Source organism: Pinus tabuliformis, chromosome 8, assembly GCF_031772625.1.
Source record: "Pinus tabuliformis cultivar Carrire ecotype Pingquan chromosome 8, CPIR1, whole genome shotgun sequence".
Taxonomy (NCBI): Eukaryota; Viridiplantae; Streptophyta; class Pinopsida; order Pinales; family Pinaceae; genus Pinus; species Pinus tabuliformis.
The window spans coordinates 27353889-27425977 of NC_142294.1; positions in this window are offsets into that span (position 1 = coordinate 27353889).

Genomic DNA, 72089 nt, shown 5'->3' on the forward strand with positions numbered 1-72089 from the left:
TATACACATGATGGAAGTCTGCCTTGAACTTCGCAAAGCTCTGCAGACTGTTATAGATAGTGGGCGATAACCGTGGCTTACGGTTAATCCCCATTCTGATGTTCATCTCCATGAACACCCAGAATATCTTATTGTCTCTAATCCTCTGCACGTCTTTAGTTTCCCACAGCGAAGCATACTTTGCTGCCTCTAGAAGATCCTTCACAATCGTGGGGAACTGGCTGTCCTCAGGAAATTCCCAAGCCACCAGCACTATGGATAGCAGAAGCCATGCATAGTGGAAAGTCTTCCCCTACTCCTGTGCCTCACGGCAGTTTTCTAGGAACTCCCTGCACAAGTAATCCGCCCAGTTAAACTAGACCCCCTCTACGCACTGCGCGGCAAGTGCAACCTCCTACGCGGGCACCTCATCTACATGGCACTTCCACATAACTTTCCCGGCTAATATCTGTGTCGCAACTCTGACCGCAGTCTTATTGATACTGGAGATCACGTACCCTCTCTTTTTCTTCTCCAGATTGAACTTCTTCATGGCCTCTATGATGGCCAAATCATCACTTTTACCCTCAGATATGTTCGCTGGATCCTCCCCTTTGCAAGGGAGCCGAGTAATTCTGTGAATTAGGTGGTCCATGATGGGGATGGGCTCCTCTAGCCACAAACACCCTTCATGCACTAAGCAGAGTAGCTGCTTGATGACAAATATAGTCACTGGAGCGCGATGGTAATGCGGCACCCAGAGCAGGTTTAACAACCCTACTTTCTCTACTCCTCGCAACCACTTGTGCGGCTCCAACTCTATAACTATTGGACACCTAATCCTCAATGGGTTAGTGTGGAAGCCGAATAGACAAAAGGAAGTCCAAGAGACCTTGGGATGTGAAACCCAACAGTCAAACCATGTACTATAAATGTATATGATTTGTTAATAAAATTATACTCTCATGTTTTATCTTTCATATTCCTTTGCTGCCCATGTGTGTTTAACATGGTATCAGAGCAGGCGTATTCCTGCCCTGCATAATTACTTTGAGCCATTTGTTTTATGGTCATTATGTGCAGGTCATTTCTACCATCACTTATGAATATTTTCTCAGCTAAATTCTAGCTGCAACCTTTGTCATTTCTCCAGCCCTATTTTTAGCATTCCTGTCTTGTAACTCCCTTCTGCCAATTTCTTGTAGTCTATCCACTGCCCCTGTGGAGTCTGTCTACTGCCCTCTCCACAGTCGCTGCTGCAAATCTCTGACATTATCTGTGCCCTCTGCGCTCCTTTCTGCGCTCTCTAGGCTCTCTGCCATCATCATTGGAAGGATTGCTCCAATGTGAGACCGGCGACTGATCTCTCGGCTATTCATTTTCGCTGAGCAATGGAGGGAGGATGGCAGCTTATGCGGGAGCGTTTTTGAATCCTTATGTGCCTGTTTCAAAGATTTCTCTTCTTTGGCTTTCAATTCGAACCTGTCTTTGAAGCGATCCGAGAAAGGCTTAGTGATATGCTGGAATATCGTGGTGTTATGTGCATGGAGCGTTGTTGCATTGAAACGATATTATATGCTGTGTTGTCTGAGAAACAATCCATTGATACACACTAAGCATGCGAGTTTGAATAGTATTCTGACTGTGAGGTTGGTGTGGTGCGTTCAAGACCGTTGCAACAATTCGATTGGTGATAACATATGGTGCGTATTGTTGTGAGCAGTCTATGGTGTGTTGGGTTGATATATTGACTGCGTGTGAATTGAACGTTGTGTTGTTCATTCCTGATATGTGCATTGTTCATATATGGTTGTTTACGCTGCCCCATTCATATATATTTCTTAAACGCTAGTTCCATTGAACACTGGTACCATACGCTGCCCCATCCATATATATTTCTTGAATGCTGGTACCATACGCTGCCCCATCCATATATATTTCTTGAACGCTAGTTCCATTGAACCTTGGTTCCATTGAAGTTTGAATAGTTTCTTGAACGGTGATAGTTTCTTGAACGTTTGTTACATTGAATGCTGTGTATTAATTTGTATTTACACTCACCATACGCTACCCCACTCGTGTTGGTCGCTCTTAAAACTGCGTTGAACGCTGACTACATTAAATTGAACACCGGACAAAGATGGTATGTTTTAAAATTTGTTGAAGTTTGCAATGTGCTAGTTGTTTTGTTTCAATGACTGAGTTCAAGCCTGAGCATTACACCACATTACGGTGAAGCCGATAGATTGACTTGAATGCTAGGTTCCTACATTAGTTGAAGGGAAAACAATTGTCATTGGATTGAACTCATTGGAGCGATTAATTCCATGGGCATTGAGTTTTGAATGATGCATGTCGTTGGTTATGAACCTAGAAGCTTTGAAACAATAGCTTACGATGTTGAATCTATGTTGGAGTTCGTGTGTTGTTTATGAAGAATCATAGTAATTATGTATAGGTTATGACAACCGACTATGTATGATCTAGAACTCTATTATTTATTCTCTGCACGCGTTGGCTTATACCGTGATTGATTTGCATTGAGTACTAAATAAAAGAGACATTATAATGAATGTTGGAACGTGATGAATATTTAGCTCTGTGATTGAATACTGGAGCGTAATTTGTGTTTCTGCGTTGAAGAATCTCCAACATCATTGTGCATGCCAAGCACTTCTGTACATTTTGAAGGCAGGGTGTTGGAATGGAGCCAAGTCCATGCATAACTCCTAGTATGTTGCGTTGAAATTTTTGAAGGGCTATATTTGGTATTTGTATTTTGAAGACCAAGTATCATATGATGCATGAATTAACTACTGGGCATATGCGTGTGTCCGAATAGTTCTAGAAGACCATCTTTGGCACACCACATCAAGCAATTTGCAGTTTATGAGATTATGTACAGCTCTTTCTCTGGCGATCTGTAATCCCACAATTTTAGCTGTCCCACATGCTATCATCAATGGTTACAAGAATGTATTAGCAGTCACTATTGAACTTCACTATTCTTTTCCACTGGCCGAGAAAGTGAAGGAGTATTTGAAGGATCCAAGCAAGTTTGCAGTTGTTGTTTCCCCAGTGTGGCATTGTATTTAAAACTCATTATAGTTTTTGTCTACATATATATGCATTGATTCCTTGTTACTTTGACTGTTGCATAAGAGTTTGGTGCGTTTTATAAAGGCAATGATTGTTTTGACAAATAAAAGTAATCTTTTGTGGAGAAAAGTTTAGTCAGTTATATTGTCAAAACATAGTGTTGGTCATGAGTAAACTCTTATTTTTATATGGATTGTAATTGGTGCTTACTGGTTGCACACTGATCATTTGCTGCACATTTATAAAGGATATTGCTAGTGGGTATTACTCTTCTGCATTGAGTAGTAGTTGTGATCAGTTTTTAAGGTGTAATTCTAACATTAAAGAAAAAATGGCCAGAATCAATGAAGTATTAGAGTTCCTCAAAACTCTGATATTGTCTACTACTCATGATACATTAAAAGTCAGCAAAGTTTCTCTCACAGACATTCAGGTCTGTCTACAAAATGCACAAGAGAAAATTGATTTTTTTGCAGCTCGAATCTCAGCTACAGCAAGAAGAATTAAAACAGAGGAGTCATTCTAAACCTGTTTTTGTTCAGAAGATTGAAACAAACTCCCATAAAGCATCAAGGCTACATGCAGATGCAGAAGTTCAGCTTGCACTTCCCAAGCCCATCATCAGACCTTGGGAAGAGCTTGTCCACAACAAGCACAGGACTGGTCTTGGATATGACAAGGACGTGTCCTTTCATATTCCAGACTACTCCAAGCCCATTCAGTTCCAGAGTGCTAGATTCATTCATGACAGTTCACCTCCAGCTGTTCCAGATTCTGCCCCTCTTCCATAGCAGCCACAAAAGATTGTGAAATGCCAACATTGTGACGGAGTTGGCCATTTGAAAGATCATTGTTTTGATTTTCATCCATGTAAGCACTGTCATAAAACCACCCATTCTTCACATAGATGCTTTAGAAACAAACGTCCTGCAAGAACAAAGATTCATCTTGGATGGATCGCTTCTTAGCAATGGGCATCAACAGCCAAGAAGATATTTCAATCACATGTCAGAACTTGTTCCAGAGTATTGAACAGTCTTGCAGTTGAGTTTTCTCCATCATCTCACCTTGTATCTGACAGGGGGGAAATGATGGTCATCTACAAGCTTCAAAGCCACATCAAGCGAGCCTGAGCCACAACCTGCCACACCAGTTTCAGAGTTGTAGTCAGAAACAAAGATGCCCCTGAACATGCCTTCAGGTGGTAATCTCGTACACTTCCTTTAGCAAAATACTTCAGCTTCTTGGCAGTTTCAAAAGAATTCCACGAACAAAATTGAGAACACTTCCTCTAATAGAAGACTTCATCTTCTCGCCAGTATTGGAAGAGTTCCAGGAATTGCATTAAGCATTCTAGAGTTCGTGGTAATCCTTAAACCATCACAGGTTGAAACTTCCCTTTTCAGGTTGAAGTTATCCCTTTTATGCGGGGTGAGACCTCCATTTCATGGTTGAAGGTTTCCCTCTTCAAAAAAATAGGAGCACTTCCTCTAGTAGAAGGCTTCAGCTTCTTGCCAGTTTTGGAAGAGTTCCGGGAACTGCACTAAGCATTCAAGTGTTGGTGGTCATCATTAAACCACCACCCTTTATACCAACATTTCAGAGAGCACATTCAGCCTAGTTCTACCATGCATTTTTGCACATTTTGTATTACAGCTCTCTTCTTGCACTCATACATAACCCTTCAAATTAAGGGGGGGAATGTTGGACACCTAATCCTCAATGGATTAGTGTGGAAGCCAAATAGACAAAAGGAAGTCCAACAGACCTTGGGATGTGAAACCCAACGGTCAAACCATGTACTATAAATGTATATGATTTGTTAATAAAATTGTACTCTCATGTTTTATCTTTCAATTCCTTTAATGCCCATGTTTGTTTAACAATAACTCTAACCGCTGTATTTTTCTTCGGCCGCATTAGATTCGCAGTTGCCAAATGTGGGAATTTCTCATGGTCCGCGAGATCCCAGTCTTCAAATTTTAGAACTGGCACCCGTCCCAAGTGCAATCCATCAAAAATGATATCATCGGGTAGCAGCGGAGTCTACAGAGAGCTCTTGCTCTCATCTAGGATCTTGGGCACCTAAATTTCCCCTTCCGCAGAGGAACATACGCGGGAAACCTAGTTAGAGGGTCCGCACCTTGGGTTTCTTCCTCCATTTCTTCGTCCTCCTCCTCTTCCACCAGGATTTCCTCAAGGTCTTCCTCCTCCTCATCGACTTCCAAATTGATCTCCTTCCCCTTTTCTTCCATGTTAAGATTAGTTCTCAGCGAGTTTCTATGGGACACATGCACCAGTACCAGAGGTTGCTTATCTTTCTTGGATCTCGGTGTGCGTGATGACTTAGGGATTTCTACGACTATCTCGGTGCTTTCTAGGGCATATCCTATCATCATGGCCTACGCGGCCTCTTCAGCGGTCATCTCTCTGATATCCATGGCTTCTTCAGACGCTACTATATTGTTGTTCCACAAATCTTTCAACGGCTCAAGAAAGTGCTTAAACAATGCCTTCAACTTCAAAATATTAAACAAATCAGGGTTCATGAATCTCTGGGCGTGCAATAGCTCAATTCTCAAATGGCTAAGTGTTGTTTGTTGGACAGCCCTTTGCAATTTATAGCGCCTGTTGAATTCGAATTTGATTGTTTACCCCCAAATCCGGTCCATTAATGCTCCCTTGGCGGCAGATTTTCCCAAATCTAGCCCATAAAGTTTGCCTTAAATTCCTATCACCCACCCCATTTGGTCTCAAACCAAGCATCACATCATGAATAGTGACTATAACGATCACTTTCCTACCAACTTGCGCAGCAACGCAGCTACCCTTGTGCTGTCACAGACCCTGTGACACCTTGCTACTACGCATATTCCTAACATCGAACAACTCTCAGGAAGAGTAGTTTATAGTCCTGCACCTCCTTTCAGCTACCTGGAGCACTAAGACTATCCTTCCTGCAGCTAGTCAACTAGCCAGGCCACTTGTGTATAGCTTCAACCGACTTCCATTGACTTTTCCTGGGAAGAGTTCTCCATTTAACTTCACCAACTGCACCATGCCACCATCTGTGATTTCCTTAATAACATACGGTCCCATCCCATGCAGCAAACTAAGAAACTCTCGGTGGTGGTCCCCAAGTCTGTCAATGTAATCGAGCTCATCCTGCTCTATTACTATGGTCTTTCTATCAAGAAAGTCCTTCTTTATTCCTTCCTCAAGCTTCTTGACTTCCGCTTCTATCATGGAGCTTTCTCCCTCAACTAAACTCTTTGATTCATGAGTTCTTGGAGCCTAATATCACCATGTTGGATCTCTTCATCAAGTCCCAACCGTTCGTCTTCGAGTTCTTCCAACGGCGCGAGCCTTTCTTCCAGGGCTCCACGGTCTGTTACCCTTCGAGCGTCACTATGTGCAGACTAGACATGATAGAATCCATAGGTATTACAGCTTCTACTCCATTGATCAGCTGGAAAGGAGTCTATCCGGGTACGCGTAGGTCCCGATCACTTCGTTGTGCATTGCGTACCTTGATCAGCGTGTTGCACACCTTATCAAATGGTTCCACGTGGATAGCCTTCAGTGCGATTGTTCTTTCCACATACTGTTTGTCCAACCTTAAGATCCAACTGCACATTTACCCCCCCAACACACGCTTATTGACCATACCTCTCAGCGCGGGGTTCATGCGCATCCGCGTAGGTTGTTTTCCACATGTCGGCATCCACCTGGCTAGATGTGCGCGTGGATTATCCTGCCCATTGTATTTATCTGTCAATCGCACTCTAGGCTTCCCAAACCATGTGCGCATCATCCTTCTACATTCGCGCCAGTTGAGAAAGCTCCCTTTGTACGTACCCCACCATCTCGCGGGCGTAGCGTGCAGTACCCAATTCAAAGCCTGGAATCATTTCTTTTCTAGCACCTCCCTTTGAAATTTGTCCAAGAAGGAATCTACCTCACTTAACCCATCATATGTAGGCAGGTCTCTTACTTCTGTCGATACGCAGCGTAGTGGCCTTGTCATCATAGTACAATTTAGTGTAGTCACGTCATGTAACCGGTTCTGCCATTGCTCTGTCTCCTCATCTGAATCCGAAGTACAAGAGCGCTCGCACTCCCATGCAAAAAATCCATCCGCAGTGGGATTCACCCAATCCTAGTTTCGCACTGTTATCTTATAGATGCAGTCCAAATCATCATCGCTTTCATAGTTGTGCACCAGCTCTATATAGTGTGATCCTTCAGCAGGGTCCAAAGGTATAACTACACGTAGTGACTTCTTTTCAAAAATCATCTTGTGCTTCTTCATATTAATCACCCTGTTCATGTCAGTGGCCCAATCAATTCCTAAGAGCGCAGGGTAGGGATTGTTGTCATCAACAATCTCTATCACTTCAAAGTCTGCTAGCGTGCTCACTCCCTCAATATCCACAATGAGTCCCTACAATCGCCCCATGGGTATTATCTTCTGCTGGTTCGCCATTCGCAACTGAATAGGAGACCATTGTAGCGTAGGTCTCCCCATTCACTCCCATGTCTGCTTCGGCAGAACATTCGCATCCGACCCTAAATCCAGTATTACTTGGTCCATTTCATATTCTCCAATCTGCGCGGTTAACCTCATTTCTCTTCCCGTCCTTGTCTTATGCTTTCCAATCTTTCGGACTACATGTGGTTCTCCTAGCATGGTCCCAGCACATCTGTTAATGAGTTCTTGTAATCATTTTACAGCTTTACTCTTGCGCAGTAACTTCATGCATGTTTCCATAAACGTCGTGATCACAAATGGGTCCATCTCCAGCTCTGGTTTATCCTTGCTTCCTAAAGTGGAGGCATCAGCGAAGCTCTTCTTAGCTTCCATGAAGGTTTCCCAAGTGCACTCCAAATCAAACTCTGCTTCTTTCATTAGAGCTTTGCGAACCCAAGTACTATCTTCTAGTTGTTTGTCTTTCTCATCTCCCATCGTAATTCCACTTCAGAGCATAATGTTCACATTTGGATCTTCCTCACACAGCTCAGACCTCATCATCTACAGGTTCTGAGTCGGGCGAGGTGGTAGCGCTCCCTTGTCGCGTATCCTAGCTATCAGCGTAGGACAATCTTCCGTCTCATGATCAAACAAGGTGCAATATAAACATGACGGTCGCATCAAATTCGTACAATCACGGGCATAATGTCCTGGCCCTCTGCAATTGTAGAATATCAGTTGTTCGCGACCTCTTCCAGGTCCTCCTCCACCTCGGCCTCGTTCGCACCCCTGAAATCATGTCCGGGCCACTCCTGCATTTTGATCTAGGGGCCATGATTCAGCCTGAACTCTGTAGGTCGGAGTTCTATCCATCATCAACTCATAGCTCCTACAAGTGTGTTCATCGTGTCCCACCAACATACAAAAGTTACAGAACAATTGCTGTGAATTTTGTGTATACTTTTGTAACAAATGACAATTGTCTATATCATGTTTTCCACCTATTTGACAAATTGCGCACCACAAAGCGGGCGCTGCACTAGGTCCTGCTTGTGCTTCTGGCCTTAACGACATCAATCCTCCTCCTGCAAGGTAATTTACAAACACCAGGCAGTGGTCCTTATCATGACCCTAACCCTTGCATTTTACGCACCACACCCCTTCGCGCACTTCTGGTCGAGTTTTCCTATCCTGTTTCAGACTCTTCATCTCAAGGCATAAGTTTTTCAACTACGCATGGATCTGCTGAACTCCCAAGTTATGATCCTGCATCCAGGTCTCATGAAGCCTCGTCGCAATCTCTAAGGCCTCTGCCTTATGCTACAATAGCACGCTCCTTAAATGTGGCATTAGCGATGCCACAAACTATTCGCGATGTTGTCCATCCGTCATATTCATATTAGCTTCGTGAATCGTACACTTCAACCTTTGATCCAACTCCCAAGGAGTCTCGCCTAGTAGCATCGTGATTTCTTTGAATCCAATGATCAACTGTGCTTCAGACTTTGGCCTGCTAAATTCTTTGTTTAGCACTGCTTGGATATCCGTGATTTCCGCATTTGGATTATCATTGGAGTGCTTAATATACCAGGTTAGCGCGCGGTCCTATAGGGCACTAACCAGTGTCACTCTCTTTATATTGTCATATGTAACTCCTTGTGCTTCCCATACGGCTCTTACCACGAACCAAAATTGGTTCGGATCTTCATTTCCCAATCCCTTGAATACAAGCAACTTTATCGTGCTTGCCATATTAACTCGCGGTGGTGGCGAAGGTGTTACGGGTGAAGATGGAGGTGAATGCGGTGAAGCTGGTGGTGGTGTGGGTGGGGGTGGCATTCGTGGAATTATTTACCTTATTAGATGGATCGCACTTCGCGGCGAGACCTTCGCGAGTTCTTCCTCGTCCCCTCGCGGAGGCGAAATAAAGGGGCTAGTTTTTGGTCCCTTATTTCCTTCATTCTTGTAAGTTTTTTCACTTCGCGTAGCCCCAAACATCAAGTTAATTACATAACCCTCTTTTCGCACAATAACACTTTAATCCAAGTATTCAGGGACTTTACGTACTTACCTCGCGGTCCCTTGAGAAAGCGTCGCTCTGCCTCACTGTAGCTCACTAAAGTGTCAACCGTGAACTCAGTAATGAATCCTCCTATAATCTGATCAAGCCAATAATCAATGGTGCATGCAATATTATCCTCCGATGCTTCCAATATTCACACTAACTCTGGGGTCCACACAATAGGATTGTCAAGTTTCCACCTTCCTTAGCTATCTGCTAGCTTCGCAATCCACTTGTACAGCTCAGTAGGAAAATATGCGAAGAAAATTTCGTGGATATCTGTGTATAGGTAGAAGTCTAACCACCCTTCTTTGTCAGTCGTGGGTTCCTGTTCTCCTACGCTGCGAACTCGTAAATCCTCCTGTCCAACCAACCTTTAATTTCCTTCTTATTTGGATTCCAATGATATGATGTGAGACATCTCTATGCAGATTCTAGTCCCGGCAACGGAACCATTTGTTGGCTTGAGGGGGCTTGACCCAGCTTCGGAGTTAATTAGCCAAACAAATCCCTACAGTACTGGCCCTTTCGGCATCAGCCCGTAGTGCGCAGACTGAAGTCTCACTCGAAGCAGTATATGGGGATGTTGGAACCAAGTTTCCGCACCTTGGAGATGTTTGAGGGGTCGATTTAGTCCAACTGTGCCTACCTTCACGCAGGTCACTTCGTGCACTATCCTAACTTGCGAGACCTTCATGATCTGTTAGGATCACCTTTCACGTAGCCCTAACCAGGGGTTGAGATGCTTTTGCGCTGCTAGGGCAGCAATTTGTGCTATTTCCCCAAGTTACACCGCGTATCTTACTTATCTTCTTACAATTGTTAGTTAACTTCACGTAAACAGATACCTTATCTCACCTTTACTTAATCAACATAGTTATATATGTTCGCGCACCATATAGACAACAGAAATGAAATTTATACCCAATATATTCGATATAGAAAATAGGAAATAAATACACAAAATTGTTGTAAAACTTCTCTTTATTAATGCTTCAACGGTTACAGACTCGACTCGCCCTACGCACTCAGCTGCAGGGGTCCGTGCACTCAACTGTAGACTACTAGGCCTCTGCGCACTTAGTTACAGAGCCTTCTCCTACTCTACGACCCAAAGACTCGACTCTACACTTAGATCTTCCGCTATCCTTCTATTCCATGATCCTTCTAATTCTTTGATTCCTATTCTATTTCAACTACTTAAAGCCTTGATCTATTTATACAATCCCATGGTCTGCGAACCATGGGTAGATCTCTAAAGCTGACATTACATTAAAAAATTGAGGGTGGACAACCCTATGACTCATTTACAACTTTTCACTCCACACCCACAAAATGCGGAGTCTTTACATCAGATTTACACTTTTTAGCCAAAATCTGGGCTTTAAGCCCCAAAACTTCCCTTAGGGGATCCCGCGCCCAACATGCATGTTGATCTTTTTACTGAATCTTTCATTCATGTTTGCATGCACTGTCAATGACTTCTACTTTCACTTAGTGTCACCATGAATTCACTGTCTTATTTAATTTTAGTTTCCCGTCGGTGAGTCAGGCCAACCTTGGCCCGGACTCTCCCTTTACTTAGATAGCATTACGCAATCTGGGGAAGGAAGGCTCTGTCTTCCTCTCCAGAAATGTGCATTTATGCCCAACACTATCCTCTAGGATTGTTTTGCGCATTTCTGAGGAACAGTGACTGTTGGCCCAAAAAATTGCGCAATGCAGTCCCTGAGCCTTCAGTCACTCCTAGTTGGAATTGCGCATTATGCAATCCCAGCAGCCAGCAACCAATATGGATTACACATTGCGCAAATCCAGTAGCCATTCTTTCCTTCCAGATAGCCCAGACTGCCTTTTGCGCAGTTCTGGCAACTAGTCACCCAGCCTCCCAGAAGAAATTACGCAATCTTTCCTATCAATTCCCCAGGTATGTGTTATGTCATACCCCAAATTTTCTTTGGTTTTCGCTGACATATTCTTACCATGCATGTTGCTTGTCTCCAGATCTTTTAGGTGTTCATTCACTTCTTAGAAGTACAAGATCAATGGCTTCCAAGAGAGGGATCACAGGACACTGACGGGAAGGCAGCTAGAGCAGAAGTTGAGCAAGTGTCCTCTGATCTACCAATCTATGAAGATACAAAGTTGTTTCTAGACAAGGACATCAAGATGAAGTAGCAAGAGGTCAATGAAGCATTTGCATGCACTTTTGAGGAAGACCTCAAAGACCGTCAGGTGTATGTGAACATTCACAAGTTCGACTTGTACCGGATTGCATGCAGATACCCCGCATTCCCATGCATGGACATGATACATTGGATCATCTCTCACACTGATCCCAAGATGATAACCTTGAGTAGTGTCAATGGAATGAATCTTGCAACCTTCTGGGCACGAGAATATGATGAGATGTATCAGATGTCAGATCTCGTGACTGTCATGAAGACTCCCTTCAGCTTACCCAATAGCAGTGCTAACTCCAGAGACATTCTGAAGAATTGGGTAAAGGAGATAACTCGATTCAGGTTGAAACCCAAATAGATCTACAAGACAAAGATACTGCGGAAGGTGTATCAATGCTTGGTCATATTTTCATGTCGATTGTATGGCCAAGAAAGCACGGAAACCTTACCACAAAGTTAGGTGATCGCACTAGACAAACTGGCTAGAGAGGGAAAACCATGTAACTAGTCCGGCATGCTGGCTCATCAGCTGAAGGAACAAGTAACGGAGGCTCGACAGTCACCTAGAGGTATCCATACAAAGATTTACATGCCCGCCTACATCTTAGATGCAATCTGTGCCCGACAAGATTTCTCAGACTTGGAGTGGGCATGGTCACCGGCGAAGACTGTTGTGAACACATATTTCAATTTTTTGTCCGAATGCAGCTTCAAAGGAGTAATCACATGGTTGTTCGATCATTTTTTCACCCCATTGTACAAGATGATATTCGAACAAGATCCACCTTGCATGTCAAAGGAAGCAATGGAGGCACTGATAGGCATTGTTGATTGGTATGCCTCACTGTCTGGCACCTTCATCCGAATATTCAGCATGGAGAAGCCTCTTCATGTTCTACCGAAGTTTTCCTTGGACGTACTTGTCATGCAGGAAGTAGCATATCACATCTTGGTAGGATTGACAGCTAGACTGCACCAGAAGAAGAAGGCACCTTGGTCCGTTATTCCTTTGCGGATTGAGTTATATGAGATTCATAGAATCAAGAAATCAAATGTCGAAGCAGAACTGATGAAGAAGTACCCATTCAACCTCTGAAGCTACAATCCATATGACCCACATTTCATTGTGAAAGATCACTGCATGAGAGTTTAGTTCAATTGGATCCATGGGGCATGGCATTGGCTGAGGAGGACCCATGGAGATATTGCTACAATTTCTCTAGACCCAATGAACCGGTTGGCTTTGTTGTGGAGTGGTTAGTGAAGCAGCATCACGAAGAGCACCAGCAGCAGTAGTAGCAGTAGTGGCAGTAGAGGAAAGCATACCAGTGTGCGACAAAGGTAAGAGGAATATTGTCAATCGCATGGAGGAGGAGAAAAGTTGCAAGTTTTGAGCTGATCCATTAGTAGACAAAGTAGCTATGGCTATAGAGGAAAAGAGGCATCAGCACGACATGAGAATCACGCAAAGGTAGAGAGATAAGAGAAAATGGAAGAAGCAGAGAAGGATTTGCATGAGCAAAGGGAGAAACTACAAAAAGAACAAGAGCTACGTAAAAAGGAGAGGGAAGCGCAACAACAGCAGATACAGTAGGGGGTGAAACATGTGCAAACAGATGAAACAACGCCCATACAGGTAGTGGACTTATCAGATTAGCTGGCATCAGGTGAATAAGGTGAACCATTGCAAGAGCAAGGTTTCGCTCATGAGATAGAACAAGCACTTCAACAGTTGGATGCATACATGGAGCAACGAGAGTTGGAACAGGACATCTGTTAGTGTCGGTACCTTCATCCCTCCATCAGTGATCAAAATTATCTTTTTGCATGCATTTTAGGTGTCCCATCCAATCAACTGCATTCCATTAGGTCATGGATCATCTGATGGTAGTAGTTCCTTGTCAAATTTCCCCCATTCTTTTCATCTGCTGGCATATTTCCATATGTACAAGTCATTTGCTGTCATTTTTATTTCATTTCATTTGCAGAAGTCATTTTAGGGTTTCAAGTCTCATTAGGTCTAGGGTTTACCACCATGGTCTTCAAAAGTTCAATAACAGGCTAGCAGTCACATGAGGATGTTCAATAAGTTCATAAAATCACAAAATTTACTTATGATTTTCTCCATAAAGAGTTTTTACCACAAAACTCTGTTTTGAGGTGAAAACAGGGTTTTTCCATTTCTTGTACAAATTTTATGTAATTTTATTGTTTTCGTATGTAATAAGCATCATCTGTAGCCCTGGGTCACCTTGCCAAACTTCTGCACTCCAGCTCCTGCAAAAGAGACAAGAAAATCAAAGCATTAGTCCATCAAATGTCAAAAAGAGAGCCAAACTGCAAAACAGAGTTTTTAAAGAATAAAGTGAAAAGGAACTTTAGAAAAATGGGTTTTTTCAAATGAAAAATGAAAAGCCAAGGTATATAAAGTGCTCATAGGTGTTAAAGACTTCATTTGTGCTCAAAGTAAGAAAGAACAAGGTGAAGATCGCGTTTTGAGGCGAATTGAGGAAACTTGCAGCAATTTTCACGTTTCTTCTTGGCGCGGCGCACCTGGGCATAAGCGCGGCACACCTACCTGGCGCGGTGCATAGAGCACAAGAAATACAAAGAAAATTGAACTGGCGCGGCGCACCTACCTGGCGCGGCACATAGAGCACAAGAAATACAAAGAAATTTGAACTGGCGCAGCGCACCTGTTAGGCGCAGCACACCAATCTACCAAGCCCAAAACTCTTGCAAATCGACCTTCTAAGCTCCAAAATTTTCAAATTCCATCCCTCCAAGTAAGTAAACCCTCCATTTGCCATTAAAAAGAGATTTGGTCATCATTCATAGTGTTTTGATAGGTGAAAAACCAAACCCTAATTTGTTGCACAGTCACATTGCAAAATTTCCTAGGGTTTGCAGTTTTTTGTCATTCTTGCTATTAGTCCACTCCTTTGCATAATTTTCCCTTCACTACATTTCCTGACATTTTCTTCCCCTTTCCCTCTCTCATTCACACTCATCTCACTCCCTTTTTCCCAAACCCTAGCACCTAATTCCCTCTATCCCCAAACCCTAATCCTCATTCCCATAACCCTATCACTCCCTAATAATCCTACAGCCAACATCAAATCCCATTCATCAAATTCCAAAGGAGAAAGCAACAGTCACCTACTCTTTACATAAAATCTCTTCATACTCATCATTTTGCACCATACAGTGGCAAATATGGAAACAGATTCAGCATATGAGAGGGATGGTGAAACTGTCAGTGATTCTTCCCAAGAGGTTCATGTCACCATTTAGCTGAGTGTACCATCATTCAGAGGGTTTTCATCATCATGTCAGGTTCCAATGGGTCATTTTACACCTTGTTCATGCTTTAGTTGTGCCTAGGTAAGGTTCATTTCCCTCTCCTAGGGTTTTGAAGGTAATTTCTCTTGGATGGTCAAATCATCAACAAAAATTGTGTCCTGATGTTCATACACCTTCCCCTATCCTTAATGTACCTTATTAAACACTTCCCATCACTGATATCCCTTAAATTCCTCATTTTCCCACAAACCCTAGTTTCTTGCTACAATTTGGCAATTTTCTAGGCTAGGCCTATGTTTGCCCTTTTGGACCCCTTCCCCTCACTCAATCTTTGAAATTCCACTTTCCCCTATTTCCTAACATCCCTCCCTACTTTTCAAAATTTTCTCAAGAATTTAGAAGCCCCTTATCCCCTTCATTTCACTTCATTTCGACAAATCCCCTGTTCCACACATCGGGATAGGTTTTACTCAAATGATGTTTCTGAGCAAGAAAAAATGAATTTGGAGAAAGTGAGAGAGGTTTTTGTCCAAAATAGGCCAAGGAAGAAAAAAATCCTTCACTTTTTACACAGGTGTCATGGTTTTAGAGAAATGTCAAAAATATAGTTTCCTCAAGAGAATTGATGCACCTCTGAAGTGACCTTGGGAAAATCAATATTTCTCCTAGCTTGGTTGGCCAAATGACTTTCTTGATGAGTTAAATGATAACTAGACACAAATATCTTTCCAATGAGCTATCATGATCTCAATTTGGAGTTGATTAAGAGCTTCAAAAGTTGACTGCAGCAGCACTCTGCCTTTAGGAAGCCTCATTTTGCACATTTTGAACAGTCTTGGGAGATTTGACTTTTGACAAGGCAAATGAACTCCAAATTGAAAAATTCAAGTTGGGTTGGAAATTAGACTCAATATGATTTTCAACGAGCTATCGTGCACCCAATTTGGACACCGTGAAGGCCCTCAAAACTTGATCTGAAAATGGAACTACGCTCAAAATCAGTGGCGCTACGCATAGAAATTTTCAAGCTTTTCTGGCAGGTGCGTAGCGCTACCTGGCGCTCGCTTTTTCTAGGGACATCCTCTGGAGGAAAACTTTGAATTTTTGGATTCCTCATGAAAAATTATGAATTCCCAGAAATTACTAAAAAGTTTTGTCAAGTTTTGAGCTTCCAAAAGGGTCAAAAACTCCTCCAAAATGCCCTTTTTGGCCACACAAGAAGCAGTGTTGGGAGAACTCGCTTTTGGAGGGGAAAATGGACACCAAATTTAGAAATTTTACTTGTTCTAGAAAGTAGACAGAAATAAATTTCAAACAAGCCCACTTGGAGCAACTTTGGTGCATGGGAAGGCCTCCAAAGTCAGCTGCAAAAAGGTACTAAGCACAGGGACAATGGCGTGGTGCACAGGATGAAAAATTGCTTTTTTTGCCAAAAAACTCTGTTTTTCGCCTAGTTCTTTCTCAGTTTGACCTTTTTCTCTCTCATGGTCAAAATAATGATGTAAATTGATGTAATTTGATGGAATTTGTTTTAAAAAATTTGAAAATTCACTCATGGAGGTAGATACGTCATGAAAAGGTAGTTTTGAACTGAATGAATAAGTTTCCTAGATTTTAGAGGCAAGTTGTTCCACTGCATACTTTTCAGTTCTTAGTTTAGATCTTGTTGGAAAAACTCCTAAACTCATGAATTTGACCCCTAAAGCCTAGCATGAGTTGTTTTTTGTCTATATCTAGTACTTTTTCAGTCATTTGTCAAGGTTGGACTCTTGTGAATGCTCTGAGCATTATTGTACATTCATCTCTACAGTTTGGCAAGGAAAAAGACCAGGGTTTGCGGCATTTTGTGGGATTCTTGTGGCAAGGTGATTTAGTATTTTTTTTTCCTTCTGTGATTCAAGTTATAATGTGTTTATGTTTGCCATTATCTATCTCTTTTCAGCCTAACTAAATGAATCAAGTATAAAGATAGAATTCATTGATGTTGCAGTGCTCTACCTTAGGGTTTGTTCAGTCTTATATTTTTTCTACTATTTGAAGAGGATCTCTAAAACTTTCATGCCCTATTCAACTCCTCACTAGTCTTAAATTTCTCCATTTCACTTAATTCAAGATACTAAAGTATTTTCCTACCTCGCCCCACAGAAACCTCTGCAAGACTGAGTCCATTCCCCAGACCCAAAACTGTCTTTCACTTTTGATCCAGAAAACCATCATAAAACTCAATCAAACTCCTCTAAGCATATACCTAACCTAAAATTATTCTTTAAATTAGTCATCTCAAGCCTCATTTGCTATATTTTCCTGAGATTGACAATGATAGAGCCCTCTTCCGACCTGGTAGGGCTAGCTACCAGGTTAATCGTCGTTTGATGTTACCCTAGACCTGCCTTTCTCAGCCTGAGGTAGATTTAAGCCCTAACAACATCGACCTCATGCCTCACCACAAAGTGGTCGAATCACCCACTTCAATCCATCCATATGATGAGAAAGTCTCGAATGACTAAGGAGGCACTGAGATCCTTGGTGATCAACCGGAAGGAGAGATGCACAACATCTCATTCAAACGAATCTCAACATAGAGTTGTGCAGTCTCACAAAGTATCAACTCTATAGGATCATACATCTCCTGCGTAAGTTGAGGAACGAGTGATCATGACTGATGTGCACAAACATCCAGCAGCCTTGGCCGATGCAACCAGAGTGTATGCCGAAGCCACTAGCTCAAGTGTTCACTTTCTGATAGCTGAGAATGAGCGAATGGCAAAGGAACTATAGATGGCCAAGAAAGGAGGAGACTTGGTGAAAATGTCCGCCTGAGCTAAACTGAAGAAGGAAATACTAGATGAAGTATTGTCCCTTGACACAATTATGCAAGCATTGTACTCTAAGTTTGGTACCGTGCATAAGGCAGTCGTCCATCTCAACGGATGGCAGCAATGATGTGCTATAAGAGCACATATCCTAACAAGCTTGCATGTTGTTGTTGATGGCATGTAAACATGGACGATGAAATAAAAGGGAGCCCTACTTCACTTGCCGAAGATGATGAGGGCCTATGTGGTCGAGCTGAAGGCATGTATCTGGAGTCAAATCCGGAACTATGAAGAGCTCTCGCAACTCATCACTATCATACAGGCTTCCCATGCATGAGTATTCAGAAGTATGGATGTTTTTGTGTGCACACATGCGATCCCATCTATTGGGACTCTCACCCACGCGAAGACAAAGAAACAGGTCCGACTAGAGTTTGACTCATACTTCAACGAGTCGATGTGCATTGCCACCAGCCTAGACTTGCCCATCAGTGCAGACATCATGCACAAGTATGTTGTTGGTTCGATCGCATTGAAGACAATGCTGCGCATGCTTTCAGACAAGTTAGACAGAGGAGCCTGAGTAGTGTACCTGGATGCTATGGAGGCAAGAGTTAGGTTTCAGATAGATGTCACCGCAGAGCACATGGACACCATCAAGGACTATCGATCTTGGCATCAGTATGTTACTATCGATCAACATGAAGATGTTGAGGAGTTGGACTTCCATGGTTGTCTAAGTCAGAGTGATGTCTAGCATGGCTTGCTCAAGCCATTTTGTTTCACATGGGTACATGTGCATTGTAATGTAAAGTCATGTCAAGTGTAAGTCAAGTTGTGATAGTTGGATGTAACAGTCATAGAGTAGGTGAAGAGTCATGAGGGTAGTTGAATTGTCACAAAGGGGAATGTCAAGGGTCACCCCACCCTTTGCTATAAATAGTCCCTCATAACTCATTGTAAAGGCTTTTGGTCAGCCAAGCTTCTGATAAGACTATCTTGGAGAGAGCTTGGACAGTATTGTAACGAGCCTTGGCTTCTCCACTGCGCAGAGCTAGTACATCTCTTTGGAGGAGCAAGCGGATGTGGCTATAACATTCCACTATTGGGACTAGTGGTTGGACATGGATGTATTATATGACTGGAACTTACACTTCTTTATATAATAAGAGCCAACATGTTTCATGCATATGTTGTATTGTATTCTATGCTATCTGGTTTACTCTAAATGATATATGTATTGTTTTCTTATGCATGCATGTATGGACTATTATGTATAAGTATGTATGAATCTTTCTGAAATGTGTTGTTGGTTTAACCATCACTTTGGATTGCTTGCTAACTCGCTTTCCAACTGGTGATGCATCTTTGCTCGTGTGTTCCCTTCCAAGCCGAGTACTATTACAGGTTTCCAAGGGGCACACTCATCTCAACCCCCATGTGTTAGAACCTCTCGTGCACCTTCCTTGACTCACTGCAGCTGTCACACCCTTGCTACCAATAGAGTTATCTTACTTGCCTCTGTGCAAAATCGCGGTCAAGGCATTACCATATGACCCACTACTGGGACTCCTACACCAAATTATCTGAGGTCTAATTGGGACTTCTTACCGGGGAGATCCCCTTGACATGTTGGCAGGTCTAGCAGCGTCAACAGAAAGCTAATAAGACCCATGTTCCAAGAAAATAGGGAAGCTTGAAGTGAATTACACATAATGAAAAATGAAACATAAATGAACATATAACAACAAAAGCAAGGAAAGTATGTTACCAAGAAGAATCAAGGTTGTTCTACAAGATAAATCAATGTAGAACAAGTCAACCCAATAACATTAAAATTAAAACACCGAAAATAGATGACAAAGAAATTCCAACACTCTAATTAGCTTCAATCTCATGCACCCAACAATAGGTGCAGTAAATTTTTAATCACAATTTGGTAAAAAAATAATTTAAATAGGGTTTAAATAATTGATTTAGATATGCAAGAAATTTATCAGTTTCAATTTCATTTATTGATAGAGTGGTGACCACCACAATATACTAGCATCTTTCAATTTAGACCATCCTATCAAAAATATTAATTACAAAATCATTAAAGTGCCCAATTCCAGTAGCAGAACACCTATCAATGTAATTAATAATCTTAATAATTTCATGTTTTTAATATTAATATTTTCTTTATTCCATAATAATATAACAAGACTAACCTTTATTATTAATCTTTAACTTATTCGGAAACAAATCAATATTATATTGTTTTAGTTTTATAATATTAATTTTTAACCTATTCAAAATCAACTCAATATATTTTTAAGTTTATAATATAAATCTTGAAATGAAAATCCTTCATTGTCTCTTTAATTCGGCCTCTGATTTGAGATTTTATGAATCTCTTTTTGTTTTTTTTTAATATATTTGAAGTGGAATGACTCTTCACGTTGGACTTGCTGGAGTGGAGACTATGTTTTCCCTTAAATAAAGGATAGAGAAAAGCGGAGAAAAAACATAGTGTGTTCTTCCGTCAACTAGAAAACGAAAAACAATGTATAGATGTCTCACCAATCCTTGACATGGAGGAGCGACTTTTAAGGAATGAGAAGGTGATATTTTCATAATTATAAATATTTTGAATAGATTGAAACCATTTAACAAATTTAACCATTTCTATAAAGCATATACATTCACCTTTCCTTCATATAAATGAATGTCAAAGTTAACTTATACCTTGAAGGGTGTCGCACCTCCAAAATGATTTCTCATTAAAGGTGCATCTATCACTATTGGAAATGGTAAAATTATCTATGAAAAGGTATTCACCATTTCATTCCTCTATCATGTGAAGTATTCCTTGAGCAAACACTTGATAGGATCTCCTAGTACATCATCTCTCTTTATTTTACCATGGGAATTCACTTGGGTTAGAAAGAGTGGTCTTCCCCGGGATTAGTTAGTATGAGACTCAACTTCCAATATACATGCATGAAGAAATAATAAAGAATAGATTTTCTGTAATACCATTGATCTAGACTATGTTGAGAACAAAATGATAGAAAAAATATAACTGGAAACACACAAAGATATTATAAAGAGCACAATAATATAGTGAAACCCAAATGTTAATAAATGGAAATAAATAAATAAAAACATTGAAAGTACAAAACAATATAAACTACCTAGAGTGTCCATAGCTTATATCTGAAGAGAAATGTGTTAGCTAGTTTCATTCATAAAAATAGTTGTAGGAAGAGAGGATTTCCTTTACAGCATAAAGTATCAATCCCTAAGAGGAGAAACCTCTAAAGATCTAAAAGCCAAACCCTAGGAGATGAGATCACAAAAGGAATGCATGTTATGAGGAGGCTATTTAATCTATCAACTCCTAATGAACATAAATTTTGCATACAAAATCTATTTTGGGATTTTCTTGGACCATTACAATTATTAATCCATGTTCTATGTATTAAATACAAAAACAGAAGGGAAATGCTTGAAAAATATGCTAGAAATTGGAGCCTTGAAAAATTATAGCAGAATTGCCAATATGTGGAACGATTCTAAGTCTATGGAATAGGTGGGCGACCATCAGCATCCACTTAGGAAAGTCTCTCACAATCACCACCTCCAATAAAAACTCAATGATGTGATATTTAGATAGTTGGTGAACGAAATGGTAGTTCAACAACCACAACAAAAGCTTTAATTCACCAAAAGATCATGCGCTTATGTAAACTATGCAAGAAAACACAATACCAATGGTGGGTGGACATCGACCTTAGAGAAGAAGAGGGAATTTGGGTACATCATAATTATAAGTGCCACTTGCAGTGTCATTACCTTACACCTCTTTTTGCACCTCAATAAACACATGCCCCAACATCCTTTACACCTTTTTACCTAATCCATAATATTGTAAACACAAAGGGTATCACAAAGTCTCTCTCTCGCACACACATACATATGCATATACATATTATATGAGCTAGGTGCCTTCAAGCACCACTAAATATTTTTTGGGAAATATTAGTAGTTTCCATTTCTTCTTTGTTTCATCAAATTTCAAATGAATCCTAAAACAATGGCCAAGCCAATCCTTTTAATTTAATTTTTCCATTTTGCAAACATCACAACGCAACACAAAAAATTGACTATGAACCAAGATTATGTAAGACTTTGAAAACTACCAACAATAATGATAAGTGAAGAACTTCATAACATTATGGACAAATTTTAAGATGAATCAAGAAATGGTAAATAATTAATATTACGTCCATAAAACATAAAAAACTAAACATTTATATAAAATAAAATATAAATAAATAATAACAATGCGAACAATAGTAAAAATTGTGCCATCCCCAAGGGTCATCTTAGTTGGTCGATTTCTCGTTTCTAAGCACCTCACCAATCGCGAGGTCATTGGGTCAAATTTCCTCGACACCCTTAGGGTTAGGCCATGCTAGTTTGACCGGCGGGCAGATCCCTTCGGGCTAATTTGTCCAGATTTTCCCATGGATGTAGCGGCCACCCAATGTCCGTGAACCACATTAAAAAAAAATAGTAAAAATTGTGCATATCATTAATGTAGCAATGTTTACATTTGTGTATAAGGCTTGGTCTTGTGTCAACCACTTCTCACCCCTATTGTCAAAAAGCAAACACTTATGGAAAATTAAGAAGTTATTAAAACTTCCCGTTGGTCCTCACACTTCAATTTGCATGGACTATAACAAATTGTTGAGATCTTAACTATTAATCTCTCACTCAAACCAATAACCTTCAATGTTTTTAGCCAAAGTTCAAAAAAAATCACATATTTGTTTTTCTCTTACATTTCATTTTTAAGCCTAAGTATTGCAATTTAGATTTTATTTGGTTACTTTCCTAGGCACTGCTTCATATTGTCCACTAATTTCTTACATTAAATTTGTATGTTGGATTATTATTTATTCCACCTCAAAGTGTTAGTATTTAATCCATCTGAAATTGTTGGAAAACACACTTGCGTGAAAGATAAGCATAAATATGTTTTTAATGAAAATGATAAAAGTCATGTCTGACATTCACTTTGGATAGAAGTTAAGTGCAATCTACTTCCATGACATGAGAGATCAGATTTATATTTTTTTTGTTTAAAGTTAAAAAAAATTACATTAAAATGGGATGCTTTATATATATATAACATAAGAGATAAAATTTATAATGTTTTTTATTGAAAGTGTATATCAAATATGTATTAAAAAATTACATTAAAATGGGATATTAAGATATATATTTATATAGTTTGAGAAGTATGTGTTATGTAAATATTAATATTTTTATTTTAACTTTTTAATATCTGGTTGGTGTATATTTTAAATACATTTTGTATATATTTAATATTTTATTGGTGTATATATATCTATATATATATATATATATGGGAGGGAAAAATAAAGAAATAGAGAGATGAAGGTGGAGAGAAGAAGTGATGAGGGAGAGATGTACAAAGAGTGAGGGAGAGAGGAGAGGAGGGAAGAGAGAGAAGGAGAGGGGGAGATAGAGAGAGGGAGAAGGGGAAGAGACAGACATATGGGAGAGAAATATGGATGGGGGAGAGAGAAGGAGAGAGGGAGGGAAATAGTGACAAAGTTGGAGAGAGGGAGAGAGATGGGAGGTAGAGACAGAGGGAGGTGGGAGAGGAAGGGAGAGAGGGGACTTGAGATAGATAAGGAGAGAGAGAGGGAGAGAGATGGAGTTGGAGGCGAAGAGAGAGGGAGGGAAGAAGAAAGATAGAGAGAGATAGAGAAGAAGTGACAAAAGGAGAGATAGAAAGAGAATGGGTATGTATGGGGGGTGAGATAGAGAGAGGGGGGAGAGAAGGAGAGAGAGATGGAGTTGGTGGGGCGGAGGAAGGGAGGGAAGAAGAAAGATGTATAGAGAGAAAGGTGGAGAGAGAGAGAGAGAGAGAGAGAGTGCGTGACAAGGAAGAGATGGAGAGAGAGTGAGGGAAAGATGAGAGTGGTATGGAAGATAGAGAGAATGAGAGAGAGGCATAGAAGGGGAAGTGAGAGAGAAAAGGAGAGATAGATAGATAGATGTGGGGAGAGAGAGAGAGAGAGGGATATTGTAAAAGAAGTTGGATTTAGAAATCCATGAAAATTTTGGTTTTACACTCAAATAGATACATTGATTGTAGTATAGATATTGGTTCCTAACCCTATTTAACATTTGCACTAGATGGATTGATTTCAATTTAGTTGTTTATTTCAAATTTTATTTGATTTCTTGTACTATATGCATTAATTTTAGTGTAGATGTTGATTTCTAATCCTATTTGATTGTTTGCACTAGAAGCATTGATTTCAGTGTAGATGTTGATTTCTAGTTCTATTTGATTTCTTGCACTAGATGCATTGATTTCAATGTAGATGTTGATTTCTGATCTTATTTGATTGCTTACACTAGATGAATTGATTTCAATGTAGATGTCAATATCTAATCCTATTTGATTGCTTGCACTAAAGACATTGATTGAATGTAGATGTTGATTTATAATCCTATTCAATTGGTAGCACTGAATGCATTCATTTCAGGATTTTAGTGTAGATGTTGATTTCTGATTTGATCTAACTAGATGTATGATGCACATTAATTTGAAAGTAGTTAGATTATTAGTCTCCATTGATTTCAGTGTAAGCACAAAAAAATTATTGACGACGTGTATTGATTTCTGTGTTAGAAAAATTCAACCATAAACAAAATACTTGAATTTTCATCTTAAATAAAATGTTCACTTACCTGAAATATTTTATTCTTGATACTATAAACTATTTGTAAATGACTACATTATTATTATTCCCATTTTACATCATTCAACATTATTAATCACTTTACATTCAAACAAGGTAATAGGAAATAATTACTATTCAAACTTACTTGGAGTTTAACACTCCATACGTCACAATGTTTGACTTTGGAGAAAGTTACTATTAATATTAGAGAACAAGAGAGACAAGGTATGATATTTACTACAATAGCTAGAGTTGAAGATTTGAAAGGTCTATGATTTCAATTGCAATTTTCATCTAATTGATACGGAGATGGAAAAACTAACAGGTGTGGCAATAAGAATAGTAGAAGAAAATAGCTTGAGATTGATCATAATGAAGACTATTTGTAATTGACTACATTCTTATTATTCACATTTTTTATCATTCAACCTTGTTACAATGGAGCTTAGAATTCAAATGTTTTATTTCATCATTTTTCATTATTCAAGATATTAACAATATATAGCATCTCAACAAACTAACGTAACTAAGAAAATTTAAAATAAAAATGACCATATTAATCTTAGACATATTTAGCATAGTTAACATATTTAAAATGATCAAAATAATTAGATGTTCAACAAATTTTTTGTGACCACGCACGAATGAAACCAACCTGGATCCATCTTAACCCCGGATCTATCAAGCATCAAGAGGGGTCTAATCTTTCAAGGTGCAAATCTTTCCTTAAGTTTTGCACTAAAAAAAAGAGGTTTACACATCGAAATATTTGATCCCTCTCGGTGCTTGATAAATTCGAAGTTAAGATGGATCTAAGTTGTAGTATCCTTCTCACAACACTTCAGCTCACATTTTCTCTCCAGAATGTGATAACCATGCTAGCAGTGGTAGTGAAACATTAGGGCCATCCCACTTCCCAAATTCCTAAAAATCTTAACAAATCACTAACCTACCCAATCTCCATATTTCACAATAATGATTGTGCCATAAAAATTCAATTTAAATTTCAACATCACATCAAACTACTTCTGCCCCTCGCACCCACCATTCATATTGAAACATGACCTAGGAGTTCATAAGAAAAGACAAATCATTCTATCATAAGCACCATCTTCTAACCATACACTCACACCCCACACTTAGGTGGCAAATAAAGGTCACTCATTAAATTAAAGTAAGGGAAATTAAGTCATTTTGAATTGCAATTACAATGTGAACTAAACCATACACATTCACAACAACCACTATCCATCATATAATAAATACTCACCCACACCATAACCTCACACCTTTACAAAAACATTATTATTATTATACAATAATAACTCCACACCTTTATAAAAAAAACTATTTTTATGTTCATGTGATTGGTTATTTTTTATCTTAATGACAAAAACCACACCTTTATAAAAATATTATTATATAATTACAAGGTTAACCCATTATAGTCATTGAATTTAGGCTTTTGTGATCCATATTATGAAAAGTAAGAAAATTTTCAGTAAAAATCACTTCAGCAGAGTTTTGTCAACACGTTTCAAACCATCCAGTGTGGTTCATCTTCTCTTGACGATGAACCACACTCGATGGTTCGAAACGCGTTGACAAAAAAATGATGATGTGATTTTTTACGAAAGTTTTCTTACTTTTCAGTTATAGTCTTATTATCAAAATCTATGCTTCTATAAAAACATTATTATATAATTTAATTTAATGGTCAAACATTGTTATATAGTTAAATGGTCATTTTTTTTAGTTGTATTGATAAAAATTGCTTTATTATTATAATTTTAAAATTATAAGTCATGCTTTAATTAGTTAATTTGGGATTTAGTTTTATAGTCCCTACCTTGTCAGGTAATATAGCATTCACCTCACAGTCAAATTGCATTGACCATTTATTATTTTGCAAATTTTTTGTAATTTTAACCAAAGTTTTGGGAAAATATTAAATATTTCTATTTTCCATAAATTCAAAAATAATTTTCTAATTTTCTGGAAATCTTATTTTTAGTTTTCGATTGACCTAGCAACTTCCAATGGGACACAATTCCCCTGGTGGAGAGTGTTTTACTTTTGGCATTTCTCAGTACCTGACAATTGATTTAATTAAAATTAAAAATTTGATTTTCTAAGTGGCCATTACGTCAATGAGTGCTTTGACACTAACAATAACACTGACATTCTTATGGTATTTCTCTTCCCAATGATGACAAAACTGACATGATTGCAAGTCCTTTACATAGCTCGGGGGTGGGGGGGCTACACAAATCTCGCAATGATGACAGAACTAACATGGTTGCAGGTCCTTTGCATAGGCTGAGGGGCTACACAAATCTCCACTTAATATTTCATTGTGTGGAGATACTTTTACAAATTCCGATATCATATATCGTATATCATATGAATTTTTATGGAGGATAGGGTATGTGTGGGCAAACATGTAATATTATTATGCTTCATTGTGCAGCACTTTTACTGTGCGTTGGATAGGGTATGTGCAAGAAAATGAGGGTGCATAGGGAACTTTATTCGAAATGGATAAAATTAATATTAAAATCTCTCCTTGTGCAGATAGATGGGGTGTGTGTGGGAGAACAGGGGTGCATATGGAACATTATTCAGTAAGGAAAAAATAAATGTTAAAAGCTTTCCTTGTGTGAATATTTTATTGTGCAAAGGATGAGGTATGTGCAAGAGAACATAATAATTAATATTCTTAATTTTCACTGTGTTGAGCTTTTACAGTGCAAAATATGAGGTTTGTGCAGGAGAAAAGGTGGTACATAAGGAAATTAATGTTAAACTATTAATGTTAATTTGTGATATTTTTGCGCACAATCAATTTCCAGTGAAATGCCACACATGTGCATTTGTGTTATATTTGAAGTGTACGAGTTTTATATTTATCAGAGGAAAAACATCGAGATGATCAAAAATCTGGAAAACGAGGTATATGTGGGAGAACGGGGAGTTTCGTGAGTGCTTTGATAATGTGTTATTGCTTTGATCATTGGTGTTAGAATTGAATCCTTATGGAGGATGGCGTATGTGTGAAAGAACATAAAATTAAGATCACTATGTTTCATTGTGCGAAGCTTTTGCTATGTTGAGATTTTATATTGGGAACTTTATGTTGGGCATGGAATCCCCCCAAAGCATGTTTTGGGGCTTAAAGCCCAAGTTTTGACCGAGCGCGAAAGTATAATAGAGTCACAGGGTTGTAAACCCTAGTTTCTGTAATGTAATGTCAGTTGGATAGACCTACCCATGGTCCATGGACCATGGGATTGTATAAATAGAGCGAGGATCTGAGTGGAAAAGATAACTAAAAAACTAACGAATGGAAGGAAAGCATGAGAAGTCTAAGTGATTGATTCGAAGTGTAAAGTGTGTCTATGGGTTGTAGAGTAGGAGAAGGCTCTACAGCTAAGTGCGCAGAGGCCTAGTAGTCCGCAGCTGAGTGCGCAGAGGCCTAGTAGTCCGCAGCTGAGTGCGCGGACCCCTACAATTGAGTGCACGGGGTAGGTCGAGTCTGTAACCATTGGAAGAATCAATAAAGAGAAGTTTTCCTACAATTTTGTGTATCTTTTCCCAGTTTAATGCATGATTGGATATAATTTTCAAGTATATTGTTTATTTACTGCGCGAACCTGTATGAATTTTTTGTATTACTAATTATAACTTAAGACATTCAAGTAGGCGAAGGTAATTAATTAACATTGGAAGATAAGTAAGATCACAAGTAAATAGCACAGAGCGCGGCACAGCCCCGGGTTAGGGCTGCACGAAGAAAATATATCAGACAGTGTGGGACGAGAAGTGCACGAAGTGACCTACGCACAGGAACAAATAGAGGACTAGTCTTACCTCTCAGACATCTCAAGGGTGCGAAAACTTGGTTCTAGGACCCTCCCATACTACTTCAGGTGAGACCTCAGTGCGCGCTTCACGGACTGTTTCCGAAAGGGCCAATAGTACAGGGATTTGATTGGCTAATTCACTCTGAACCTGGGTCAAGCCCCAACAAGCCAACAAATGGTTTTGTTGCCGGGACTGCAATCTACATAGAGATGTCTGATGTCGTATCACTGGAATCCGACAAAGAAAGGAATTGAAGATTAGTTGGACAGGAAGATTCACGAGTTCGTGGCACAGGAAAACGGGAATCTGCGACTATCAAAGGAAGAGTGGTTAGATTGCTACTTGTATATGGAGATCCACAAAATTTTCTTTACATCCTTCCCTACTGAGTTGTACGAGTGGATCGCGAAGCTAGCAGACAGACAAGGAAGGTGTAAACTTGACAAACCTATTAAGTGGACTCCAAAATTGGTGCGCAGACTGGAAGCATCAGAAGATAAGATCACGCGCATTGTCGATCACTGGCTCAATCGAATCGCAGGAGGATTCATCACTGAATTCGTAGTAAAGTAGATATTTCAGTCAGTTATAGCGAGACAGAACAACGCTTCCTCAAGGGACCACGAGGTAAGTGTGTTAAATATTTGAACACTTGGATTAAAATGCTACAGTGTGAAAAGCAAGTTATGCGAATAAATTGATGTTTGGGGCTACGCGAAGTGGGAGAATCTACAGAAACGAAGGTAGCACAAAAATGGAGACTATCCCCTTGATTTCACCTCCGCAAGGGGGTGAAGAAGAGCTCGCAAAGGTCTCGCCAAGAAGTGTGATCAATCTGATAAGGCAAAGAATTCTGCGCATACCACCCCCACCCACACCACCACCAGTTTCACCCTCTCAAACGCCCCCTTCCAAGGGACTTGGGCCAGGTCTGCCGCTGAGGACACTTCTACAGACTACAATTTAGGTGACGCTGTCACCCAGTTTTCATGTTGGGCTACTGAACCTGCTCTCGGTGTCGCATTTCCACCGCACCCCAATAACCATTTTTGTCATCAGGCAGCTGCTCTACCTGGTGCATGATGGGTGTTTGTGGATGGAGGAGCCCATCCCCATCATGGTAGACTTGATTCACCGCATTTCCCAGCTTCCATGCAAAGGAGAGGACCCCGCGGACATCTCGGAGGGGAAGACCAGTGACTTGGCCATCGCAGAGGCCATGAAGAAAAAATACAAGTTGGTTATCTTTGCTCAATTATGGAACAAAATTCTCTTGAAATAATGGAATGCCTCTTCCTCCTAGTGGCCCAGTTATAACACAACCCGATAACCTACTGGTGGTTAATTTTGACTACATCAACTCTTAACTAGAGTTATAATATAGACTCTTCTAGATTCTTTTACATAATAATCACATGGCTAGCCCCTTTTCCATGAATAATAGGGGATGACGAGGTATCCTCCCGAACTATATGTGTGAAAACAGGAAGGTCAACTTCTAAGAGGCATAACTTTTGCATATGGACTATGATTGATCTGCTTCTTGCATCATTAGAAAGATCTCTATGTGTAGAATAGCATGAAATGGTTTTATTCCAAATCGGAAAAAAATTTACCCCCAAAAAACGTTGTTTGATGCCTCAAAATTCTCCCATAAGGTTTCAGACCTTGTTTTGACAAACTGGGTCCCACTAGTAGAAAAGCTCCCGTGAGTTTTTGGAAAACGGGACCAAAAGATTTTGGAGGTTTTTGGTCCCCAAAAGCTTCTACTGAATGAGGTGAGTAATTTTTTCCTCCACATTCTTTCTTGTATACCATTTATCTTTGCTTGGAAGTTGTCCCTTCAATCTAATGTTCCAAAGGTCATACTACCCATGTCTTGTAGTTCTGGACCTATTTTTCAAAGTTGAATCTTCTTTCAACTCTGCCTGAGCATCTAGTGCCAAATCCTCCAGAAACGTTATGACATGTTCCTCTTCCTAATCTACAATGGAAGGCTCATAGAGTGTCAGATTCTCTACATTCACAACTGAGTAAATGCACATATATGGTGGTAAACTGATTTCATAGGCATTATCACCCACCTTTTCTAGTATTGTGAAGGGACCAAACCTCAGAGCCTTGTTTTTCTTACCAGGACCCTACAGCCTCTCCTTGTTCAACTGTAATCATACTTTGTCTCCCACCTTGAATGACTTCTTCTTTCTCTGTTGATCATGCATGTCCTTATACTTCTCCTGTGACTTCTACAGTGTTTCTTGTACCTGTAGATGGATCTACCTGATCTTCTCTATAAATTTTTTAGCCTTCAAAGCATTTCCTGTAATATCTTCCCTCACTCCTCCTTATTGCCCATATGAAACATCCAAAGGTGAAGGTGGAAAAAATAAAAAACAAGTCTTAAATGGGGACTTTCCTATAGAAGTGTGGACTTCTCTGTTGTAAGAATATTGTATATATACCATATTTTCATCCCAAGTCTTCGGATGCTTCTGGTTTTATCCCCTCAAAAGTTGCACCAAAGTCTTGTTGACTACTTTTGTCTTCCCATCTGCCTGTGGATGGAATGTTGTATATCTCTTCAACTTTTTGTCCATCTTCTCCCACAATCTAGTCTAGAATGCACTAAGAAATCTTGTATCCATGTTTGAAATGATGCTCCTTGGTATCCCAAAGTGCACCCAGACCTATTCAAAGAACAAGTTTTCTTCTTCTTGCCAACTGACGGTATTTTTACAGGGCATCAAAGCACACATCTTGTTGAACCTGTCAACTACAACGAACAGGTAGTCATGTCCCTTCTTGGTTGTCAATAAACCTCCCATAAAGTCCATGGAAATGCTTTCCCAAGTACTAGAAGGTATAGGTAAGGGATCATATAGACCTTATTTCATGTTGCTAGGCTTGATGGTACAAAAAATCATGCATCATCTTATGAGCCTAGCAACCTTCTCTTGCATCTTGGGCAAATACACATACCTCTACAAGTTAGCTACGATCTTCCCTACACCAAAGTGCCCTGCAACCTTAAAGGTGTGAGCCTCTTTGATCAGCTACAATTGCTCACCTTTAGGAACACATAGCTTATCCAACTTATATATTAACCCATCCTGGAGATGGTAGTCAACCATGCTATCGCCATCGTGTGAATGAATATGACTCTGCAACTGCTAATACACCTCCTTGAAGTCCTCATCTTCTAAATATGCCTCTCTATATGCATCATGGGTGAATGGCTCCATGTGCATAACAGTCCCCAAAGATGTGATCTTTGATGTGGGTGGCCTTGAAAGCATGTTAGAAATCTTGTTTGTGATTCCCTTCTTATACTTGATCACTAAATGAAATTGTTGTAAAAACCCCATCCACTTGTAATTCCTGGTCTGTTGTAGCTTACTTTGGGCCTGTAAGTACTGTAATGGTTGGTGATCTGTGTGGATTACTATCTCCTTTCCCATCAAATAGTGCTTCTATTTCTTCATAGCTTGAACCATGGCATAGAGCTCCTTGTCGTAGGTAGGGTAGTTAAGGACTGCCCCATGAAATACTTTAGAATGGTAGCATATAGGCCTTCCTCCCTGCATCAATAAAAATCCCATAGAATACCCACTTGCATCTGTCTCCACTTCAAAGGGTTATTTCAAGTTTGGTAATGCCAGAATTGGTGCTTCGCTGATCTTCTTCTTTAGCTCTTTGAAAACCCTTTGCTAACCTTTTCCCCACCAGAAACTCTTGCCACTTGTTATTATGGCATGGAGCGATGCTGCTACTACTGATAATGAGGCTATGAACTTCCTTAGGTACTATGTTTCCCTAATGAAACTCCTTAGCTCAAAAACATTAGTAGGCACTGACCATTTCATTATGGCCTCCATCTTGGAAGGATCTATCATCAGCTCTCCTCCACTGATCACATACCCCAGATACACCAAATATTGTTGCGCAAACTCACACTTCTTGAGATTTTCTAGCATTGGTGCTTCTTCAATGTTACCAGCACCTACATCAAATGTGACATATGCTCCTCCTAGGCAGAATTATATACCAGTATATCATCCAAATAGACAATAAAAAATGAATCTATAAAAGGGCGCAATACATCATTCATTAATGGAACAAATGTAGTTGGTGCATTACATAGGCCAAATGGCATAACTAACCACTCATATAAACCTTGCCTGGTTTTGAAGGCGGTCTTCCATGTATCTTCTTCTTTGACTCGAACCTGGTGATATCCATACTTCAAGTCCAGCTTGGTGAAGTACTTTTCTTGTTGCAACTAATCTAGCAGATCATCTATCCTAGGCAGGGGGTATATATTCTTGAGCATGATTTTGTTCAACACCCTGTAATCTATACACATCCGCCAAGTCGCATCCTTCTTTAGAACAATGATGATGGGTAACCCACACGGTGATGTACTCAATCGAATGACACCTTGTTCCAGTAGTTGTTGCAATTGTTTCTTCACCTCACTTTCTTCTATAATAGACTTCCTATACAACCCAATAATTGGAAATGGAGAGTTTGGAAATAGATGGATCACATGCTCCACTTCTCTCTTAGGTAGTAACCCTTCAGGCTCTTGGAACACATCCTTGTATGCCTGTAAAAATTCCTCCAATTGCAGTTTATGTTTCTTAGTACACCCCTCTAGGGATGCCTTACCTCTTATTGACTCATCTTTAGATTAAATTTCTCTTAAAAACAATAAAACATACTTCTTGCTAGAACTGATCAATTTCTTGGCTTGGTTGGAACTTACTAGTGAGATTTTCAATTTTTCTTTATGCGCGTATTGGGCCTCAAATATTCCCATTTTTCCACAATATAATACCACTATTCATAACCTATATTCTTGTACTTTTAACTCGTTTCAAACCATAATTCCACAACTTGCCGCCAATACACATCTTACAATTTGTGGTTGATTATCATTAGTTTTCTTGACTTTTCAAAGATTTGTGATTACTTTTCCATGATATTATAATGATGGTATTGCCAATTTCATTTACCGCGGGGACTCATTGTGGAAATTATTCATAAGCTAATTAAGCTAGTTGTTGCATGACTAAGTATCGAATGACTACCAAAATTAGTGTAGTTAAAATCTCAATTTGCGATCAAATGAAGAAGAATATATTGGAAATAATACTGAGAGTGGGGGTGAATCAGTATTATTAAGTCAATTATTTTTCATTTCATAATCAGATTTTCATACGCTACTTCAGTTAGTGAAAACGGCGTATATACGCAACTATAGTTAAGGAAACTCGCGTATAACTTGCAGACTTATAATTTAATTTCTTCTTCAAATGTTGATCATTAATATGTGTGTCAGAACCATATAAACAGTAACCAGGAACAATAAAATAGAACAGACAATCACACACAAGAACACAAGATATAAGGTGGAAACCCAATGTGGGTGAAAACCACCTCCTGTTCTCTATCTTCTTTCAAATAGAAACTTCCTTTTACAATGGATTTGTACTGGTGGAGTCTTATACCAGTACGTAGGCTTCTACCTACAGAAGGCTACAACCTTCTCTCATTTTCCAACTTCTCCTGGAAGGGAGCTACAACCCCCTTAGCTCTTGTACTAGCTGATGTACTAGTACATAGGTGCTAACCTACAAAAGGCTACAACCTTCTCTTTTCTTCCAGGGACCACATTTCATAAATTTTCAAAATGAATCCATCAATGACAATAATCAAACATCAAATTCATGTGCATCAACCAATCTCCTTTGCTTCAATAAAAACTTAATCAAACAATTACTTCTTTGAATGTTGTAACCAGACTACATAGATAGTAACCAAAAACCAATTCTAAACCTAGAATATTGCAGCACTAAACAGAAGTAGCTTAAAACATATTTCATGAGACGTACACTACTTCAATATGTATAACCTGCGTATATACGCTTCTGTATTAAGACCAACCAGCGTATGCGCTTCTTTGACTCACTGAACCAGCATGTATACATGCCTCTATTGTGTTGAACCTGCATACAGATCTATAAAAGATAATTTACCCTTTTCACTTATTCAGACATGAGTTATACCCAGATTATCATATTTATAGATCAAGTCATGCGCCAAATATAACAGATCAAAATCACACAAAGATACTACTATTCAAGCCTTAAGATCTTGACCCAACAATAGAACTTATCCTTCTTCTTGCACTCAGGTTCCTCCTTGGTTCAAATCCAGCTATGCACCATAACCCAATTCAAGATCTTGTTCTTCATAAGATATTCAATGCTTGAGTGAATAGCTTTGCCTAATGATCTCTTCCCCTTTTTTATAGTCTTAGGCCTTACTCAAACCATGGTCCAAAACCATAGAGAATCAATATCATGGACCCAATACCTGGGTTCAACACATCGGATGAGATACCATGGTCCAAAACCATAGGTCCAAATACCAAGGACTAAATACCATGGACCAAAAATAAGTTTTCCCACATGTACACGCTTTTCTTTGCATGAAAGTGCGTGCATACGTATGCTCGCCTTATGATCGTCGAACCTGCATGTATACGCGACTTGGTTAAGAGGAACCTGCGTATATATCTTTTTTCCTTCATTCTGAGAGCGTGAATGGTGATCTGTCATTTGAGTGAGTTGCCATCAAGGACAACACCTGTGTCATAGCGCCAAACCTGTGTCATAATGCCAACAATCTCCCCCTTTGGACTTGATGGCAACCCCGCGTCACTCAAAGTCATTCTCCCCCTTTGTCATCAAGGGCAAAGGGTTATGCTCCCCTTGAGTACATAAATCTCTGCTCTGTTGTGCTATCCATGCTCCCCCTGACTGTAGGTAAGGTCTACAAGAAGAAACATGACTTTATCATAACTGACCTTCCTATCACCAAAGACTCATACATACATCCATCTCCCAACCAAGTGGGGATATACCAATATTGACTCATTCACCCAACCAAGTGGGGATACACCAAAAGTTTACACATGATAAAACAAGAATATCACATCATTCATCTCAGGCATAGTGGGGAAACCAACATAGGTCGTTACATGACCTTGATAATAAAAGAAATACATGACATAAAGACTAAATATTTAAGACAAGACTATGATAGTCATCAGCAACTAACATCAGCAGCACCTATCAATCATCATCAAGATCAGCAACCATGATCTCCCTCTGCACCTGTTCCACCTAAAAGAAAATGAACCAAAAATCTTCAAAGATAATGCCAACAATTCATTATTAGAAGTATATGCTCCCCCTGTACCTGTGCCAGATGGTCTCCGTTAAACCCATATCAGAGTCTTTTCATCCTGAGTCTGGCCCCACAGTTTGTCTTCAAACCATAATATACGCGACTGTGTTTACAGACACCTGCGTATGTACGCAGATACACTTCATGAAACTCGCGTACAACCATTGTTCTCTGAAACATATAATTTCAACAGCAAGATGATGCATCAACTACTCCTAGCTTCTGTCTGAGGTATTCAAATGTCTCCCTAGGCAGCGGTTTGGCGAATATATCAGCAACTTGTTCCTTGGAGGAGACACACTCCAATTTGACCTTTTGTTCAAGCACTTGTTCTCGGAGAAAATGATATTTGATAGGTATGTGCTTGGTCTTTGAATGCATGACTAGATTATTTGAAATATTGATTGCACTCGTATTATCACAAAAAATGGAGATAGGTGGAGTACAAGTGATTTGAATATCTTGCAATGTTTGCATCATCCAAAGGAGTTGTGTGCAGCAAGATGCAGCAGCCACATATTTTGTTTTAGCTGTAGATAATGCAATTGAGCTTTGTTTCTTGCTAAACCAAGATACTAATCTAGAGCCCATAAAGAATGCACCACCACTAGTTCTTTTTCTATCATCCACGCTTCCTTCCCAATCTGCATATATATATGCATGAAGTGTGAGATCTGTGTCTCTAGGATACCATAAGCCATAATTTTGAGTTCCTTGAAGATACTTGAAAATTATTTTCACTGCCTGAAGATGAGTTTCCTTTGGATTTTCCTGAAATCTTCCGACTATTCCAACTGCATGCATGATGTCTGGTCAGGTACATGTTAGATAGAGCAGACTTCCAATCATTGATCTATAGGTTGGTTGATGCACTGCTATTGATTCATCATTTGTGCTGAGGCTGCATCCTGTTACCATAGGGGTACATACCGGTTTCGAATCCTCCATCCCATATTTCTTTAAAATATGCTTGAGGTACTTGGTTTGTGATAGAAATATACTGTCTTTGTTTTGTTGGACTTGTAAACCAAGAAAATATGTGAGCTCACCAAGTAAGGACATTTCAAATTCGTTCTGCATCACCAAAGCGAAGTTTTGACTCATGGCTTCTTCATTGCTACCAAAGATGATGTCATCAACATACACAACAAGTATTAGCAATTTATCATTATCAATTTATATATATATATATATTGCTATCTGTTGATCCTTTTGAAAAACCTTGTTGATGGAGGTACTTATCCAAACGATAATACCAAGCCCTTGGAGCCTGTTTAAGGCCATAGAGGGCCTTTTTGAGTCTGCATACAAATTTTGGATCATTCCCAAGGATGAATCCATCTGGTTGCTCAATGTACACTTCTTATAAATCTCCATTTAGAAAGGCAAATTTCACATCCATTTGATATACTTTGAACTCCTGAAAGCTAGAAAGAGCAAGGAACATTCTTATGGCATCAAGTCTAGCAACTGGTGCAAAAGTTTCTTCAAATTCTATACCTTCTTGTTGAGAATACCCTTTGCAAACAAGTCTGGCCTTGTTTCTAATAACATCTCCATTCTCATTCAGCTTGTTTTTTAATATCCATTTTGTCCCTATGACATTCTTATCATTTGGTCTAGGAACTAACTCCCAAGTGTTATTCTTTTCAATCTGATCAAGTTCTTCATTCATGGCCTTGACCCAGCATTCATCTTTGCATGCTTCACTTACATTTCGTGGTTCAGTGGAGGAGAGAAATGCTAGATAGCTTGAAGCTTCTGAAATAGTTCTTCTTGTTTGTACACCTGCCTCTTTCTGCCCCAAAATTTGAGTTTCTGGATGATTCTTCTGGACATACCTGGATGGAGTCTTTTCTTCTACCCTTATCTGTTCTTCTAGTTCCTCATAGGTGTCTTCTTCATCATTAGTCTGATTTGATGTTGAATGATAGTCCTCATCATCTTCGAAATCTTCGGATTTTACCTGCCTTGGAATGTTTCCTTCTTCATCAACCACTACATCAATACTTTCAACAATTTTTCTAAGTCTTTTATTGTAACACTTATATCCTTTGCTTTGGGGAGAGTAACCAAGGAGAATGCCTTCATCTGCTCTAGGTTCAAACTTGCCAAGGTTTTCATCAGTCCTTTTGATGTAGCATTTTCTTCCAAAAATTTTGAAGTATTTTACCATAGGATTCTTACCATACCAGAGTTCATGAGGAGTTTGAGTGTGGTTCACCTGGACATTTGTTTTGTTGAGAATAGTAACGGCAGCAAATGTAGCTTCACCCCAGAAGGTTGCAGGAGTTCCGGACTCATCAAGCATAGCAGAGGCATTTGTTGAACCGTTCTTTTCATCCTTTCTACTACTCCATTTTGCTGAGGAGTCCTTGGAATAGAGAATTCCCTTCTTATTCCATGTTCTTCACAAAAATCGAAAAATTCATCCGAGGTAAATTCGCCTCCTCGATCAGACCTGAGGCATTTGATTTTGTGATCTAATTCATTTTCAACCAAGTCTTTGAATGCTTTGAACTTTTCGAAAGCTTTGTCTTTATGCTTCAGAATTTCTATCCAACACATCCTAGAAAAGTCGTTAATGGACAATATGAAGTATTCTTCTCCTCGAGGTGACCTTTTCCTGGATGGACCACATACATCTGTATGGACAAGTTCAAGTGGATTACTTGCTGATCCTTCCTTCTCAAGGAAATTAGTTCTAGCTTGCTTACCACACTGACATGATTTGCATATTGTATTCTCTGGAATTTTGATGTCACGGAGATCACGAACTGCCTGATATTTGCATGCTTTCCTTATCTGAGAGAAGCTTAGATGCCCCAATCTTCTGTGCCATAGCCAGTGTTCATCATTCTTGCTTAGATAGCATTGTTGTTTTCCTCCCTTGAGTATGTATAAATTATTTGGAGTTCTTATGCCTTTGATCACTGTTTCTCCTGTATCAAGCTCACGAACAATACATCCATTTGATTGGAATATTACCTCATTTCCTTGATCACGCATTTGACTAACACTCAATAGATTATGTTTTAAGCCATCAACATACATAACATTTCCAGCTTTGAATTTTTCTTTCAAAATAATAGAACCTTTACCTTTTATGAATGCAGGGGTGTCATTTCCAAATGAGACCTTCCTTTCCTTTTCTAAGGCACTATATGACTGAAGTTTTTCTTTATCACCTGTCATATGTTTCGAGCATCCACTGTCGATGTACCACTGATTTTCCTATCCTTCTGCATATAAGGCTATACCACATCTTTCTGGTTGCGGTTCTTTCTTTCTCCATGTTTTGGGACTCAATGAAGCTTGCTCCTTCTGAGTTGTTTGCCGAAACCTACTCCTGCATTCAAAATCTTCATGACCGAAGTTGTTACAAATAGAACATTCTATTTCATTTTCAAGAGCAGAAAAGTTATTGTAGGTTCTTTTCATGATTCCAGTCACACTCCTTTGATTTCGTGCTTCTCTGGTCATGATGGTCTTGTAGGCAACACATTGAGCTGCTTTGTGTCCAAATTTATGACAAGAGAAACATTAGCCATTGAAGAAATTCCTGTGATTATCAAACCTTCCATCCAGGTGATTGTAGTTTCCATAGACATTCATTCTTGAGGCAAATTGAGAATGATTTACCTGCGGTTGGTTGTAGCTTTTGTTCATCCTTGAAGTAGATTGTCCCTGATGTACTTGGTGATCTTTGTTCATCCTTGAGGTAGATTGACCCTGATTTACCTGGTGATCTGCTTTATGCCTTTGCTGTCGATTGTCAACCTGTTCACTTCTCCTTGCTGCATCAAGATAACTTTTGGAGGTGGATGGCTTCTGTGCTTGAGATGCTTCTTCAATATATCCAAGACCTATCTTGATTAGTGGAGAACGCTGCACTTTGATAATCTCATCTAAAGTTTCAGATCCTTTAGCAAATCTAAGATTAAGAGCTTTTGTTTTCTCAATATCTTTTCTAAGTCCCACAATTTCACATTCTAACTTTTCATTGTGTTTTTCCCTTTCAGCAAGTTGGAATGTCAGAGTGTCTATGATCATACTCTTTTCTTCTAAACAGATTTTAAGTTTAGAAATTTCTTCATAGAGATCATTTTCATCTATAACATCCAAGAAATCATCATCTTCAAAAGCCATCAAAAGTCTATAATCATTACATTGTTCATCTTCATCACTAATTGAAAATCCATCACTGTCTTCATGTGTATAATAGCTCTTCTTAATTACATTATGTTTTCTGTTCCATCTAATTGGTTCCTTACCTTTATCAAGCTTATCTTTATGAGGACACTTGGCTGCATAGTGACCGACTCTTCCACAAGCAAAGCATTTGAAAGGTAGCTTACCTCTGAATCTTCCAGAACCTCATTGAAGGTTCTTGACAAAGTTTGATTCTTCCTCTCCTTCTGACATATGTCCTGACTCATTGTAATCTCCTTTTCCTGAAGCTTTGAATGCGGCTTCTCTCCTGTCTGATGGTCCCCCTTTTCTCATTTCGAAAGCAGTTAGGATTCCGTGCAGCTGTGACATGGTAATACTCTGTAGATCCTGTTTTTCTTCTATGGCAGAGACTTTTGATTCAAACTTAGAAGACAAAGATCTTAGAACCTTTTCAACCAAAGTAACTTCTTTTATCTCTTCACCCAAGTTTTTCATACGATTAACAATCTCATCTATACGTAAGAAATAATTAGCCACACTTTCATCATTGTACATTCTGAGATTTTCATATTGAATTATGAGAGTTTGTAGTTTTGCACATTTTACCTTATCGTCTCCTTCATAGCTCAGAATGATCTTGTCCCATATTTCTTTTGTGGTTTTGAGCTGCATAACCTTGACAAATTCTGATTGAGATAAACTCCCTAATAGAGTATTGACAGCCTTTGCATTTATTTCATACTGCTTCTTACTAGCCGTATCTGTTGGAGTTGTTGATGGAAATGTGTATCCCTCTTCCACGATATCCCAAACTTCTGTACCAAGAGATTGAAGATAGGCTGTGATTCTTACCTTCCAATAGATGAAGTTTCTCCCATCAAAGATTGGTGGCCTGATCGATGCCTCTTTTTCGTAGTTGCTCATGATGATAGATCTTCCTTCAAGCGATCAAGCTTCTTCTGAAGGACCTGCTCTGATACCAATTGTTGGAAATAATACTAAGAGGGGGGGTGAATCAGTATTATCAAGTCAATTATTTTTCATTTCATAATCATATTTTCATACGCTACTTCAATTAGTGAAAACGGCGTATATACGCAACTATAGTTAAGGAAACTCACGTATAACTTGCAGACTTATAATTTAATTTATTCTTCAGATGTTGATCATTAATTTGTGTGTCAGAACCATATAAACAGTAACCAGGAACAGTAAAATAGAATAGACAGTCACACACAAGAACACAAGATATAAGGTGGAAACCCAATGTGGGTGAAAACCACCTGCTTCAATTCGTCTCTATCTTCTTTCAATTAGAAACTTCCTTTTACAATGGATCTATACTGGTGTAGTCTTATACCAGTACGCAGGCTTCTACCTGCAGAAGGCTACAACCTTCTCTCATTTTCCAGCTTCTCCTGGAAGGGAGCTACAACCTCCTTAGCTCTTGTACTAGCTAATGTACTAGTACGTAGGTGCTAACCTACAGAAAGCTACAACCTTCTCTTTTCTTCCAGGGACCACGTTTCATAAATTTTCAGACTGGATCCATCACTGACAATAATCAAACATCAAATTCATTTGCATCAACCAATCTCCTTTGCTTCAATCAAAACTGAATCAAACAATTACTTCTCTGAATGTTGTAACCACATTACATAGCCAGTAACCAGAAACCAATCCTGAACCCAAAATACTGCAGCAATAAACAGAAGTATCTTAAAACATATTTCATGAGATGTACGCTACTTCAATATGTATAACCTGCGTACAAACGCTTTTGTATTAAGACCAACTAGCGTATACGCTTCTTTGACTCACTGAACCAGCGTGTATACACGCCTCTGTTGTCCCGAACCTGCGTACAGATCTATAAAATATAATTTACCCTTTTCACTTATTCAGACATGAGTTATACCCAGATTATTAGATTTATAGATCAAGTCATGCGCCAAATATAACAAATCAAAATAACACAAAGATACTACTATTCAAGCCTTAAGATATTGACCCAACAATAGAACTTATCCTTCTTCTTGCACTCAGGTTCCTCCTTGGTTCAGATCCAGCTATGCACCATAACCCAATTCTAGATCTTGTTCTTCATAAGATATTCAATGCTTGAGTGAATAGCTTTGCCTAATGATCTCTTCCCCTTTTTTATAGTCTTAGTCCTTACTCAAACCATGGTCCAAAACCATAGAGAATCAATATCATGGACCCAATACCTAGGTTCAACACATCGGACGAGACACCATGGTCCAAAACCATAGGTCCAAATACCAAGGACTAAATACCATGGACCAAAAATAAGTTTTCCCACATGTACGCGCTTTTCTTTGCATGAAAGTGTGTGCATATGTATACCTGCTTTATGATCGTCGAACCCGCGTGTATACGCAACTTGGTTAAGAGGAACCTACGTATATCTCTTTTTTCCTTCATTCCGAGAGCTTGAACGGTGATCTGTCATTTGAGTGAGTTGCCATCAAGGACAACAGTTGTGTCATAGCGCCAAACCTATGTCATAATGCCAATGGAATATTGGTATTATGAGACATGGGTCTTCTTCAAAGTACCCTCATTTAGGTAACCCATAAACCGTTTGTCAAAATTCATCATCACAAAGAAGTTATGGTCAAGGGAGTATTATAGTAAACTGCACCTAGTATAGAATTAAAACCCGAGATTCTGGGTTTGACGGTTTCAAATATTTTATATCATATTGATTTTATCATCAGCCATGCGGAGCATGTGGGTTGAAGATTTATTTTATTTCTTTTTCAAGTCATGTGGAGCTGCAATCATAAAGCCCAAATCTCAATCAAGTTATGCATGGGTCACGAGATTGCCCAAGACAAATCTGTCGTAACCAAATGCCAGAAAAATCATTTGAGATATATTTTTGTAATATCATTGGCATATAGCTAAGATCATATCCTTGAGTTCAGGATCTCAAATTGTAAAAGCATAATATATATTGCAATCACTCAGTACTAGAGAGCCAGTTACGTAGGGGAAGAGAAGCACAACTACATCTACAAGATTTAGTGGTTGTTGTATATTATACTCTGTTTTTGGCTGAATAAATAAAGGATAATGAAGTTGTTGTAAGATTTGGTGTCCATTTCGTGAGTTTGAGCTTAGACCTGCAACACATGGACAGGAAGGGCCCCCTGAACCCATCATGTTTGTAGGGTTAATATAGTTATGTAAGTGTGAATTTATTGTTTATTTCCTTTTATATTTTATATTTTATTTCTTGCATTTATAATTAAAAAATGGTTTGAAGTAAGAAGGGCATCTGAAGATTCAATATGATTGGGAATCCATCTTGCAGTCATAATACTAAAGGACTCATGTGACTAAAACTTTATATACTTTGTTGGTCACTCCATGATCTATTAATTTTTTCCTTTACTTGTTTTCATGTCTTTGTGTGGATGAACAAGGATTTATGAGAGAAGTCTATGAGAATCTGTGAACAGTTTAAACCCTGTAAGACTGATGGAACTAAAATTTTAGATCCCTCTTTGTCAATTTATTTTTGCATTCACTTCTTCATTCTAGATTATGTATTTTCTTTCTGATTTATGGTGTGACCCCAAGGATAGTTTTGTGAAGGAAGATTGAGCAAAGTAGTTTATTTGAATTTTATTTTAGGATCAATTATAACATTTGATTGAATTTAGTACTTGTAGAAGTTTGAGTTATGTTGTGTAATGGTGAATTCGGTTATACGTGATTTCTTTGTTTAAGCCTAGTTTATCAATAGAATGTTTTTGAACTAGAAACAGAGGGTATGTACCTAATTTTGTACTAGGCAGTAGACTGATTTAGGAACAAAAATTTTGTGCTCCATTGAGTACCACATTCCATAATTTCTAAGATGTTAGTTTAGGGTAGATTCTCTGGTCCTACGTTACCTACAATTGTCCCTTGAAGCTTACGAGAATCAGTTGATATTAAAGGTTGGTGAAATTGTAGCAATATATTTCCCCAACATTTTTGGCGCCATTGTCAAGGAGGTGCTAAAGGCATTAGAGCATAGTTTATTTCACAAGTTATTTTTGCATGATCTTATTTGCAGGGAAACTAGAGGGCGAAGAAAGACAGTAAGATGTGAGTGAAGAGCCATTTATCCGGTTTGGTTTGGGGTCGCTCCAAAGTTTGGTAGTCTCTAATTGATTTTCTAGTTTATTTTTCATATGCATAGAATTAAAGATAGCTAGGTGACAGCAAGATCCTAGTATCATGATGGTGCTTCGAGTACACAATTGGGATCATCAATGAGTAGGATAAATCCAAGAATGATTGAGAGCTTGAAGAATGGTCGAAGTGCTCTCTCAAATCCTAACAGTAGCTAGGATATATGCCTCTGAGGAAGAGTTCATCCTGACCACGTTCAGGAAATCATCTCTCTCCACAGCCAGAAAAGGATTTGGAAGTCTCCCTTGATTCCTCTTGCCTATCTACCAAGGAGATCGAGAAATCATGTACCAAAATTGATGGGGAGCATCATGTTGAACCTGAGATCGAGGAACTTTCACCATGCTCGTTAGTAAGCATTATCCAAGTTGCTTGGCATGACCAAGGAGGACTTTCAGATTGGTCCAAATGAAGAAATGGGCCAATACCACCAGGATTACATCAAGCATTGGTTCCAGATCACAATCCAATCAAATTACCACTCTCATCTTAAAATACTCTTTGTATCACATCCTTCAAAAATCTGCTTATTTTTCATGCTCATGTACATTCTAAAGTTTAAATGTTAAATCTGGGCATAAATATATTTTTGTACATGATCTGCACATGGCTTCTTTGGAAGTACTCTTTCACTTGAAGGAGGACGTATTTTATCCAATAGAGTAGGAAATTTAGTATTGTAATAAACATATAAATGATTTTAGTAAAGACAAAAATAAGTCTTTTTGTGAAAACCAGCTTGTCTGACGCAACTAGACAGGGAATTTGCTTGAAAACCAGGTAACTAGTGCGCAAAGTTCCCGATAAAGTTTGTAAATTTGTTTGAGTTCTTCAAATCATGCATCTTTCAAGTCATTATGTTTATACTCGAGTTGGTTAATGTGGGATCCCTTAAGGCGAATCTGCCAACAAGCCTTGTCCCATTGACATCAGCGCATTATCTGGGATCAAGATTAGAGTTAGATAACGTACTTGGGAGCTTGCGTGCCTTAATGGAAAGTATCCTTATCATCTAATAAGGAAATACATCAATGTTTCTTAGTGGATGAATTTTGCAGTCTGTTCGACTTCAACAAATCCATTCATGGCTGGTAGAATGTACCTAGTGCCTTGATTCTCATTGACATCAAAGGTGGGATATCTCACATTGGTTAACAACCTCCTCAATGTTCAGTAATCCAATGATTCTTGCTTATGTTCGACATCAATGCCATTTATTCACATATGCAAGATTGCACATGGTTGTGTAATGGTTGACGACTATATGGTTGTGATCTCAACACAATAACCTGGCCATTCATTTATAGCAGCAATCACCTTTCCTCAGTTGTTTTGGGACATACAACTCCTCAGGCATGGGGGATAAAGGGACCTTTAGTTCATCCTTCAGCATTCTTCAGCAGATCAGATTAGTAGTCACATCATCTCCAACCATTCCATCCTCCACTTCATCCTACAGCACCAAACACATCAACAACAAAGGTAAAAGTTGATCTCGATTTACACAGAAACGCAATAAATTACAGATATAAACATACAAACAGAGGTGCGGCAGAAATAATACTTCATTTCATTACTGTAAAATATTGAAATATGCTTACAAACAGAAAATGGAAATAAACTAGCTAGGGTGATGGTAGCTTATCTTTGAGAAGAGATGTGGCAGCTACATGCCTCTGAACTATCTTAAAATGAGGCTCGAAGGCCTATTTATTGTTGAGAAATAATGGAAAACCCTAAACATCCAAAAACATAACCTTAGGAGATGAAATGCCAAATTGTGGGCCCCGTTTGGGTAAATTGGTGCATCAACTTCCCGGGGTCGTAACTTTGGCATACGATCTTCGTTTGACGTGCACAATAGCTCGTTAGAAAGATCTATCCAAGGACTACAACTTTGGGAAGAGCAACATTAATCCTTGAACACATGTTGCTCCCAAATTTCTCAAAAAAAGTCGTTTAGGGCATCAAAACGGGCCCGAAAGTTCAAGACCCGAAAAAACTGCTAAAAATAGTAAATTGTGCTACAATTAAGGAAACTGAAAAACTAAAAGAGACAGTTGTTGGGGTCCACATGGGATAGGTGGGTGGCCACAAACATCCACCTGGATCATTCCTCCCCCCTTAGGAATAAATGGTCCCCATTGCGTTGAGTTCCTCCATGAGATGAGGACACTTCTGTTGAACTTGGTCTCGAGTGAGTTGTTCTGCAACCTATGTTGTGTCTAGTAATGGTGGGAAGCATGGTCGAGGGAGGTCCACATTGAACACTCGGTGCAAGCGAAGGAATGGGGAAATGTTGTGCTCCGAAGCATTGTTTCCCATAGCCTTGGAATGGGCTCTTGTAAGGTGTTTTTTCTGCAAATGCAACCGAAATTTGTCGCCCACTTGAAACTTATGTGGTACCTGATGTTGATCATGTCACTGCTTGTGCTTGGAATTTTCTAGAATGAAGTGGCAATAAATCATTCTGTTGGGTAGAGGTGCTCTGGAAGTCAAATCGGCCAAATGCTTGACCTGACAACGCAACGATACCCCTATGGGTGAGGAGAAGATGACCATATCCCTCTACTGTTGCTGGTGCGTGGAGGAACCCTTCTTGAGGGTCATGGATGTGGCAACGATCTTCCCCTTACTTTGGGAGCGAACCAAACAGAAAATGAATTTTCTAGTCTGGGAGATGAGCTTGCTGCATTTCTTAGCAGTGATCAAAGAGGTGGCGGTAGGTGGGGCTACCTTCGGTATCCTGTATAATGAATTATCCAAAGAAATACTAATAGTGCGAGGCCTTTGCTCATACACAGCATGTCGCCTCCATAAGTATGGTTGGACTAATAGTACATCAAAAACATCAAGATGTGCAACATCACACAATACCTCATCTGTGAAGGGATTGATGCTGTAGGGAAGGCGGCAATACTGGCGGACTTGGAGATCTCGTCTTTGGTGAAGCCACACGATACTGTACAGCTATGAGTGTCGTGTAGTCGGTAGGCCCAACCACTTTATGGCCTCTGCTGAAATGAGTTTCTTTTGGCTGCCACTGTCGACAATGAATTGTAGCAGTGAACCCTTCACCCACATCTGTGAGTGAAAAAGACGCTCCCCCTCCTCTGGTTCTTCGAGCTCATTCTTCTGGATCTTGGCAGTGGCAATAGTGGCGTTAGGCTTCGCATCAATGATCTGCTTCCCTTTTCCATTCCCCTTGTCGGGTTCTAACTCAAGTTCAGAACATGCATCTGATTCTGAAGCCTCCAACTCGGCCACCAACGACTGTTTGGTCCGACACTCACTTGTGTTTGAGTGGGGCTCTTATGGAACTCACACCACTTTCCTGTGTCCTTCTTCAACTTCGTGGTGTTGTTCTTTTCTTGTGGCTTTGATAGGTTGCCTTGGGTCACCCCGCCTTAGCTCTGTCCTTTAGTCTTCGGATTCGCAAAACCAAAGTCTCGCTTCTTCTGTTTAAACTTCTGCTCGATTTTGACAGTGTATCGATATGTTGTGTCGAGCGAGGATATGTTCAGGAACTCCATCTCGTCTTGGATGTACCTGTGTAGGCAGCCGCGGTATTTGAGTACCAAATGTAGCTCAGAATCCTTGATACCCAACAGTTTGTGAAGGGTATGAAAAATGTTCTTGAACTCTGGCACATCTTAGTCCCTTCCCTGCCGCAGCGTGGTCCACTTTATGTATTTGTCCTCATAGTTTTTGACAAGGTAGTACTGCTCCTTGATGGCATCCCGGAATGAATTCCAAGTGGGTGAGGCTAAAAATAGTGAGCCTGTACTTTCATCCTTCTACTCGCAGTAGGTTTCCCACCGGTCCTTGAAGTGGGGGGCTGCTTTAAGAAGAGCGAAAATAACATTTTCCCAACTGGAAAAATCATGAACAGAAAAATACCCTTCTAGTAGATTTAACCATTTATCTATGGCCTCTGCATCTATCTGACCCTTGAATATGGGGATTTCAAAGTTAACTTGTACCTTAAAGGGTGTGGCGTTTCCAGAGTAGCTGTTGGAAGCCGATGTGTCGCCCCTGGGTAGCCGCTGAAGGATCTGGGCAAAGTTGTCCATCATCGCGTTCCTTTGTCGCTCGAGGGCTTCTTCAAGCAATATTTTGATATAATCTCCTACCCCCTTGTCTTTCTTTTCATCCGCCATGGGAGGCCGATGGGATTTGCAGGGCTGGTCTTGCAAGGGTTTGACCAGTTCAAGCCCTAACTCCTTATATCCCGACCTTGTTGGGGACATGCAAAGAAAAACAGAGAAAAAGCAGACCCCTCTGATACCACTGATCCAGATTTACACAGGAATGCAATAAATTACAGATATAACCATACAAACAGAGATGCAGCAGAAATAATACTTCATTTCATTACTGTAAAACACTGAAATATACTTACAAACAGAAAATGGAAATAAACTAGCTAGGGCGATGTTAACTTATCTCTGAGAAGATATGTGGTGGCTACATGCTTCTGAACTGTCTTATAATGAGGCTCGAAGGCCTATTTATTGTAAACAATGGAAAACCCTAAACATCCAAAAACCTAACCCTAGGAGATGAAACGCCAAATTGTGAGCCCCATTTGGGTAAATTTGTGCATCAACTTCCCAGGGTTGTAACTTTGGCATACGATCTTCGTTTGACGCGCACAATAGCTCGTTATAAATATCTATACAAAAACTAGAACTTTGGGAAGAGAAATATCAGTTCATGGACCCATGTTGCTCCAAGATTTCCCAAAAAACGTCGTTTAGGGCCTCAAAACGGCTCCAAAAGTTCAGGACCCGAAAAACTGCTAAAAATAGTAAATTGTGCTACAATTAAAGAAACTGAAAAACAGAAAGAGACAGTTGTGAGAGTCCACATGGGATAGGTGGGTGGCCACCAACATCCACTTGGATCAAAACTTGAGGTAAAGTTGGCTTAAGATTCTCTAATTCATTATAAGATTTAAGAAACTTAATGATTAACCACTTCTCATTCCATGCATTTTAACTTTCATAAATCATTATCCTTTTGTTTTCCTTACATTCATTACTCATAATAAAAAGATGTATACTTTGATTACAAGACCATGTGAAAGCAAATCCTTATGGTATATTAATAAAGGCAATCTCTATAGTGTCTTCTCCTCCCATGATAACAAGCATTTTATTCAAAGGATGAAGTCATTACTGCCATAAAATGATAAAGGAAACCACCTATAAGCATTGGCCTTGCGATTATGAGAAATGGGTATTGTTCAAAGTACCCTCATTTAGGTAACCCAGAAACCGTTTGTCAAAATTCATTGTTATAGATCTGATCTGAAAATATATGATAATAGAGATAAACCCAAGAAAGAACAAAATCGAAGTATATAGAAAGGCTTCTTTATTGATTCAACCCTTAAGGTAGGGCAACACCATACATTCACTCCTTAAGGAAGGAGAACACTCCACAAGCCATATCACTGTTCATACAATATTCCTTGACCCCCCTCAATGTGGAGTCTCTAGCCTCTATATAGGTCTCATACATACAATACCATGGGTCATTACCATGGTTCCCTCAATACCATCTATCTAATACCATGGGCCCATTACATTATTACTAACTACTTGTGGTCCCTTACATGATATGGGTTAACCACCTTATTTATTACTATGGCCCATCCCATTATTACATTATTCCCTCGGGTACCTCCCTTTGTACCCCATATTATCCCCCCTAGGTATATAACATTCCACCCCCCTTAGCATGTTTCGTCCCCGAAACATGGGAAGAACACAAATAATAAGATCTACTCAAAAGAGTAGTCCACTGGTACCATGCACGTGCATCTAGCCATCCAAGAGAAAGGTGAACCCTCGATATCATTGGTGCCTCGCTTGCTTGAGATGTAAGTTGACCGTGGCAGCTCTTCGGTGTTGATGTCTAGTAGGTGGATCTTCACTCCTCCCTATCTATCATGTGGGGGTTTTTGTCCTTGTGGCTAATTGGTTGCCATCTTGTTGATTGTTGTCTTGCAGGGTGATGTGGGTGATTATATGTTGAAGTTTTAACCCATGGTATCTTTTTCTTTAATTCACCCCTTACTAGAGCCTGACTGTTATCTGGTGCATGTTATGGTGCCTGTTGTGGTGTCTTATCTTCCAATATTACTTCAACCACTGAGCCCTCATCTGATGTATCAACACCTATATCCTTTTCTACTTCAGCCTCTGTTTGTGTTTGATTGTCGATCATCAATGGCTCATCATTTGATATGTCAGTCCTTGGAACATCTTCTGCTTTAGCCTCCGTGGACTCTACCTATTTATTGATGGAAATATCCTGTAATGTAATTTTCTCCTTTTTATACCAGAGCTTCAGAAATTTCTTCTGCACGTTAATATTTATAGTACCCACCGATTCCATCCACGGGTATCCCAAAACAACATCCTCATTAGCCATATTTGAAGCAAAAAAATCAAAATGCAATACATACTTGTCCATAGAAATCTTCAAATCTCTATAAACTTGCACCTGCTCATTATTAACATGTTTGTGCTCCATGTGGTTCGCTGGCACTTGTAATTTTTTTGCCAAGTTGACATTTATGAGATTTTGCTTGCAACTCGGATTTATAGACACAATGATTTTTTCCTTCTGAATCCATGAACCTGCAATAAGGATATACCAGTAGAAAATAACCCCTTATGTGTCTCTTTCTCCTTTGTTCTAGCACGGGACCATTTGTCTAAAAGGACTCTTTCAAATTCTACATCTGAAAGTTTTGTCAACTGTTTGTTGTCAAGTGAGAAATACCATCTGTAAGCCTCATCTTTGAAACCAAGCCACATTGAATCCTTCCAATTTTTTTCCCATACTGACTTTTTTTGTTTTATGAATTCTTCAATAGTAAAGCAATTATCTTTTTCTGTAAAACATATAGCCGCCATGAAGAGGGTTTCGAAGAAAAAAAATCACTTACTTGGCGAAAAATTGAAATTATCACAAATTAGTCAATATTGCTCAAAATCCATATTATGACCTGTTTTTGGAAATGGAATAACCATTTTGCATCTGCCCATGTGATAGAAATCCCGATCCAGGCACTGGAATTTCAAATTTGCGCTACAACTCTCCCACCGTCACAAAAATTCTGGAAAAAAAAAAAAAAGGAGAGCTGATTTGGAATCAGCGATATCTCCCTCATCCAGACTCCGACTCGATTGATTTTTTTTTTTAGTCAGGTATTTTTTCACAAAGAATCCAGATCTGCAATTATATTTTGCAGATTTTGCCCCAAAATGTACAAATCTGTGCTGCAAACTCGCTACCCCGAAAAAAATGTCTGCAACACCACTAATTTTTAGATCAGCGATATCTCCTTCATCCGGACTCCGATTCGGCCGATTTTTTTTTTTTTAAATTGGGTATTTTTTCACAAAGAATCCAGATATGCAATTATATTTTTCATATTTTGCCCTAAAACGTACAGATCTGATCTGCAAACTCACTGCCCCAGAAAGTTCCTGCAAAAAACAAAAAATAATAATAATAATAATAAATAAATAAATAAAAATCCACTTTTACCTAAGAAATTGATCTGATACCACTTGTTATAGATCTGATCTGAAAATATATGATAATAGAGATAAACCCAAGAAAGAACAAAATCGAAGTAGATAGAAATGCTTATTTATTGATTCAACCCTTAAGGTAGGGCAACACCATACATTCAGTCCTTAAGGAAGGAGAACACTCCACAAGCCATATGCCTATTCATACAATATTCCTTGACCCCCCTTAATGTGGAGTCTCTAACCTCTATATAGGCCTCATACATACAATACCATGGGTCATTACCATGGTTCCTTCAATACCATCTATCTAATACCATGGGCCCATTACATTATTACTAACTACTTGTGGTCCCTTACATGATACGGGTTAACCACCTTATTTATTACTATGGCTCATCCCATTATTACATTATTCCCTTGGGTACCTCCCTTTGTACCCCATATTATCCCCCCTAGGTATATAACATTCATCATCACGAATAAGTTATCGTCGAGGGAGTATTATAGAAAATTGCGCTTAGTATAGAATTAAGTACCAGAATTTTGGGTTTGACGGTTTCGAATATTTTATACCATCTTGATTTTATCATCAGCCACGCGGAGGATATGGGTTGAATATTTATTTTATTTCCTTTTCAATCCATGTGGAGCTGCAATCATAAATCCCAGATCTCAATCAAGCTATGCATGGGTCACGAGATTGCCTAAGACAAATCTTCCATAACCAAATGCCAGAAAAATCATTTGTGATATATTTTTGTAATATCGTTGGCATATAGCTAAGGTGAGATCCCTGAGCTCATGATCTCAAATTGTAAAATCATAATATATACTGCGATCACTTAGTACTAGAGAGCCAATTTCGTAGGGGAAGAGAAGCACAACTACAACTACAGGATTTAGTGGTTGTTGTGTATTATACTTTGTTTTTGGCTGAATAAATAAATTATAATGAAGTTTTTGTATGCTTTGGTGTCCATTTCGTGATTTTGAGCTTATACCTGCAGCACATGGACAGGAAAGGCCCCTGAACCCATCATGTTTTTAGGGTTAATATAGTTATGTAAGCGTGAATTTTATTATTTATTTCCTTTTATATTTTATGTTTTATTTCTTGCATTTATAATTAACAAATGGTTTGAAGTAAGAAAGGCATCTAAAGATTCAATCTGATTGGGAATCCATCTTGCAGTCGTAAGACTGAAGGACCCATGTGAATAAAACTTTAGATACTATGTTGGTCACTCCATGATCTATTAATTTTTTCCTTTACTTGTCTGCATGTCTTTGTGTGGATGAACATGGATTTATCTAAGCCTGGTTTATTAGTAGAATGCTTTTGAACTAGAAACATAAGGTATGTACCTAATTCAAGTAGTAGATTGATTTAGGAACAGAAATTATGTGCTCCATTCAGTACCGCATTCCATAATTTCTAAGATGTTAGTTTATGGTAGATGCTCTGATCCTGCGTTACCTGCACTTGTGCCTTGAAGCTTACGAGTCCTGGTTGATATTAAAGGTTGGTGAATTCGTAGTAATATATTTCCCCAACAACATGTTGATGATGAATGATTTTCCATCCTTGACAAGATGGTACTAGTTAGCTCTCCTCATGAATATTGCATCACGCATGTACATGTATGGACTCCCAAACATGACTCCACATACATCAAGGGGAACCACATCTAGATCTACTTCATCAATAAAATCAACACTGATAGCAAATTTTATTTTACACTATTTTTTTTCCTTCAGCTTTGCATCCTTATTTTCCCCTCCCAGTGGATATGGGTTTGGATGCTCACGAACTTCCAGCCCCAACTTCTTGACTAGCTTTGCTGCAATGAGATTCGCCTGTGATCCTGAGTCAAACAAAGCATCAATCTATGTCTTCTTGATCAATATCTTTATACGGAAAAGTTTGGTCATTTCTTTCTCTTCATGTCATTGAAGGCTACTTAATTTTATGTCCTTTTGTACTAACGTACAGAAGATCTTCTCATCCACATCCAAGTTGATTTCAACTTGGTTTCTTGAATCAGTGGCCATCAAATTCTTCTTCTTGTTATCTTTCTTCTTGTGCTTTGGGTTTAGCTCTCGATGCAACTTCCAACATTTTTCCTTTGTATGGCCATCGATGTTACAGTGGTTGCAGTGGTTGCTAGGATCTTTTCACTGGTGTGCTATGGCTCCCATCCTCTTATCTTTTCCCCCTTTTTTCTTCCTCTTCCCCTCTTTAGAAACTTCTTGTTGCTCCTTTTGCTTCGATCCACTTGATTTAGCCATGTTTAGACCTACATTCTCCAAGTATTGTGCACGTACACAAGCCTCATCGACCGATTTGGGCTTGAATAGCATCACTTTCTTACGCAGATGGTGTTGTAGACCCCCCAAATACTTGAGTACATCTAAGTTATTTGGAGAGATACCCAACATTATAAGCCATCTTCCTGAATTTTGTGGTGTATTATTGCATGTTTTGGCCCGAATTTTCCCTGAAGTAATGCCACCAGATCCACTGGTCCTCCATGTACCCAATGGGATAAAATTATGACTTAATAAGGGTTTTGAAATCCTCCCACTTAGTCACTGGAGGTTCTCCCTTCAACCTTAGGGTTTCCATGTGGCTCTCCCACCAAGTCCGTGCATGGCCCTCTAATTTCAGTCACACGAATGAGATCTTTTCCCCTTCCTCGATATGATGGACGCCAAAGTAAACTTCCAATTGCTACAACCAGCGGTTTAACTGTAGAAATTTTGAATAATATGACATTTATTCACAGAGATTATCCCAATTATAAACTATTGCAGAATGCATGCATAATACATAACCTCCTCTACGTTGATCATCAATTTTGCGGAATTAAAAACAATGAAACATCAATCGCATGCGCACATTAACACAGTATGTAACCCAGGGAAAGCATACAGCTGAAAACCCCACACTATCTGTATATTATAATGATTGAGAACATGTAACAATACATAGTACAATACTCCTCACAAGTACTCAGTACTATCTCCACCTGTTACACACAAACTAGCTCAGATCTGATGCCTCAAATCTCCTCCACTGTTTGCCTGCCTCCAATGTGCAACCCTGCAAGAGAATGGTTGAGAATGGCTGATCCAAACTCATCTTTTTCTTGTCTAAACCACGCAATCCTCATTGGCATTACTCAATCCATGCATGTGCAAAATCTCATGCACAACTGATAGTCACAACTCACCCTTTCACTTACCTCTAACACATGTCTCTGTTGAACTATCCATGCACTGAGTTAACTGATGTATTCTTTAGTTTCTTTATGAGTTAATAATTAGTTAATTAATTAATATTTAATTCACACAACTCATCACTAGTGTATTCTTTAGTTAGACTAAAATACAACTAGTTCAACCAAGTCAAACTGAACACAACTCCATCAACTCCACCGAAACTCAACCACATGAGTTCTAACTAAAGTCCTGCATGCAATAGCTCAACTGACACATAAGAAACCACGTGATTCCTTTTGTCAGTTGCATGTGCCACATCCGTAGCTCGAACTGAAGTGCTCCAAGATAATAAGATAATGTTTAGAGTCCAAATATTACTAAGGGCTAATAATATTTGACTGTTTCTATTTTTAGCCTGGTAGTCTAAAAACAAACTCTGATCACTCCGCTATGAACCAAAAAATAGAAGTCCATCTATTTTTCCCAACATGACCAATCATCCATAAACAGCATCCTGCAACTCATAGACCATGATCCATATGTCTAAAAATAGACATAGTCTAAAAATAGACTTTACGCCAAAAATACTCTGCGGGCCCACTTAGTGAAAGCGACTCCTTTTCACTAAGCTCCATCATCTTGTTGCATTTTCAACATTAACTTCAGAGTGTCGATCTTGCCATGGTACAGCTTGATATTGAATCTTTCTTCCATTTTGAATAGGGATTGATTCACGACACTCGAACTAGGTTGATCTTTGGTTCTTTGTGCCTTCCCGATTTCCCAATCACCCTTTTGATTTGTCCTCTACATTTGAACCCCCATCTTCTCCAAGTATCCCCGACCTATTTCTTAAGGCCACCATGAGGATGTTTACATTGCAGTTTATATCCGCAACTTGTTGTTCGAGCCATTAATACCTCACCTTTGCAGGATCACGAGGTTCGTTTACAGATTCGTCGACCATGATTAGGGTTTTACGATTTTTGGCCCTACCGATCTAGATCCATGCAATCTCCACAAAATACCCAAAGAAACCTGCTCTGATACCAAATGATCCATAAATTTCCATGGATATTCCACTGGACAGTTCATCACAACAAATTTGATAATATTATATTAAAAATTCTAAGATTCTACACTATTACAGTTTTATTAAAACTTTAAGATCTTTAGATTTAACTGTAATTAGTGCATGCATGTGAATGGAAATTATGTAGAAAAGTAGAGAATGAAAAAATAATCACACACACAAACATAAAACACAAGATATGCTCTCTGGGAAACGCTTTCGGGAGAAAAACCAACTAGAAGGTGAGGTTGCTTCTCTCTCTTTCTCTGTCTGGAAATATGGATGCAGGTACAAAGAAGTAATGCCTATGGCCCATGGGCTGCTATAGTGCATAGATCCTCTCTGTGTGCTCTACCTCCTATCTTTTGGCTATCTTTTCTCAGCTATGGAAAACAATGATCTTGAAAGAATGGAATACCTCTTCCTCTTAGAGGCCACGGTATAACACAACACGATAGCCTATTAGTAGTTAATTTTGACTACATCAACTCTTAACTAGAGTTACAATATATACTCTTTTAGAGTCTTTTACATCATAATCACGTGTCTAGCCCCTTTTCTATTAATAATGGGGGCTGACAAGGCATCCTCTTGAACTATAGGTGTGAAAACAAGAAGGTCAAATTTTTAGTGGCATAACGTTTGCATATGAACTATGATTGATGTGCTTCTTATGTCGTTGGAAAGATCTTTGTGTGTAGAATAGAATTTAATGATGTGACGCTAAAGCAAGAAAGTTTTACCCCAAAAAAATGTTGTTTGATGCGTCAAAACGCTCCTAGAAGGTTTCAAACCTCGTTTTTCCAAACTGGGTCCCACTAGTAAAACCGGTCACGTGAGCTGATTCCTCCACTTTTTCTAATCCAAATGCATCAAGATGGATGAAAAACAATACAATTATCCAATCCGGATCAAAATCTTCTAAAAAAATAATTCTTCCTTGAAAAGGAATGCATATATTTTTTACTATGCAGGAGAGTAATTTGTAAGATTGTTTTAACTCTTTCTCGATCAATTATAATGACAGTTTTAGAAACTTTGAAGCCTAATAACTTACCTTCAGTAACAACAAATATAGTTTTCTTTGGATTTAAAGAAATACCATATTTACGACATCTATCAAATATTATTTTTAAATACTCAACATGTTGTAGCCTTTTCTTTGAGTAAATAGTAATATCATCCAGATATATTACCATGAAATTATTAATGAGTCCATTAAAAGCAATATCCATGGATCGTTAGTCTAAAAGGCATCTTTTGATAGGCATATGTACCCCAATTGGTTCGAAAAGTAGTTTTAATTTGCTCAGCAGGAGCAACCAAAATTTGGTTATAGCCTGAGAACCCATTAAGTAAAAAAAATATCTTCAAACCTGCAATAGATTGCAAAATTTGTTCCATTGGAGGAACAAGGTAATTATCTTTTTCAGAGGATTTGTTTAGATTATGAAAATCAATACAAATTTTAGTATCCTCGTTCTTCTTTCAAACTAGAGCTAAATTTGACACCCATTGAGAATGTCTAACAGGAAATATAATTTTGGCTTTTAACAATTTATTTAATTCCTCTTTGTTTTGACCCTCAAGCCTTGGATGCATTTTTTTGAGTTTTTGTCAAAAAGGTTTTGTATCTAGTTTTATTGGGATTACATGTTGAATGATTTTTGTATCATAAACTTTTATATCATCATAAGTTCATGCAAAGACATCTTTGTATTGTTTGAATAATTTGATGAATTGTGATCGTTCTAAGGGAGTACAATTACTTCCTAGATTAACATTTTGAGGTTGTTTCTCTATTCCCAGATTTAAAACTTCAAATTGCATTGAAGAACTATAATTTTGCAATTTGTACTACCTTTAAATTTGTTTTGAAAATCATATAAATTTCCAAAACATACTATGGATTTAGGAACTAAATTCTGTAATTCAAATTTATCAGGGGAGTCTAATTGAAACTATGCATCATGTTGATCTTCATCAATAACAGATTCTTTTAAAGTGTCTTCTAATGTCAAAAAATATTTGATTTGATCATCATCATCAAATACTAGTCAATTACAAATGTTATCCAATACAGATGACCTAAAAAATATTTCAACTAAGAATTTTTCAGGTGGAAATTTTTCAACTAGTAGAAGCCCTGAAGAAACATTTGTCAGAAGATCGACATCATTATTTTGAGATCAAGGAGTGGAATTTAATTCAAAACTGTAAAAATTTTAAGCTGAGTGCCATACTTCCTACCTATAACTATTTAGATGATTGGAGACATAAAGAATGGTTTTGTTGCATTGCCCAACAATTATCTTTAAATCACCAAAGTCTTTAATATGTTTTATTTCCATTTCAATGGCTTTACGAAGACCTTGAAGTAAGGTTTCATATTTTGTAACATTGTTTATACATGGAAAATTTAATCTACAGGATAAAATGAACTTATTACCTTGAGGATCTAACAAAATTCATCCAATCACTGACACACATGGGCAGAAAATCTGACAATAGAATCCGACAATATGGATAAAATCAAAAAAAATTGTCAAATGTTAAATCCATTATTTATTTATTTTTCAAAAATCCCACTGGTTGTTGAATATCCAACATAATTTCCTTTATCGTCAAATATATGACGTTGGTTTGATGGCATCGAATATCTGACAAATGTCAGGTTGTCATCAAATAACAACGAATTCTGCCATTAATGGCTTTTTTCACTAACTATCATATAACTTCGACATAGTTTCTATACTTGCGATGGTTTTAGAAGGTTGTAGGCTTATTTTGACGATAATTTTTGAAGAAAATCATCACTGAAATTTTGGAGAGGAAAAATGTCACATAAAATTCCTCAAGGGAGCCAAGGAGACGTAGGATCGACATTGGGGGCTCTGAAAAATCGAAAAACTTATTTCCCTTGTAAAAGATGCAAGTGCTTGAAGATAAGGAGACTTCTAATAACAACAACTAAAAGGCATTGTAGAGACTATAAACACACTGAAGGCGGGCATGAATATCATCTATTAGTAACTTATTCATTATATGTCTTTGTATTGTAGATTGTTTTTGTAAATGTTTATATGTATAGTGTAGTTTAGATTATGTCTTTCTATTGTAAATTGTATTATCTTTGTATTGTAAATGTTTATATTCTTTTGGGAGATATTTGACCTCTGTTGTCATCTTAATGTGGAGAAATATGGTTTTGATTATTGTGATTAGGGTCAATTAAGGCATTAGGTTGACTTAGGGGTTAATTAGTTTATGGGCTTACGGAGAAGTGGTTATTTTTTAAGGTTTTAGAGGTTAGGGGGTTAAGGTCTTAGGGGTTAGGGGTTTAAGGGGTTAGAGAGATGGGGTTAAGGTGTTAGAGGATTAATTAGGACCTAGAGGATTTAGACGTTAATGGATTTTTAGGGAGCATTATTAGTAAGTTTTTAAAGTATATTATGCACATTTAAAAGATGGACATAGTGAATATAATTTTATAGGAAAGAAGAAAATAATTATATAATATTTTGTAAAAAAATTATAACACAAAATATAAAATATAAATATGATTAAAAATTTAATTAAAAATAAAATTATTATAAAGAGAGATGATTAGATGAAGATAAAAGGAGTCCATTTCAATTAGGTAAAATGATAATTAATAAAAAGTCATTTTCTATGAAAGATTATATATATATATATATATATATATATATATATATTAAAAAGTTAAAATTTATAAATCTTTTATTATATAAAATAATAATTTTTTCTGTGAATTTAATTTTCTTATTATGAAATCACATTTACTTTTTTTAATAAAAAAGTTAATTTAGAAAATATTTTGTTACATATAAAACTATAATCTTGTTTCTAAAATCAAAGTGAAGTAATGTATGATAATTAAAAGTTTTTCCTCTCAAGAGTGAGAGGGCTTGTCATTGGCAAAGAGCCAAAATATTGTGTTCTTGCTATTTTTTTTTATAGCAGTTTGATGAGGCACACACATATGCACTAGTAAGAAGAGAAGAAGAATAAGCTAACAAGGAAAGTAAAAAGACTTCACAAATTGTTATCAAATCATGGAGAATCATCACAACACTACATTTCCCTAGATTCTCTAACAAATATTGCATGGAATACATTGGGACAATTAAAAATCTAGACTAGATAACAATGTATCTAGATAAGGATAAGGATGATTAAAATGTGAATCGGGAATAACATATGATGTTTTCTTTCAATTCATTTGTCAGTATTATAGCAATAATGGTAATTCCTTCGTATTCAGATATGAGTTCCTTTTGGATTTGGATTTTGATTATGGTAATTGTTTGGATTTGTTATCTACAATTTCTTTTACTTGTACATCGTAAATATTGCATTAAAGGCATTGGGGTGATTAAAAATCTAGATAACAATTTATCTAGATAATGATCAGGACGATTAAAAATTTAGTTAATAGTTTATATAAATAACTATTTATCTAGGGAGATACATTAAATTTTTCATTATGTTTCTTTTCCTGCTATTACTTAGTGACACTATTCTTCATACACTTAGAATACCCATAGCTATGCCTAGCGTGAGAGGAACCAACGCTCGTCGGATTGACCAAATAGGAACCCACTTCCTCGCGATAGGGGAAGGAGCTATGTGAAGGTGGTTGTGGGTAGCTGACTATTCAAAGGTAGTGTATACGGAGTTTAGAATTTAAATGACTGATTGAAGGGAATTATTAAATGCGAAAGTAGTTGTGTTGATGAAGTTGTGTAGAGGTGGTTGTGCATGTGCGGATGTTATATGAATTTTTTCTGCAAAGTTTATCAAGATAAAAAATATACAACAATTATTGTAATTATTGGACTGTAAAATCTAAGTTCTTATTATGAAATATAAATAAATCACATTTTCAATCCGTGTGACAAACGGTTGCGAGACATTGTTATTGTTAGTGCTCTGCTCAAGGATGCAATATTTAGTGTGGTTTCGGGTTTTTATCATAGGTCCCCACAAGGGGGTGGGACTAAACAAATATCCAATTAATATTATTAAGGAGTATGTGTGGGAGAACTGGAGCTCTTTTTCATAGATGAGGGTGATTAATAAACTATGTTTTCAATCTTTGCAAAGAAGAAGTGTTGTGCGGTAAAATGAATGTGCGGAAAGCTTTGTGCAAAGTTTATTAAAATAATAAATATGCAAGTCTTTTTTTAAGTATTATTTAGGAACGTTTTTCGCAACTATGGAAGTAGATGTGTGGAAGGAGTTGTGCGAAGGTGGTTGTGTGGAGCTGACTGTTTGGAGGTAACATGTGAGGAGTTTCGAATGCCAATGAATGATGTAGGGTTTTATTGAGTGCATAAGTAGTTGTGTGTAGTTGGTTGTGCATGTGCAGATGATATGCGAAAGTTTTATGCAAAGTTTATTAAGATAATAAATATACAAATTTCTTTTTAAATTCTTATATAGGGATGCATTGCACAATGTATTCTCATTAATTAATATATGTTTCAAAATGTCAATGATTGAGGGCGTTATTGAGTGTGGAAGTAATTCTGTAGCCGAAGTGGGTTGTGCGTGTGTAGAGGTTTTTCAGAGAAAGAATGAGGTGTGCAGGGATATTTTAACTACAAATCATTTTGATATTAGTAGAGTGTCCACAAGAGAAGTACTTATTTTATTAATAATATATTTTATGGAGTGTGTAAGTTCATACAATGAAATCTTGAGATATCTTTGCACACAATGAAATGTGTTGTTCATTCTGCATTCTCGACACTCCAATTATCTTTTTTTCTTATCCTAGATTGTGCAAATGAAAAAATATTGGAGAGAAGGGTCTTCGAATATTGCATGGTAATGGTATAGTAGAAGGTATGTCTAATTGTTCTCTGGATTTCGATTTTTGTGAACATTGTGTATATGGGAAGCAAAATCAAGTCAGCTTCCCCTCTAGTGCCAAGAGGGTGAAAGGGATATTAGAGCTTGTGCACAATGATGTGTTTGGACCTACGTTGATTCCATCACTGGGTAAGTTTGTGTGTGATGTCTCATTTATAGATGACTTCTCAAGGACTACATGGATATATTTCCTCACGAAGAAATTTAAATTCTTTGACAAGTTTAAAGAATTTAAGGCTCTGGTGGAAAATTAAATAAAGAAGAAGATCAAGTTGCTGAGGACAGATAATGGTGGAGAGTTCTGCAAGAAGGAATTTAAAAAGTTCTATAAGAAGTGTGGTATAGCACGGCAGAAGACTACTTGATGCATGAGCATGAAGCTTGAAGGCAAAAGGCTTCGAACTTATTCCAAAAATACAAAAAAGAATTACAAGAAAAGGAGTGGGATCCTTTAGCTGTCAATTTACAAGCTTTCTAGATAGGATTTGAGCTAGGATTTAGGGATTGAGTGATTTTTTAATTAATTCATGTAGTTTAGATTCAGCTGAGATTCTCGAGGAGAATATCGACCAGATTAGATTATTGTTTAAGATTAGGCAAATTCAATCAAATGTTTAAGGATCTGATTGTTAGGATGAAATAGTATATATGTAAGTTCTGAAGGATTGTAAAAGGATTTTTGACTGATTCGGCTTGTTTTGGCCATATAAGATTAAGTTGTAGAAATTATATCTCTGTGTATTTTTGTGTATAATTGGTCGATTCCGGAGGTGTTGCATCCCTTCGTAGTATCTCTGTGTATTATTGAATTTCCAGTTTGGCCTGAGAATTTAGAGTTCTATGTGATCATTTAATTTCTTTGTCATTGTGTATTAGCAACTACGGGGGTGAAAGTGTATGGATTTCTTGATCAGGGTTGAAGCGCCGCACTCATTCCTAACTGTTGATTTCATTTTCAATACCTTACGTCACAGTCAACAGCGGGGGTTGGCCCTGTTTTTAACCCATGTGCTAATAGAAGTCCCGCGAGCTGTAGGATCTAATGGCCTTTGTTATCCAACGGATATCAGGTCTTAAGATGATTGGACGTTAATCTCAAACCCGGACCCGAAATTTTATAAACCAAGGGTTTATAAATGTTATCGGCTCCGTGAGGGCGGATAAAGGTTGCGCAGATTCCCGTGCGATATCACTGTTGGCCATTGGATCACTGTTGACTGCTGACCGTCGGATTAATATCGCATCGTATCACTCATGAGTGAATGAACCCTAGCCTGGAGGAATTGCGAAATGCCATGTGTGATACGAGGATCACTGATTAATATCGCATCGCATCATTCATGAGTGGATGAACCTTACCCTTTGATATTGTGATTGCGATGTGCGATCCTTAGAGGACTTGTAAAGCACTTGTCATTGCGGCTAAATTAAGCAGTTCTGCTAATTTAGCAAAATAGATAACTTTGGAGGTAGATGATTGATACTCTATAGGAAATCCAAGAAGAAATTCCGCCTAAACTTGCAGAAATTGTTTCCGGATTTGAACGATTGTCCATTACACCTGCACCCAGGCCACCATTTGTGGTATCAGAGGAGCCTACTGACATTGAACAGGATCTCAAGGATCAGAAAAAGAAATCCAACATGGCTTTCAGAGTTGGAGGAAGAGGTGGTGGTCGAATAAGAGGACAACCGATTGCAAATGCTGAAGTGTTGGAAGCTATGCAACAGATGCAAGCTAGATTGGAAGCAGTGGAAATGGGGAGAGATGCAGATGGTGGAGATGTCAGTGAAGCAGAAGTTGAAGCTGTACAAGAAGAACCTGCAGATGTAACTCCTAAAATGAGATTCTTTAGGTCAGTATTGAGATCCACATCCAAGCCTAGACTTGAAGTCTTAATCTACACAAGAAGCGTAAGCCCTGAGGAATTGATATACTGGATAAATGACATGGAGAAATTCTTCGATTATGAAGAAACAGATGAAGGAAAGAAGGTGAATTTTGTTGTCACAAAACGGAAAGGACATGCAGCACTTTCGTGGGATGGAGTGCAGGCAGAAAGAAGAAGACTTGGCAAACAGCCAATTAAGGATTGGAACAGGATGATGGAAAAACTGAAAAGTAATTTTCTGCCAAGTGACTATCAGCAAAAATTATTTAGACAAATGCAAAATCTTAGATAGAGGTCTATGACAGTAAAGGAATACGCAGAGGAATTCTAAAAAGTGAGTATAAAAGTAGGACAAATCCAATATACAGATGAGAACGTTGCCAGATATGTGAATGGTCTTAGAATGGAAATTCAAGATGAGATAGGTGTATTGTCTCCTAAAACAGTAAAAGAGGCTTATCAGATGGTATTGAAGGCTGAAGAAAAACTCATGAGGAAGCAGTCTACCAAAAATAGAGGTACTTTCCGAGGAAGAGGAAGACAAGGTGGTAGAGGAAGATCTACAGCACCTAAAGATGGAGCTAGCAGTAGCTCAAGTCAGCATGCACCCACAGGAGGTGATGCAAGTGGCAGAGGGAGTTTTTCCAGAAGAAGAGGAGGTAGAGGTAAAGGAAGAGAAGTTAGATGTTACAAATGTAACAAGTTGGGACACAGAGCTTATGAGTGCCCAAAAAATATAGGAACAAATCATAGGAATGCAATTGTTGCAAAAACTGAAGAGGAAGCAAAAAAGGTAATAGACGAAGAGAATGTACTAGAGGAAGGGGAATCTTTGGTAGTCAACAAAATTTTGTTAAAACCAGCTAAGGAAATTGTTGAACCAGCACAAAGGAAAACCTTGTTCAGGACTGTGTGTAAGGTTCAAGGGAAGTTTTGTCAGATGATAATAGATAGTGGTAGTACAGATAATTTAGTCTCCACAGAAGTGGTGGAGAAGTTGAAATTGAAAAGAAAGAAACATCCAACCCCTTATAAGGTGTCATGGCTTAGAAAGGGATATCAGTTGGTAATGAATGAGCAATGTGAACTGGAGTTGCAGTTGGGAAAATACAGAGACAAAATTTTGTGCGATGTGATGCCTATGGATGTGTGTCATATATTGTTGGGTAGACCTTGGCAGTATGATAGAGGAGCTATGCACGATGGAAATAAGAACACATACAAATTCAGCAAAGATGGTGTCAATCATACATTGTTGCCAATAGAAGAAGAGGATACATCGAAGAAACCTGATCCAAAAACCCTTTTGCTGAGTGGAAAGGAGTACTTGCAGCAGATGGAGGAAGATGAGGTAAGTTTTGCGTTGGTTTGCAAACCCAAGGTAATAATTACTTCCACAAAAGTTTCTGATTTACCAATTGAAATTCAAGAGATGCTGGACAGTTATTGTGATATCATTGTAGATGATTTGCCTGATGAGTTACCACCCATTAGAAAAATCAGTCATCACATAGATTTGATTCCAAGAGAAAATCTACCTAATAAAGCAACTTACAGGATGACTCCCACAAAGAATGAAGAGATTAGGAAATAGGTTCAGGAACTGTTAGACAAGGGACTAGTTAGAGAGAGTTTGAGTCCTTGTGTAGTGCCAACAGTGTTGAGCCCAAAGAAAGATGGAGGCTGGAGAATGTGCATTGATTCAAGAGCAATCAATAAGATAACAATCAGGTACAGATTTCCTTTACCTAGAATCGAATATTTGATGGATTGTTTGAGTGGAGCTAGATATTTTACAAAGTTAGATTTAAAAAGTGGTTATCATCAAATCAAAATTAAAGAGGGAGATGAGTGGAAAGCTACTTTTAAAACCAATGAAGGATTGTATGAGTGGATGGTAATGCATTTTGGATTGTCAAATGCTCCTAGTACATTTATGAGACTTATGAATGAAGTTCTGAAGCAATTTATTGGTAAATTTGTAATAGTATATCTACACGATATATTAGTTTACAGCAGATCTAAGGAGGGACATGTGAGACATCTGAATTATGTCTTACAGAGGCTACAACAAGAAAAATTACTGTTAAATTTAAAGAAATGTTCATTCATGAAGGAGGAGTTAGTGTATTTGGGCTTTGTTGTTTCTGTTAAGGGGTTAAAGATGGATCCAGAGAAGATCAAGGCTATCATGGAGTGGCCTTCACCAAAAAGTGTCTTTGAGGTAAGAAGTTTTCATGATCTTGCTAGTTTTTACAGGAAATTCATAAGGAATTTTAGTAAGATTAATGCTTCAATTATTGACACAATAAAGAAGGATATACAACCATTTAAATGGATTGCTGAAGCAGAAGAGAACTTCCAACTGTTGAAGAAAAAGATTACTAAGAAACCTATTTTGATTTTTCCTGATTTTAATAAACCTTTTCAAGTGAAGTGTGATGCCAACGGAGAAGCCATTGGAGCTGTTTTGAGTTAGGAGAACAGGCCTGTAGCTTATTTTAGTGGAAATATGAATGAGACAAAGAAGAAATATTCTTCTTATGACAAGGAGTTTTATGCAGTGGTGCAGTCTTTGAAGAAGTGGAGACATTACTTGATGTCCAAGGAGTTCATATTGTATTCAGATAACCATGCATTATAGTACATTATGCAATAGCCAAAGCTCAACCAAAAGCATGCAAAATGGGTAGAATACCTGCAAAGTTTTAATTTTGTATTAAAACATATAACTGGTCAATCAAACAAAGTAGCAGATGCCTTAAGTAGAAAAAGCATTTTTTTCAAGAAAGTCAAATTCAAGTGTTGGGTTTTGATTTTCTTAAAGAGTTATATGATAAAGATCTAGATTTTAAAGAGGCATTTGAAGCTTGTATAAATCCTGTTTTGTTAGACAGAAGCAAGTGGCTGGATTATTTCCTGCAAGAGGGACTATTGTTTAAAAGAAATCAATTGTGCATACCAAGTTGTTCTGTGAGGGAGAATTTGATCAAGGAGAAGCATAGCGGAGGACTTGGAGGGCATTTTGGTGCAGACAAGACTTATGAACAGTTGAATAGGTTTTATTTTTGGCCGAAAATGAGGTCTGAAGTGGAAAGGAATGTGAAAAATTGTAAAGTATGTCAGTATCCAAAGGGAAGGAGTCAAAACACAGGTTTGTATGTTCCATTACCTATTCCAGATAGGCCTTGGGATATGGTAAGTATGGACTTTGTTTTGGGTTTACCAAAAACTCAAAGAGGAAATGATTCAATTTATGTAGTAGTTGACAGATTTTCAAAAATGGCACATTTTATTCCATGTTATAAAACCAGTGATGCTACTCACATTGCTAATCTGTTTTTTAAGGAGATTGTAAGATTACATGGGTTACCTAAGAGCATTATTTCAGATAGAGACACCAGATTTGTTGGACATTTATGGAGGACATTGTGGAAGAAGCTTGGAACTAAATTGAGTTTCAGTTCTACTTATCATCCTCAAACTGATGGACAGACTGAAGTTGTAAATAGAAGCTTAGGTAATCTTTTGAGAAGTCTTGCACGTGAACATCCAAAACAATGGGATCAAGTATTGGTATAGGCAGAATATGCATATAATGATTCTCCTAACAGGAGTACAAGGCAGAGTCCATTCCATATAATCTATGGAATGCACCCAAGAGGAGCGTCTGAATTGAGAGACTTGGGAAGAGTTGAAAGGAGAAGTGTTAAAGGAGAATATTTTGCTACAGAAGTTCAAGCAATACATGAACAAGTAAAATAGCAACTACAGGATAGCAACATAAAATAGAAGGGCAAAGCAGATTTGAAGAAAACAGAAGTTAATTTTGAGGTTGGAGATTTGGTTTTAGCACACCTGAGGAAGGAAATATTTCCAAAAAGGAAGTATAATAAACTAAAGTTTAAGAAAATCGGACCATACAGAGTCTTGAGGAAATTTTCTACAAATGCATATGAAATTGAATTACCCCCTGATATTGGAATATCTCCAATTTTTAATGTTGCTAACTTATACAGGTATGAAAAGGAACAGGTAGATGACACAACAGAGGATCAAGAAGAATAAGAGATTGATTGGGTAAAACAGTTACCTATAGCAAAGGAATTGAAGCCAGAGAGGATTTTGGACAAGAAATTGTTGAAGAAGACAAGAGGACAAGAGTATTTTCAGTATTTGGTCAAATGGAAAGATCAACCAATTGTTGAAGCTACTTGGATGACAGATTCCATGCTACAGAAGTTGGGAAGTTCTGTAGAAGAGCTCATGGACAGGAGCCCATGAAGAATTTTGTCCTCAGGAGTCTGATGCAAGAGCATGAGGCTTGAAGGCAAAAGGCTTCGAACTTATTCCAAAAATACAAAAATTTTACAAGCAAAGGAGTGGGATCCTATAGCTATCAATTTACAAGCTTTCTAGATAGGATTTGAGCTAGGATTTCGAGATTGAGTGATTTTGTAGTTAATTCATGTAGTTTAGATTCAGTTGAGATTCTCAAGGAGAATATCAGCCAGATTAGATATTGTTTAAGATTAGGCAAATTCGAATAAGTGTTTAAGGATCTGATTGTTAAGATGAAATAGTATTTATGTAAGTTCTGAAGGATTGTAAAAGGATTTTTTACTGATTCGGCTTGTTTTGGCCATATAATATTAAATTGCAGAAATTATATCTCTGTGTATTTTTCTGTATAATTGGTCGATCCCGGAGCTGTTGCATCCCTCCATAGTATCTATGTGTATTATTGAATTTCCAATTTGGCCTAAGAATTTAGAGTTCTGTGTGATCATTTAATTTCTTTTCGTCGTGTATTAGCAACTGCAGGGGTGAAAGTGTACAGATTTCTTAATCGGGGTTGAAGCGTCGCACTCATTCCTAACCGTTGATTTCATTTTCAACGCCTTACGTCATAGTCAACAATGGGGGTTGGCCCTGTTTTTAACCCGTGTGCTAATAGAAGTCCCGCAAGCCGTAGGATCTAATGGCCTCTGTTATCCAACAGATATCAGGTCTTAAGATGATCAGATGTTAATCTCAAACCCGGACCCAAACTTTTATAGACCAAGGGTTTATAAACGTTATCGGCTCCGTGAGGGCAGATAAAGGTCGCGCATATTCCCGTGCGATATCACTGTTGGCCGTTGGATCACTGCTGACTGTTGGTCGTCGGATTAATATCGCATCACATCACTCGTGAGCGAATGAACCCTGGTACAAAATGTGATGTGCGATACGAGGATTGCCGATTAATATCGCATCGCATCATTCATGAGTGGATGAACCTTACCCTTTGATATTGCGATTGTGATGTGCGATGCTTAGAGGACTTTTAAAGCACTCATCATTGCGGCTAAATTAAGCAGTTCTACCAATTTAGCAGAATAGGTAACTTTGGAGGTAGATGACTGATACTCCACAAGAAATCCAAGAAGAAATTCCACCTAAAATTGCAGAAATTGTTTCCGGATTTGAATGATTATCCATTACACCTGCACCCAGGCCACCACTACTCCATACACACCTCAACAAAATAGAGTTGCAAAAATAATGAACATGACGTTTATGGAAGAGGAAAGAAGCATGCTCAGTGGTGTTGGATTAGGGAAGGAATTTTCGGTAGAGGCAGTGGATACTGCATGTTACCTGTTTAACAAATCACCTTCATCAGTGTTGGAGGATAAGATTCCACATGAGGTATGGACTAGTAAGAAACCCTCTCTTTCACATATGAGGGTATTTGGCTGTGATGCATATGTATATGTTCCAAAGGAGAAAAGAACCAGGTTGGATAGTAAATCTGAAAGGTGCATCTTTATTAGGTATATGGATGGTTTAAAAGGTTATAATATTTGGAACCCAGAAACAAGGAAGGTTGTGTACAGTCGATATGTGGCATTTAGAGAGGTGAAGGATGTTATTAAACATGAATTCCTACCAACGGAACCTGAAAATATATAGTATGAAATGAATAAGGAATAATCAAGCTCTACATCAGAACAAGAATTAGAAGAGGAAGAGCCACAGACTCCAGCTTTGAGAAGATCAGTTCGAGAGAGAATGTAGCCATAGAGGTATAGTCCATCTAATTTCTCTTCAATTTTTCTTTATCTATTACTGATGATGATCCCAAAATTATTAGGGAGGCAGTGGATTCAGAGGATGGAAAACTCTAGGAAGAGCCCATGGTTGATGAAATGGCATCTTTGGACAAAAATGAGGCTTGCCGAAGCTGGTGGAGTTGTCGACTGGAAGGAAACCCATCAATAGAAAATGGGCGTTTAAGAAGAAGATCAATGCAAAAGGCAAGGTGGAGAAATAAAAATCTTGCTTGGTAGCAAAAGGTTAGTACCAAGTGTCAGAAATTGATTTTGATGATATTTTTTCTCTTATTGCCATGTTAGCTTCTAGTATATTACTTTTATTTGTTGTTGTTGCTTTTGATTTTGAGGTAGAACATATGGATGTGAAGGCATCATTTCTTCAAGTGGATCTGGAAGAAGAGATCTACGTGAAGTAACCAGAAGGCTTTGTGGTGAAGGGTAAGAAAGAACTAGTATGCGGGTTAAAAAAGTCTTTGTATGGGTTAAAACAGTGACCAAGGATGTGGTATCATAAATTTGATACATATATACAAGGACTTGGCTTCAAATGGAGCAAAGTAGTACATTGTGTGTATTTCAAATTAATTGGTGACCGTGTTATTTATTTGGTCTTGTACGTGGATGATGTGTTGTTGATTGGAAGTGACAAAGAAATTATCCAGGATTTGAAGACCCAGTTGTCCTCTAAATTTGATATGAAGGATCTTGGTGTTGCAAACTATATTTTGGGCATGGAAATTAAATGACCCAATAATATTTGGGCGAACCCAAGGATGGGGGGCAAACCCAAAGATGGTGGGCAGACCTACCCATGGTTTTGTGCATGGTTTTTGCACATGGTTTCGAGCATGATCGTTTTCTATCCATGGTATTTTGTAGATCCAGTCAAGGCAACTACAATTATGTTCTAATCCATGGTTAGTGGATTTGGGTTTATGAAGACTTTGGCATGTATATATATGTATTGTAACATTGAATTGAATATAATGAAAAATCAATCTGGTATTTCTGATATTGAGATCCAGAGGAAAATCTCTATGTACATTAGTTTTATGTTCTTGCCATTGTATATTTTTTGTTTTAAGAATTCGTTTGCAGGTAATTTCTATACAGTGTTAAAACCTACAGTAGATCCAAAGTTAAGATGGATCTAGGCTGATTTAATTTTTTCCTTTAAATAGACAATATTCCACATGAATACCATGGGTCAATACCATGGTTTCTCATTGTGCTAAGAGGTACTCTCAAGCCCAATATGGAAGAGATGTTGTAAGGTTATGTTATGTTATATACACATCTTGACTCGGTCAAATTAAAAAACAATAAAAAATAAAATAAAATACAATTAAAAAATAAAATATAAAAATAAAATTAATAATTATAATGATTAATTAAAACATTTTGACTATCTCAAATTACATTAATTAGTAGAATTACCAATATGTGGAACTGTTCGAAATATATGGAATAAGTGGGTGACCATCAACCTCCACTTAGGAAAGTCTCTCAAAATCATCACCTTCAATAACAACTCAATGATGTGATATTTAGATATTGGTGAACAAAATGGCAGTTCAACAACCACAACATAAGCTTTAATTCACCAAAGGATGGTGTGCTTATGTAAAATATGAAAGAAAACGTGATACCAATGGTGGGTGGACATCGACCTTGGAGAAGAAGAGGGAATTTGGGTACATCATAATTATAAGTGCCACTCGCAATTTCATTACCACACACCTCTTTTTGTACCTCAATAAACACATGCCCCACTATCCTTTGCACCTTTTGACAATCCATAATATTGTAAACATAAATCGTATCAAAAAGTCTCTCTCACACACAACATACATATGCATATACATATTATATGAGCTAGGAGTCTTCAAGCACCACTAAATATTTTTTTGGGAAATATTAGTATTTTCCATTTCTTCTTTGTTTCATTAAATTTCAAATGAATCCTAGAATAATGGCCAAGCCAATCCTTTTAATTTAATTTTTCCATTTTGCAAGCATCACAACAAATTGACTACGAACAAATATTATGTAAGACTCCGATGAATACCAACTGTTAGCGCTTGAAATTTCACCTCAGGCTGAGAAAGGTAAACCTCAAGGCAACATCAAACCACTTAGCCTCGTAGCTAGCCCTACGGGGC